Below are 71606 nucleotides of genomic sequence, written 5' to 3'. Positions count from 1 at the left end.
TCCACTTGTATTATTATTATTATTATTATTATTATTATTATTATTATTATTATTATTATTATTAATTACTATTATTATTATTTTATTTTATTTTATTTTCAGGGCTTTGTCCATGCTGCTAAGTAAGTGCCCTACTGCTGAGCTCCTTGCTCTATGACTGTGAAAAGAAATCTAAATGATAAATGTAATATGACTGGAAACTGGAGGATTGACACTTTCTCGGGGACTCTGGGTAAAATGGTCTATCTGCTGTCTTCGCTGGGGAGGTTTAATGTTCTGGTTTCGTTTCTAGTGCTGTGGTAAGGTACCCCAACCAAAAGCAACTTAGGGAGGAGGGGCCTATTTTAGGTAACAGTTCCAGGTCACGGTCTGTCATTTGAGGGAGTCAAAGCAGGAACTCAGGCAGCTGTCATATCACATCCACAGTCAAAAACAGAGGGGAAAGAACACACTCTCGCTGCCTGTTTGCTTAGAGCTCTCTGTATACTCACACAGTTCAGGGCCCAGCAGGTGGAACGTGCCACCCACATTCATGGTGGGACTTCCATCCCAATACAATCAAGGCTGTCCCTCACAGACTAGTTCCTTACTAAAACTCTTCCCGATGGTGCCAGACTTGCCAAGTTGAAGGTTAAAACTAGCCAGCCTACACAGTCACATTTTTGTTTGTCTGAGGCAGAGCCTCTTGTATCCAATACAGGCCTAGGGCTTGCCTTATTGCCAAAGGAGATGGTGACTTTCGGATGCTCCTGCCTCCACTTCCTGAATGCTGAGTTTTTAAAGGGCATATGCCACCATGCCCAGTTTCACAACCTTTAAGAACAAGCCATCCACCCACAGGTGATGAAACACAAAGAGTAATGATGCATCCGCCATTAAAGAAATGTGAGAACACTGCAAAGCCGAGGCCACCTATGCGGTCTCAGTAATAAGAGAAATAAGAAATGAAGCAGGGATTTAAAAACAACAAAAAGAGATCAAATTATTTGGAGACTTGAGCAGAGATAGGAGCGTCACAAAACAAAGCATATTTGTGAAGTAGGGACTGTTGAGGACTTGCTTACCCTGTCTTGGCAGAGTGTGGCCATCAACTCCACCTGCATCCAAGCTTGCCCATTTCAGGCGGAATTTTGTCTGTGACAGAAAACAAGGACATTTTTGCCCAGTGGCTGGTTTGCCACCTCTGAAACCATCTCCATAAGGAGGTTCCTCGATGCTCATTACCTTCTTTGAGGCAGGCTGGGTGTTGCCAGGAGTCAACCTGTCTCGTTTTTCAAAAAATCCTCAAAACAAAAAATTCTTTAAACACCATGTTCTGTAGGTCTCTGAGGTTTTTGAAGATCTTATCTGAATATTTTACTTTATCTATCTATTGATCTACAATGTATATTCTTGTGATAAAACTGATTAAAAATAAACTTATTTTACATATATATAATATTCTATACCAATGGATTTTTTTTTTTTTTTTTTTTTGGTTTTTTGAGACAAGGTTTCTCTGTGTAGCTTTGGCTGTCCTAGACTCACTTTGTAGACCAGGCTGGCCTTGAACTCACAGCGATCCACCTGCCTCTGCCTCCCAAGTGCTGGGATTAAAGGCGTGCGCCACCACGCCTGGCATATACCAATGAATTAAAAATAGCCTTTTGAGGAACAATTAAAGCCTTAAGTTGAAGAGTAGATTCAATAATCTACCTTTGGTCCCATCATCCCTATATATTTCTATGTATGCTTGCATGCCAGAAGAGGGCATCAGATCACATTATAGATAGTTGTGAGCCACCATGTGGTTGCTGGGAATTGAACTCAGGACCTCTGGAAGAGCAGACAGTGCTCTTAACTGCTGAGCCATCTCTCCAGCGCCCTCTTTTAAGTTTTTAAGTGTGTGTGTGTGTGTGTGTGTGTGTGTGTGTGTGTGTGTGTGTGTGCGTGTGCATGCGTGCAAGGTATACAGTGAAAGTGTGGCTCAGAAGACACCCTGTGGGAGTTGGTCCTTTCCAAATATCATGTGGGGGGCCAGGGGTAGAACTGGGGGATTCAGGCTTTGTGGCACATGCCTTTGTCTGTTGAGTCATCAGGACCCAGCCCCAGCAGGTAACTCTCTTGCCTTGACAAGACAGCAATTGGCCAGTTTGTAACCATGAGTTCTCTGTCTGTCGATTCAACCAGTGTCAAGTGTTAGGAAACTGGTTAGATATTAGCTCGCCCTCGTGATCATTAGTCTGTGGAGTCGGAGGCTAGAGCAGCAGGATTCTGTTGACTGCTTCAAAGAATGGAATCTGGGTCCTTCTGTGGCCCAAAGGTGGGGTGGGCTTCATGGCATCCTGAACTGCCTGAAAGGTCATTATGACAACTATCTAAACCTGGCTCCAGGAATCTGTGGCCCAAAGGTGGGGTGGGCTTCATGGCATCCTGAACTGCCTGAAAGGTCATTATGACAACTATCTAAACCTGGCTCCAGGAACACCAAACCTTATGAGCTTACCATCTAGCAGGTGGCTCTAAACCCAAAGACATATCAAAAATTAACCTTCTGGGGAGAGTCAGTCCTATGAATCACCTGGATGGGAAAAAGGCCCCTCAGGAAAAACTAGCTGTTTTATAGAAGTTAGAAACCATATAAGCCCATCTAAATGTAGATTGCAACACTCTCCCCTGAGATTGGTCCACATTACCCTGCAATAAATTCTATCTACTACACTATTGTGTGGGTGCCTTGTTAGAATTCTTTAATCCTAGCCCTTGGTAGGCAGAGACAGGTGGATCTCTTGAGTTCAAGGCAGCCTGGTCTACAAAATCAGTTCCAGTACAGCTAAGGCCACACAGAGAAACCCTCTCTCAAAGCAACAAGAACAACAAAGAAGTGTTGAGAAGTAGGAGAAAGTGTGCTACAGAGGGTGGGCAGGGGGCCTGGGAGGTGGAGAATGGACGGGTGGGCTTTGAAGTTTCAAAAGCTCGTACCTGGGCCAGGCCTGTCTGCATGCTGCCATGCTTCCTGCCATGATGGTAAAAGACCAATTTTCTGGTTTTGGTTTTGTTTGTTTGTTTGTTTGTTCGTTTGTTTTTTCGAGACAGGGTCTCTCTGTGTTAGCCTTGGCTGTCCTGGACTCACTTTGCAGGCCAGGCTGGCCTCGAACTCACAGCGATTGGCCTGCCTCTGCTTCCTGAGTGCTGGGATTAAAGGCGTGCGCCACCTGAAGCTGTAAGCAAGCCTCCAGTGAAATGGGTTCCAGGGATGAAACTCAGGTTTTTCAGGCTTGGGAACGAGTACCTTAACCCTCAAGTCATCTAGCTGGACCTTGGCAAGGTATTTTACCACAGCAACGGAAGAAGTTCTGAGACATACCTATACTGAAGACAAAGTGCATTTTTCTCGTCATTACTCCCTGCAGTGCAATGAATTTCCATTGTATTGCATGTTATGAATAGTTGAGAGATAATGTCTAGGCACTGCTCTCAGATCAGCCCGTGATATGCCAATAAAGCAGTTTATAGCCAATCACCGAGCAAGGGAGAAAATGGGGCTGGACTTCCTGCCAATCAGGGGAGGAGGATGTGGAGAGGAAAGGAGTGAATTCAGCCTTGGGCTGAGGTCCAGGAGACATCAGGAGAGAGGCAGCTGAGCAGGAAAAGCTACAATGTGCAAGTATCTCTGGGATGTACACTGGAAGGAAGCCAAATTAGCTTAGAGGGTTAAGAATAGAGTGGTAGGACTGGAGAGGTGGCTCAGAGGATAAGAGCACTGGCTGCTGTTCCAGAGGTCCTGAGTTCAATTCCCAGCAACCACATGGTGGCTCACAGCCATCTAAAATGTGATCTAATGCTCTCTTCTGGCGGGCAGGCACAATGCATTCTGAGCACGAGCACTGTATATGTAATAAATAATTAAATCTTAAAAAAAAAAAAAAAAAAAAAAAAAAGAATAGAGTAGTAACTGCTCAGCCACTGTGTTGTCAAGCTTATAAACATATTTATATATGTCAAGCATAATATATATATCAATTATTAGGGTGATAGCCAGGTTAAGAGAGAAACTGAGAAACACAATTATATAAAAGTAGCCTTAATGATAATATACAGGAGGATACTGTTAATATATTGTCTTAGTCTGTGTTTCTCTTACTGTGAAAAGATACATAACCAAGGCAGCTCTTATTAAAAACAACAACAGTTAGCTGGGGCCTTGCTTACAGCTTCGGAGGCTTAGTCCATTGTCATCATGGTGGGAAGCATGCCGGCACACAGGCAGACATGGCGCTGGAGAAGCAACCGAGGATACTACACCCAGATCTGTAGGCAGCAGGAAAAGAGAGTCACTGGGCCGGGCCTGAGCTTCTGAAACCCAAAGCCCCCCACCTCCAGTTGCACCCTTTCATTAACAAGTCCACACCTTCTAATCTCTCTCAGGTAGTGCCACTCCCTGACGACCGAGCGCTCAAGTGCATGCGCCTACGCCATTTGTATTCAGATCGCCACAAAACCACAGTTGTATATGACACTACCTCACTTTGTAGGGGGTAAACATGTGGACTTTGGTGTCTTCTACAGTCCTAGAACCGACCCCACGCACAGTGAGGGGTGACAGTGCGTGTGCTGACAACTATTCCTTGATGTGAACTCTCTGTGCGGACACACAGGAGGTGGCACTTGGAGGTGCTCAGTAAGTGACTAGTGACTGTCCAAGGGGACAAACTCTGGCTGACTGAACTTATTAACTCCAGCGTGCAGCATGTGATGGCTTGGAGGAGGGGCTGTCTTCAGAAGAGTCTGAAATAAGATGCGTGATTCCTTCAGGCTCCCCTGACACATGCCTGCTTGCTCTCTGTGAAGATAGAAGTGAAGGGTTCAGGAGAATGGGAAGCCCTGGCCACAGCAGCTTCTGTAAGCAATGAAAGATGCAGCAGCCCCCTGCCAAGCAAGCATCCCCACCACAGTTTTCTACAGTTCTTAAACTCCGTATCCTCCAGATCTGCTGTGTCTGATAAGGTGGCCACATGTAGCTGGTGAGCATTTTAAACAGACCTAGATTTTTAATTACGGGGGCCGGAGAGCTAGCTCTGCAGTTAGATGTGCTTACTGTTCTTGCAAAGAAACAGGAGACACATTAGGTGGCCCACAACCACAAGTAACTTCATTTCTAGAGGATATAATGCCCTCTTGTGGTGCCCTCAGGCACCTACAGATATGTGGTGCACACAAACTTACGCAAGTACACACACACATACATATTTTTTAGGATTAAGAAAAAAGATTTATTTATTATTTTGTACACAGTGCTGTCTGCATGTACACCTTCAGGCCAGAAGAGGGCATCAGATCATGTTATAGATGGTTGTGAGCCACCAGGTGGTTGCTGGGAATTGAACTTAGGACCTCTGGAAGAGCAGTCAGTGCTGCTAACCTCTCAGCCATCTCTCCAGCCCCCACATATACATTTAAAAAATATTTCAAAAATAAAAAAATTGGGATGTACTATTGTGTGTGTGTGTGTGTGTGTGTGTGTGTGTGTGTGTGTGTTTCTAATTTCAAGGATGTTTGGAGGAGATCTTTCTTTTTATATTTTATTTATTATAATTTAATCACAGGGGGGGGAATCTTATTAAGGCAGAAATAGGGGGACATGCCTATAATTGCAGCACTCAGGAAGCTGCGGCAGAAGGAGTTCAATTGTAGAGTCAATCCAAGATATATAGTAAGGCCACCTCAGAATAAAAATCTCACTGAAAAAAGTAGTAACCTGGCCCAACAGCACAGCTCTTTAAGAATCCTCATTGGGGGCTGGAGAGATGGCTCAGTGGTTAAGAGCATTGCCTGCTCTTCCAAAGGACCAGGGTTCAATTCCTAGCACCCACATGGCAGCTCACAACTGTCTGTAACGTCAAGGTCTGACACTCTCACACCAATGCACATAAATTTAAAAAATTAAATAAAAAATATATTTTTTAATCCTAATCTGCTCTCTTTGGAGTACATGCCAGAGGAAGAACACAGTGAACCAATGGAACTTCTTAGCTATATTCTTGTATAGAGTTTTTTGTTAAAGTTGTTTTTATGAATTATGTTTCTCAGTTCCTCTCTTAGCGTGACTATCACACAAATAATTGAAGCTCTATTATATTTTTTGTTTATAAGCTTTTTTAAAAGATTTATTTATTATGTATACAGTATGCATCAGATCATATTATAGATGGCTGTGAGCCACCATGTGGTTGCTGGGAATTGAACTCATGACCTCAGGAAGAGTAGTCAGTGCTCTTAACCGCTGAGCCATCTCTCCAGCCCTGTTTATAAGCTTTACAATGCAATAACTGAGCACTTATTACTCTATTCTTAACCCTTTATGCTAGTCTGGCTCCCTCTTTCCCCAAATCCCCATGCTACCTGCACTTTGTGTCTTTCCCTGCTCCAGATGAACCTTTCTTCTCTCTGCTGGATCTCTGCCTGAGGCTGAATCCCCTGCTTCCTCCTCCAACTCCTCCTCCCCTGGCTGGCAGGATGTCCAGCCCTATTCTCTCCCCTGCTCAACAACTGGCTGTAAGCTGCCTTATTGGCGTATCAGGGGACAATAAGAAAACAGTGCTTACACAACATTAAGACAGGAGAGTCTCAGAATAAGGATTGCAACCAGATATAGAGGGTACAGAAATCAGCATTTAATTACACAATAACCTTGTGCCTACAGACCTGGCTGGCATGAAGTGGGTCTTTCTGTTTCTCTAAGCCTTGGCTTCTTAGGTTGTAAAAAGGTGTCAATTAAATCTGCCCCCACTGGGTTGTGGGTATTAAATGAAATGATTACATGTATTGGCTAATACCATGCATAGCGTTTAGTGCGAGTTCAATCAATCGACAGTGATGCCTAGCTGCCGAGATGCCTGCAGTTAGCAGACCAGGAGGGACATGATGTCACCTCAACAGAGGAGGCTACTGTGGTAGCATTTTTGTATTTCTTATTCATTTGAGCTATCAGTCATCTATATATGCTCATCAGACAAAAATAGCTGACATTTATTGAGCACTCAGAACGAGGTGGGTACTCTGCCATATATTTAACACCGTGTATCATCCCAACTCAAACCTTGCTATTTAAGACAAGTGCTAATTTGTGGTCAATATATGTAGCCAAAACCTGAGGTTCAGAGAGGCAAAAGAAGGTGCCCCAGGTCCCTCAGCAATCAAATGACTACCTTAGAACGTGACAGGTCAGTATGTGTTCTCTAGGTGGCTTCTAGATTAAGGCTGGACTAGGATCCTGGAGACATGGTAGGTGTCAACATGGAGCAGAGGGACTGCATGACCTGTGCTGTCAAGCTCTGTCAAGGCCACCAGTGGCTTTGTGTTCCCCCATCCTTTTATGTTGATGGACACCCTCCAGGTGTGTTTGGCACCCTGCTGCTATGTTTGGGAGTAATGAGCAGAGACTCAGAGTTCCCTCTAGAAATGAGAACAGCAGTGGCTGTTGAAGAGACAGGAATCTTGATCATATGACCATACTTTATTCAAAACAAAACAGGGAAGACTACACCCCTGAACCTTGTGGGTGCTGCCCACACTAAGAGGCAAACCATCACTTGCTCAGGCTCTTGACATAGCAGAGCTCCCCAAGAAGAAACGTGCAGTCTTGCTCATCACTGCCGTCGGTCCCCAACCAAGGTCATGGCTTGGGCCCATCAATGGCTGCCCTTGGAAAACTGCTTCCCTAGTCTACTATGCTGGCTAGTTTTATGTCAACTTGACACAAGCTAGAGTTACCTGAAGGGGGGAAACTTCAATTGAGAAAAATGCCTCCATCTGGCTATAAGGCGTTTTTTTTTTTTTTTTTTTTTTTTTTTTAAGTGATTGATGGGGGATGGCCCAGCCCATAGTGGGTGGGGCCTTCCCTGGGCTGGTGGCCCTGGGTTCTATAAGAAAGCAGGCTGAGCAAGCCATGTGGAACAAGCCAGTAAGCAGCACCTCTCCATGGCCTCTGCATCAGCTCCTGCCTCCAGGTCCCTGCCCTGTTTGACTTCCTGTCCTGACTTCCTTCAATGACAAACAGTGGTATGGAAGTGTAAGCCAAATAAACCCTTCCTCCCCCAAGTTGCTTTTTGGTCATGGTGTTTTACCACAGCAATAAAAACCCTAATAAAGACATCTTAGTGACCTATGGTCAGAGTGAAGGAGGAATGGAGTTAGCAGATGTGGAGCTTAACCACAGGTATGCCCAGCCTCCTGCTGACTGCAAATCCTGGCCAGACCCATCTGCCACCCTTACCTTAATGCTTGGCAGACATTTACAATCAGGAACAGCTCCTGTGGCCTCAGATGCTGTGGGCTTCCCAGATGGCTGGGTCTGGTACCCATGAGAAGAGCTCCTCTCCATCCTGGTCTACACTGTGACGAAGCTTAAACAGGCTGTAGAGATGCCCAGAGGGGAGAGCCCCACTTAGGCCCATCCCATCACCCAGGCGACTTTCAGTCTACTCAGGTGCAAAATGCCACTCCTCTAGACTTCCTAGCCTGGCTCCCTGCTTCATAACTTTTTCCTTGTCCATCTCCTGCTCATGTCAGTGGCACGCCCCTGTCCTCTGCAAGGTCAGTCCTAGGAAAGAAAGATCTGCTCTTTGGTTTGTTTGCTTTGCCAAGTCCTAGAACTGCCTGTATAACCGGTATGGGAGGGGTAGAGGGAGCCCTTCCTGGAGGAGGTGACACTGCTAAGCTAGCTGTCCAGTGGAGGACACAGTAAAAGAACACATGCAGAACTAGACACAGAGGCTGGGGGCTGGGGACCAGGGTACCCGTGGGAGTTTACTGCACAAGGGGAAAGGTGGAGGGGCTGGCTTGGGAGAAGGGAGAGGCGGGACTTTACCTGTGCCCTCTGCTGGCGGAGAGTCAGGCAGGGCGAGAGAAGCTGGGCCAGAGATGAAGGGTGAGGGTCGCTTAGTTTCATCCTTTAGTGAATGAACTACAAGGGTGACTTGGGAAGAGCTGTCCTTTACTGACTGCTGACTGGGAGGATCTGTGCTACGCTGTTGACTGTCAGTAGCTACTTTCCTGCTGTGATAAAGCACATGGACCAAAGGCAATTTAAGGAAGAGAGTGTTTCTTTTGGCTTAAGGTTCTGGAAGAGGGAGAAGGGTCCATTATGGCAGGAGGGCATGTGGCACACGGCAGTCATGGCAGCAGGCACAGCAGGCTGAGAGATCACATCTTGAAGACCAAGCGTAAAGCAGAAATTGAACTAGAAGTGAGGCACGGCTTTAAACTCTCAAAGCCCACCTCAGTGGCCTACTAAGGCTGCCCCGTGCCACCATAACCTCTCCACACAGCTCCACCAACGGGGGGACCTAGTGTTCAAACGCCTGAGCCTAAGGGAGGTATTTCTCATTCAAACCATCACACCAGCCACTGTACCAGGATGAGCAGAAAGAAAGCAATTGATACACAGATGCCACAAATCAGCCAGTTTGGCTTGTTAAGCAAATATTAGGGTCTGGGGAACCAAGCCACTTAAGCAATCATGCCACATACCCCAGACACCCTAACTCCTCTCCAGCAGCCCCTCAACCTCCCTCTTTTCTTTTCCCCATCATTACTATCTCCCACAGAGCACGGTCTAAACAGAGTACCAGGGAGCCCTGGAGACGACAACCCTGCCCTCAATGGTTGATGGGAGGCTACTTGGCCATGAATAGGCACAGTATCTGTTAGGCAGAGAGGGCCATCATTCTCAAGGCACCAGGCAACAGCAAAAACGTCACTGAAGACAGTGGACTCAGAAGTAGGAAGACATTTGCATATATGGGAGAAAATGTATGTATTTCTCCCTAATAATAAGGGGTAGTTTGAAAGTGGCCAGAACGTTAGGAAAGGCTGGGAAGATTTCCCAGGAAAACGAGATGGTTCTAGAAAGGAGGGGAGGCAGATACAAGGCGGAGAGGAGGATTCAGCCCAGCAGCACCCTTTGCCGAGTCTGAGGGGCCAGGCTACCTGTTTCAACCTTAGCACCAGTCATGGTGGGGGAATTCAATGGAAGGAATGTGTCTGTCTATCTGCCCATTTGGGTCCTGGCCTTAGGAAGAGTTCTTCTGTGTGGATTGGAAACCTAGGGGCAGAGAAACACGTGGTCATCGTTGCTATGACTGCTACTGACCCTCATCTCCCAAGACCGAATACCTGTCACGGTAACATGAATGGCCATACTGGGCACTTGCCCACGGTGTCCCGGAGTTCTCGGAAGGCAGGTTGTGTTGCTTTGAATAAGAATGGCTCCCATATATTTGAATGCCTAGTCACTAGGAAAAGGAACTGTTTGAAAAGATTAGAAGGGGGGCTGGAGAGATGGCTCAGCCATTAAGAGCACTGGCTGCTCTTCCAGAGGTCCTGAATTCAATTCCCAGCAACCATATGGTGGCTGACAAGCATCTACAGTGAGATCTGATGTCCTCTTCTAGCTTGCTGGCACACATGCAGGCAGAACAGTATATAAATAATAAATGAATCTTTAACACACACATACACACACACACACACACAAAGATTATTAGGAGGTGTGGCCTTTCTAGAACAGGTATGGCTTTGTTGGAATGTGTGACACTGGGGGTGGGCTTTGAGGTTTCAAAGGCTCACACCAGACCACCTTCTCCTGCTGCCTGTAGCTCAGGACGCAGCTCTCAGCTCCTCCTCTACCACCGTGCCTGCCTACTGTCATGCTTCCTGCCATGACAATAACGGGCTAAACCTCTGAAACTGTAAGCCAGCCCCCAATTAAATGCTTTCTCTTTTTATAAGACTTGCCTTGGTCGTGGTGTCTCTGCACAGCATTACAACAGTAACTAAGACACTGACTGGCTCCTTTCTTTTATTTTAAGGTCTTTTTGTTTGTTTGTGCAGCATTCTGCCTGCATGTGTGCCTTCAAGCCAGAAGAGGGCACTAGATGTCATCATAGAGGGTTATGAACTCAGCACCTTTGGAAGAACAGCCAATGCTCTTCACCTCTGAGCCATCTCTCCAGCCCTGACTGGCTTTCCCCTCATCCCCTTCCCCACCTAGAGCTTAGTGTGCTCCTGCCTTTCTCAAGGCCTTTAGCCCCTCACTCCGTCTCTGCCCACCATAGCTTCCTTCTCTCTTTTTAAGCCCAAATGTTCCTCGACCAAGTCAAGTCACATAGCTTCCTTCTCTCCTAAGCCCCAGCCCCAAGACACACTCCAAACTCCAATCTAACCCTGTCTCACAGTCCCCAATCAGGCCTTAGACAGATGCCAAGTGGAGCTTCTCAGTGAACTAAGCCAGCCTTCTGGGGCACAGGGGTATCTGGCAACCAAGGAGAGCAAGAACAAGCAGCAGGCATACTTCACAATGTCTTAAGGTGGGTAAGAGGATGGCATCTCATGGCCTAGGAAACTTCAGACTATGGTTCTACAGCCTTACCCAGGGACAAGCAAGGAGGCAGAGCCTGGCCACACATGACTTGGCTCGGGTGAGGGAAGCCAAATTCTTATCCCCTACAGCTGCCAGGGTCTCGGCGCCCACCAAGGTCAACAGAGTAACGATCCATATGAGGCAAGAAGGCACGACTCAGTAACGCCATGGCGTTGATTCAACTTTAGTAAGCGATACGTCAGGTATCTTTTTTCACCTTCATATAACTATGATTTCCACTATCAGAGCTTTATAAAATAACTAGCTTATCCCCAAAATCTGTATTATTACATTTGGACTGCTGAGTTAAGATTAGTCCAGCCAACATATCACCCATCCATGTGACTAAATGTTTGGATACGATCTTTTGTCCAGACAACTGGTCCCAAAGAATAAAGACAAAATTATAAGCATGGGAAAACAACATAATGCTCTGTTACAGGTACGCCTTTTATCCCCACCGACAAGAGGCATTTGGATTCTGCACGGACAAGCTGAGAAGCAACAATGTAATACAGTCACTAAACATAACAGCAACATTTGGGGGGGGGGGGTCAGTAGTATTAAGTTCTTGTTTTTTGCCCAAAGTCTTGGCTTATGAGGTAAGTCCTGGTGTCTCCCCCAAGTTATTGGCTTCCTCTTCCTCTTGGGACGTCTCCTTTTGATGGATTTGTTGTCAGTCTTTGGACACTTCATTCGGCTCCTCTTCCTCTTGGGACGTCTCCTTTTGATGGATTTGTTGTCAGTCTTTAGACACTTCATTCGGCTCCTCTTCCTCTTGGGACGTCTCCTTTTGATGGATTTGTCGTCTGTCTTTGGTCTCTGGACTGCTGTCCTTGCTGGATGTGTCAGAGCAGGAGCCACCTGGGACTTCACTTAACTTTCTGTAAGACATAAACACAACCTCGCCTCGATGATAGGACATCGGGCCCTTTCCATTGGTTAGCTTGTAGATTTTTTTAAAAGATTAATTTATTTACTACATATACAATGTTCTGCCTGCAGGCCAGAAGAGGCTATTAGATCCCATTATAGATGGTTGTGAGCCACCATGTGGTTGCTGGGAACTGAAGTCAGGACCTCTGGAAGAGCAGTCAGTGCTCTTAACCCCTGAGCCATCTCTCCAGCCCTGTAGACTTTAAAAAACAAAAAACAAAAAACAAAAAACAACAACAAAAAAAATACTTTAGGTTGCTCCTTTAGGGCAAAATGCTTTTGGAAAGAAGACAAAGTATTACCCTTTAAAGTTAAAAAAAAAAATTGTAAGGGATTTTATGGTGGATATGATTAATAGTCCACAAATTGAAAAAAAAAAAAAAGCATTTGCTTTATAAGCAGGTCCATTATCAATTTTTAGTTGTAATGGGAATCCTAGTAAATGGGAAAAAATGTATAGAGAGCTATCTGACAAAGTCAAGTTTCAGGTATGAAATGACGGTATTTTCTGGAGGCCCCTGGGTACCGTGCCACGCCTGGGCCGTATTCGGTATTTAACTTTTAAAGATTTAAACCTAAGGCTGTTTACATAAGATCCATTTTAATTTTGAGCTGAAGAAGGCTCTCCTATTAGGTAACAGGATATTCAGAAAGTACCTCAGAAGCAGCCACCTGAAGGAGAAAACAATTGGGCTGCCCTATGAGAGCATGAAAGTACATACCCAGCTGATCCTAAAAAACAATACAAAACTGCGAAAACATCAAAGCAAAACGGTGGCATGGGGGAAGAGCTTGCTGAAAGGCTCTGGTTCTCACGACAGGTCAGAGTCTCAGGCTGCACCAAAAATGATTTTAGGTGAAAACTTTAAAAATATTAGCCTATCTCAACCCCTTCTGGCCTCCAAGGAAATTTGACAAACATTCAATTATGTTTTTCAGTCCTTGGCCACCGTATTAGCAGGAATATTCCAAAATTACTTTCTTGGTTCCAATTTGCCCCTATTGTTTTTTTCTTAAATCCATGTTAAGCTTTTTTTTTTTCCTTTTAATTTCTTTTGTTATGTTGTGCAAAATTACAAATTTTTAAAATGAGATTTTAGTAATCATAAATCCCAAGGAATCTGGGTGGTGTTTGGCCTCTCAGCACCTGAAAGGCCTGAAGTGAGAAAGCCTCCATTTTTTTTTATGTGAAGGACAAGATAAAATCCATTATTTTGCTAAGACTATGAGCACATCATTGGATGGATACTGAGTTCCATCAGATCGCAAAAGCCCTGACTGAGCCTGGCTGGGCAACCTCCAGGAAGCCAGACCAGCAGCGGAGTCCACGCGGCCTGCAGAGAAAACAAAAAGTTTTATTCACTGGCCTCTCGAGAGTACAAGGCATGCATCACTGTACTGCAGTTTGCAAAATAATCGGCAGGGATTTTATCTCCTCTTTCATGGGCCTCTTTGACTTTAGTTCCTATGCATATCTAATTCCTTTCTCTCTTTTTTTTTCCTTTTTGAGACAGGGTTTCTCTAGGTAGCCCTGGCTTTCTTGGAACTTTCTCTATAGACACCACCACCTGGCTGCATTTCCAATTTTTAAGATCAACAGTTTCTTGTTTAGGAAACCAAGGACTGAATTTTACAGACCAAGCACCAGAGCTATTGCCGTGAGCGTTTTTTTGCTCCTCTGTGTCTTAACAAAAGTCTCAGTAACTGTATAAGATGCTTTGTCTCCGAGGACTGAGAACCGTAGCTTGTTCTAGTCTTCTTACTCACCGTTGTGACCCTTCCGGTGAGAGGACCGAACTCCTGCCCTTGATGCTATTTAAAGAAAGATTTTCTTACCTTGCTCCAAGACTTGAGCCCCTCCTGTTGGCTGCCAGTTGTGGGGTTCTCTGCAGACACCACAGCCAGCCAAGCAATGGTCCAAGTAAGGGAAAAGGGCAGTATGGTTCAACAGGGGTCAGAACCCTAGTTGAGTCGAACTTTATTTTACTATACTATTTTATTTTCGAGACAGGGTTTCTCTGTGTAACCTTGGCTGTCCTGGACTCGCTCTGTAGACCAGGCTGGCCAGGAACTCAAAGATCCGCCTGCCTCTGCCTCCCAAGTGCTGGGATTAAAGGCGTGCGCCACCACCGCCCGGCTATGTATTGGTTCAAACTTCAGGAGTTTGACACCAGGTAGTTTATTCTAGGCATATTTAAGCATAGCACAAGTTGGTGAAACAATTTTCTGGTGATAATTAACATAACCCCATGTGCACAATAAAGCTTAAGCCATGACTACATTAAAACTCTATAGATTAACTACACACGACACCTTTTTTTATAATTTTTTATTTAGTTATTTTGGTTTTACAATACAGATGTTTTCTCTGTGTAGTCCTGGCTGTCCTGGACTCACTCTGTAGACCAGGCTGGCCTTGGACTCAGAGATCCACTTGCCGTTGCTGCTGGAATTAAAGGTGTTAGCTGCTGCTGCCGCCGCTACCGCTGCCACCACCGCCTGCTGCCACCACCACCATTACCACTACCACCACCACCACTGCCACCGACGGCACTGCCACCCCAACCACTGCCACTACCATTACTATATAGATCACACAAACGGCGCCACTTAAGTGAGTGATGAAATTAAATTAAAGACAGAAACCAGCACTAGGACTTGCAGATTAAGCGCATGGGACAAATAAAAAGGGTCTAGGGAAGGATGTGACACACAGATAGCACAAAGGTCACCAGGATATCAAACACCTCCGCTCCCAGCCTTCCGGGAGGAAAACAGGATATGTGTCTCTTCCTTTGAAGAGACAACCCTGCGTGTTTAATATTTCTGGCTTCCCCACTTGCTAATCTGTGAGAACAAGGATGCCCTGCTCTCAACAGTGGACATCTGTGAGAACAAGGATGCCTCGGTGCCACATTGCATGCTGTGGCACTAAATGGAATGACAGAAGCAGCTTGACAGATCTTCTGTTTTCTATCTGAGGCCTTCATTCGTCTTCCTTGAAGGATCTCTGACTTTGGTCTCTAAGCCCTTCACTCTGCATGCTCACCGAGTTGGAAAGGTGTTTCTCGGTGGTGAGCCGATGGCAGTCAGGTCTGGCGGCACGCTGTCTGGCAGCAATCTCGCTCTTCCCCCATTATGAGGTACCCATGGACACCGCCACCATAGCCTAAGGCAGAAATTCAGGCAAGGCCAGAAGCTTATAATTTTCATTTCAAAATGTATATTATGACCCAGTCATCCGGCAGGAGCTCACCTGAATGAGACTCCTGCAGGCAATCATGGTGAGATGCTCAGTGGCCCAGTCCCTGTGCTGTCTTCCTGCTTGGGGCTCCAGCGGTCTTGTCTTTCCATGCTGATGTCAGCGAGAATGCTCCTAATTAATGAAGGGGAAAGAGTAAACATGAAAACAGTCCTATTGGTGTAAATCAGCTCCCTATATTGTTACACAGAGAAACCCTGTCTCGGAAAAAGCTAAAACAAAAAAAGCAGCTCCCTATAGGACAACTGAGCAGTTGCAGAGACACACAACTCAGAGGCTCACTCCCAGGGCTCCTCCCACCAAGGTCCCTCCATCCAGTAGTCTTCCCTATATGTTGTCATACGTGGCCTGAACCTCAACCTCAAAGTCCCTCTCATGCCCCCATGAAAAACAAGTGTCCTTCTGTCCACTGAATCACAGCTCTTCAAAGGCCCACTTAGGCATACACATCAACTCCAAAAGATCACCTCTGCTGGGCATGGTCCTGCATGCCTTTAATTCCAGCACTCTAGAGGCAGGAAACTGAATTCAAGGCCAGCCTGGGCTACAAAGGGAGTTACAGAACTACAAAGAGATCTTGTCTCAAAAAACAACAACAACAACAAAAACCACACACACACACACAAAGACAGCTTGGGTGATGAGTACACACATCATTATGTGTGATTCACCCTGGCCTTTCTAGATTCTAAAGTGTCAAAGCCTTCATCCCTGATAGCAGGGAGCCAAGCTGAGAAAGGCCAAGCCAAAATATAAAGGCATTGTGGCACACGTCTCTTTTTTTCAGTCCTAGCACTTGGGAGATAGAGGCAGGCCAGCCAGACCTACATAGTGAGACCCTGTCTCAAAAACAAATGAACAAAACAGAACTGAACAAAAGCAAGATGCCTGCCATCACTGACTCTCGCACAGTGGCCCATGTCCTGTGGGGGAGGCTGAAATGTTGGGCAACAAAGAAGCAGGAGTGTGTGAAAGCACCAGCATTTGAGAGGGACAGGAGTGGACCCTTCAAACACGGGAAATGGCCTTCGGCAGCTCCTCTCCCTGCATTAAGGATGACCAGAGCACAGGCAGCCCGTGGTCGCTTCTAAATGCAGGTCCATACACAGGAACAGACATGAGGGCAAGAGGTGTTGACACTAGAGGCCTGCAGCCCGAGTGCAGGAAAGAGGGCAGCCAACTTCCCCCGCCCCTAGTGTTCAGGAAGGCCAGGGGTAACCAAAGAGGAGTCCCTGGGGCGTTAGGACAGACACATGAGCTCAAGTGGAACAAAAGTTACCTGTCATCATCTTTATTTACTTATTTGGTTTTTCTGTGTGTAACCCTGGCTGTCTGGAACCCTCTCTGTAGACCAGGCTGGCCTTGAACCCACAGAGAACTACTTGCTTCTGACTCTCAAGTGCTCGGATTACAAGCATGTGCCACCACATTCGGTTATCATTTTATTTTTTAAATACTGGAAATGAAGTTCCAAGTCTGACTTTGACTGAGAGAGTGATGGAGCAGGGACTCCAAGCAACATGTATGGGGACTCCAAGCAACATGTATGGTGCTGGATCAGATGCAAGGGACCAATACTCCAGAGAATGGATTGGACAAGAGATCTTACTTCTAGTAGAGGTGGGTCTAGAATGTTCCTAACTTGACAACTCCCGTGATGCCTCTGTATACAGTGGACTCACTTGCAAATGGCATGAAAGCCTGATAAACAGCTAGCTTGCCATTGCTCACAGCAGGGTATGGTAGTTATGGGGAAAGTGGTTGGCTCAGGAGTTACCAGTCAGTAAGCATCCCATAACTGTGGGCTCTTATTTCTACAAACCCACTGATGCCTCTAACTCCTAAAAAGGATATTGCGTACCGTCTGTGGCAGGGCGGTCACCATGCATTACCCCACCAATGCAAATATCCCCCAACAGGATAAAATGAGTGCACACAGCAGGTTTGTGGGAGGGGCCACTGTGGACTGGCAATGACCTTGCAGGCCATCTAGGAGAAGTGAATACCCAAGGCAGGAAATAAAAGCCCTGAGGACAGTAACAATGTACATGTGGGCAGAGCTGATACCCTAGAGGCCCAAACGTATGCAGAGTTGAGAAACCCACAGTGTGGGAAAGCTCCCAGCACTGGAAGGTGTGGGTGTGGACCTTCGCAACACAGGACGGTTCCTTCCACATATCCTCTGCCTGTACTGCCAATGCCCAGGGCATGGGTAACTTCTGATCACTTATGAATGCAGGGCCAGAGATGGCAGAGAGCCTGCTGTCAGAGGCAGAAGCTTTTGAGCAACCAGCTCAGCTAAGGCCAAAAACCTAGGAAGTACATCTAATCCTGTTTAAAAAAAAAAAAAAACTCCTTTCACATGGCCAACAGGTGAGACAGGCTGTGGAATACCAGGGTGAGGGGTTGGGGGTGGTGGTGGTGGAGGGGCGGGATTCCTGATCTTAAGGAATACTGCCCGGTGGTTCTCCTGCTTTCTGGAGGAGGAGGAAGACTTGGCCTGGATAGTTTTATGTCAACTCAATACAAACTAGAGTTACCTGAAATGAGGAAACCTCAACTGAGAAGATGCCCCCATCCTGCTGTAAGGGATTTTCTTAATTAGAGATTGATGGGGGAGGGCCCAGCCCCTTGTGGGTGGGGCCTTCCCTGAGCTGGGGATCCTGGGTTCTATAGCATAGCAGGCTGAGCAAGCCATGAGGAGCAAACCAGTAGGCAGCGCCCTTCCATGGCCTCTGCATCAGCTCCTGCCTCCGGGCTCCTTGCCACGTCTGAGCCCCTGTCCTGACTTCCTTTGATGATGAACAGTGGTGTGGAAGTGTAAGCCAAATAAACCCTTTCCTCTCCGGGCTGCTTTGGTCACGGTGTTGGCACTGCAGCAATAGAAACCCTGACTAAGTCAGACCTGGGTACAGCTGGATATGATTCAGCATTCTTCCTGCTTCTGATTCAGACCTTTTGCTGCCAAATCCACCAAAGCAAGGAGGGTCTCAGGGGGACTCGGGACTGAAGCAGGCTCAAGAGGAATTCCCCAAGGGGGAATAAAACCGGGGGACAGGGACGCAGCCGCCTTCATCTTCTGTTTATTTGCTTCCCAGTCTACACAATTCCTGGGAATCTGTGAGCATTGCTTGAGGACAGCCATCTTAAGTTCAGACCCTACCTTGGGAGCACTGTGGTCCAGCTGCCGCCATGGCCCCTCTGCACCAGGATGTCAGTTCTGCAGTAAACAAAAAGCAAAAAGCACTTGTATGAGCATCTAAATGTCACCTGGTGAAATCAAGGGTCCCTAGCACATCAGCCGCGTACACCAGATACACGGGAGGCTGGGTGACTGGTGACTCAGCATCTTCTTGTGACGCAGCATCTTCTCGTGACTCAGCATCATCTCGTGACTCAGCATCATCTCGTGACGCAGCATCATCTCGGGATGCAGCACTTTGTAGTGACGCAGCATTTTCTCGTGAACAAAGAAAGATGCTGGCCACAAATTATCTACGACAGAGAGCACTTTCTGGATCTTTTGCGCAAGCTCTGATAAGACTGCAGAGGTTCTAGAAGGTCCCTCTATCCCACCTCCTGCCAAAGAACCTCAAATGGAAAAATACTGCCTGACTGCCTAACTGACAGCTTCAAAGACCTCAACCCTACGCAATCCTCATTTCTGGTAAGACTCTATCGGCTGTCCACAAGAAGACCAACTTCAGTTCAAAATGAGACATCGGTTTCATTTACACCACAAACATCACTACCATGCAGTCAGGTCCTAGAGTTCAAAACAGGTGGCCAGATCTGCCTTTCCTTACCTGAGAATGAAGGAACTATGCTCACATAGGACCTGAGGTCTTTCTAGCCTGAGTCCGGACTCCTTAGAGACCCCACCAGCCTGTCCTCAGAATCTGACTGAACTCCAAACCACCCCTAGTTCTGGAGCCCACGGGAAGGCAATTAGGTAGCACTCTTGTCTTCAAGGTGCACTAGCAACGCTTACCTGGACACCTGCTTCCTGGGCAGTGGAGCCCACCAGTGAGTGCGAAGAGTGGCCGGGAGGGGCGTTGGCTGCCGCAGAACCAGCTTCGTCATCCTTTGTGCTGTCTAATGGGCCAAGGCCCAGAAGAGAAGCAACCACACTGGGGATGAGATTTCACTGCAATGCGCCACACATTGAGTATGAGCATCCCGTCCTAAGGTCCTGGGCTTAGTATCTGCTTGGAAGGATGTAGATCGGAACGCGAGTCAACTGTCCGAGGACCCTGAGTAAGAAAGGACAAGCGGCTTCTGGTGCTACAGGAGCCCTAGACACCCGGCTCGGCCCCCAACCGCATCCCGGGGTCGCCCTCCCACAGAGTCTCTCTCCCATCAGTTCTAGTCCATCGGACCGGGATGCCGAGGTAGCAGCCCACCTATGCTCGCCTTCGAGTACCTCAGGATGTCGTAGCCACAAGGGTGGGAGGATCAAGCTCGCGCCGTAGCCTCGAGGGTCTTAGGCTTTCTTTAAAGGAGACTGGAGGCCTTGGAGGCGGCCAAGAGCGCAGACCGAAGACGACACATCTTGCAAGCTGCGATGCCAGGCAAAGACTGCGTGAGTGCCGCAGTGTGGGACTGCGCAGGACCCTCCCCAACCACTGCAGTGTCTACCCTGCTGCGGCTGCGCGTGCTGCAGGCTCAACTCCGCCTTTGCGCATCTAGCCCCTATGCGCGTGGCTCTGCAGCGTCCCCTGCTGGAGTAGAGCTGAAATGCTAATGCGCCAGCAAGGCTCTTCTTCCTCAGTCCTAGCTTCCATTCTACCAGTTTATTCCACTCATGCGTTCATGCATCCATTTTGCCAGAAAATATGCATGGAACATCAGCGTCCTCCCATCCCATTAGTCCTCCATCCTATTAACCTATCTGTCTGTCTTTCTTTCTTTCTTTCTTTTTTTTTGGTTTTTCGAGACAGGATTTCTCTGTGTAGCCTTGGCTGTCCTGAACTCGCTTTGTAGACCAGGCTGGCCTCGAACTCATAGCGATCTGTCTGCCTCTGCCTCTGCTGGGATCAAGGGCGTGCGCCACACACCTGGCTCCCCAACCCATCCGTCTTATGTATCTAAATCGTCATCCACTAACCTACCCATGCATTGTGACTCATTTCCCCATGCATGCTTCTGTCTGCCTGTCCATCCATCCATCTAGCCTTTCACTAATCTACTGATCTAGCTTTGCACCCACCCAAAATATCCACCAAGGAACTATTTCTTAGCAAGGGACAGACTATGCACTAGAAATAAAATAAGACAAACATGATCCCTAACATGGTTACATTTACATGGGCATGATAAACAAATAGGCCAGAAAATTCAACTATTAAAATGGTTGGAGAACTGGCCGGGCATGGTGGCACACACCTTTAATCCCAGCACTTGGGAGGCAGAGGCAGGTGGATCGCTGTAAGTTTGAGGTCAGCCTGGTCTACAAAGCAAGTCCAGGACAGCCAGGGCTACACAGAGAAACCCTGTTTCGAAAAAACAAACAAACAAAAAAAGTTGGAGAGATGGCTCATGTGGCTTAGAATTTGATCTCAAGTTGTCATTCTTTTTGTTGTTTGTTTATTGTTTTCCAAGACATGGTTTCTCTCTGTAGACCAGGTTTTGTCGGGTCCACTTAAATCCAGCATAACTCAAACACTAGGTCAATGCAGATGACAAAAATTTATTGTAATCAAGCTGATACTTATCGATCAGGGCCACAAAACACTCAGGAACTGAACTGTGACCCTGAAGGGACATTGTACAGCATATTTAAAGGAAACCACAAATTGCGGGAGAGCGGGGTGGGCTGGAGCATTGTCCAGACATATTTTGACAATTGAGGTGGAGCAAGGGAGTTTCCATCAATCAGGATAGGAGTGGGTTCCTGGGCCTGGGCCTGCCAGCAATGTGGAGAAGTTATCCCTCAGATGGCTGGACTCTGACAACTGCCTCTTTCCAAGTTGTCCCTGAGGTGTCTGGACTCAGACAACTGTTTCCATACAACAGAAGCTATTCAAGCTATTGGGAAGTCCACGGCTCCCCTAGGGCCTGGGACCTTGAATTTCGTTTCTCTGTATGATTAAATGGAGTCTGAAAGGAAAATGGTAATACTTAGAATAAGTTTCTTTTGCTTGTTTTCTAACACAGGCTGGCCTTGAACTCACAGAGACTCGCTTGCCTCTGCCTCCTGAGTGCTGGGATGAAAGGCGCCAGCCACCACTGCCTGGCCAGGTTGTCATTTTTTGGTGGCAAGTGTCTTTATCAGGCCATGTCTTCCCGGGGTGATATGACCCTAACGTCTGTTCTCAGGGCAACAAAGGAGTACAAGTGACAGCCAGTATTTTTGAGCACACAAAGTATTTTAGGTGGTTTTGACCCACTTAACTTTTTATACCAGCATTACAAACTGAATGGTGACTTGCTCCCCTAAATCCATTTTGTACCCCTATCTCCTACCATGTAGTATCAGGTTGTTGGGTCTTGATGTATGGGGGCAGGGAGTGTGATCAGATTATGAGGGTCCCCTGGAGCTTGCTTCTCCCTTCTGCCATTTAGAGACAATAGGGAAGCAACCATCAGCCTGTGGTGCAGTGGTAGGGAGGAGTGAGGCTCCTCAGATACTTAATCTACAGATGCCTTGCCCTCAGACTCCCCAGTGTGTTGCTGTGGCAAAATTCTGAGGAAGACAACTTAAGAGACTTGCTTTAGCTTTTGGTCGGTTGGCTTTGTGGTTTTGGAGTCTGTAGTGAGATCTCAAGTGGTCATGGCAAGAGGTATGTGGTGGGACAAAGCTGCTCGTGGTGTCCAGAGAGCAAAAGAGAAAGGACCGGGCTTCTCTTAACACCCCCAACCCCCACCACACCACCAGGGCAAGTGTCTAGTCCTCAGATGGCAGGCCTCCAGTCACCTCTCCTTCTTCTACCAGGCCCTAGCTACCAAGTCATTAGCACACGTCCTTTGGGGTCATTTCTATTTCATAGTGTACCGTCTAGGCTCCAGAGCTGCAAGAAATAGGTTTCTATTATTTAGAAGCCATTCAGTTTATAGTAGTATTTTGTTAGTGCCAGCACAAATGGACTCGGAACACAACTCTATAAGGTAAACATTAGCGCTATTCCATTTGCTGACAAGGAAATAAAAGCTGGGACTGATTGATGGACTTACCCCACGTCAAGCAGTTCAGATGTAAAGAACTGCGTATGTTCTTTAAGGGGCAGCCGCAAGCACTGCGCATGCTCTAAGTGGCAGCCACAAACACTGCGCATGCTCTAAATGTCCGTCCACAAGCATTGCGCAACATACTGCTTTACCTATGGCGGCAGAGGACCGGGACTTTATTACTGTTGGAAAAAGCAGTAAACAGAACAGGCTAGGGAGGTGGCTCAGTGCCACAGAAATATGAAGATCTCCGGGAACCCATGTAAATGGGCACAGTCTGTAATTACAGGGCCCGCCTGTAACTCTCAGAAGGCGGAGGCAGAGGAAACCCAGAACAAGGCTAGCTGAATCGGTGAGCTCTGGTTTTGATGGAGGGATCCTGCCTTGGTAACTAAAATGGAGGAGCAGTCAAGGATGAGTCCCAGCCATCAACTCTGGTCCCTCCACATGCATACAAGTGCGCGCAAAACCACGCATGCATAACATATCAAGAGTGAGAGTGAAAGAGGAAAGGGGGGGGGAGAGAAGGAGGAAGGGAGAGAGGGGGCAGGGAGAGAGGAAGGGAGGGAGAGCGGGAAGGAGGCGGGGAGGGAGGGAGAGAGAGGGGGGGAGGAAGGGAGAGGTAGAGGGGAAGAGAGAGAGAGAGAGAGAGAGAGAGAGAGAGAGAGAGAGAGAGAGAGAGAGAGAAGGAAGAAAATGGAAAACAGTGCTTTGTGTTCAGGTCGATCCCCAGAGCCTTGGAATTTGGGGTATGGGTGGCACAGTACCCCTGAAGTGAGTCTCCACCTGGTGTTTGCGAGGAATTCGCCATTTTACCGAGAGCAGAGCTAAGATGCTTTTAGTTTGTGAAGGGTGCTGACCTTGTCTTACAAGGTCACAAGCTTTGAACCCCTATGAAACTGCCCAGATAATCAGCAGTCAGGGCCTCGAATTGGTTTTATCCAGCAGTGATATGCACAGATGCTCAAGACGCACAGCAGACAGCCCCTCCCAACAGACCTAAAGAGCAATCCAAGGAATGACAGGTCCCAGGACATAGAGGGGGTGGGGGTAGGGGGGGTGGCCTCACAGGTGGCATGAGTGTTCAAATAAGGAGGATGCTAGAGGCACTCTCTGCCCCTTGTACCACGTGAGACATATCTGCCTGTTTCTGCATTTGAAAGTGGTCCCAGCTGGGCAGTGGTGGCACACGCCTTCAATCCCAGCACTTGGGAGGCAGAGGCAGAGGCAGGTTTATCTCTGTGAGTTCGAGGCCAGCCTTGTCTACAAACCGAGTCCAGGACAGCCTGTATCGAAAAACAAACAAACAAAAACAAAAAAGCAAAACAAAAAGTGGTCCCTATGGGCTGGAGAGATGGCTCAGCGTTTAAGATCACTGTCTGCTCTTCCAGAGGTCCAGAGTTCAATTCCGGGCAACCGCATGGTGGCTCACAACCACCTGTACTGGGATCTGATACCCTCTTTTACCCTGTAAGTGTACATACAGATAGAGCGCTCATATACATAAAATGACTCTTTAAAAACTGGTTTCCTCCAGTGGCCTTTCTTTTCTAAAATAAATTTATATATTTTAAAAGTTGTTTTTATTGTAAGTATATGTGTGTGCCTTTGTGTGAGAGAGTATGTGCACAGGAACTGCGGTCCTTGGTAAAGCAGTACATATGCTTAACCCCTGAGCCGTCTCTCCAGGCCCTTGCTTGGGCTTTCTGAATTGACTTTTTGGCTAAAGCCAAGCTGTGTGAGTCAAAGCATTTTGTTTGTTCCCAGAATATGGTTAGCTGTAAGGGATGACTGAAGACCACAGGGCTCAGTCCTGCCTCATTCACCCAGGAAATTGTAACTAGCTGGTGTGGCACTGGCTAGGTGTGACAGTGGGTGTACATAGGGACTGCCTAGGGTTTCCAAAGGAAGATGGCTTTTTGGTGATATGAGATGGAGGGTTTTGTAGGGTTCAGTGTAGCAAGGAGTAAAGGGGGGGATGTCAGGGCAAAGAAAGAGGACGAAGGTTCTGAAGCTGAAACCCGAAGGGAATAAGGGGCCCATGTGCTGGTGTGTGGGGGTCAAGGGACCAGTTGGAGCAGAAGGTCATAGTCTGGCCTGTACACTTGATAAAAGAGGGATGCTCGTTGTAGCAACAGCATGGAATCACCTCACTCTGAAATAGGCAAGACTCCTACTCTTGCCCCTATGGCCTAAAACATTACTGAAAGAAAAAAAATTGTTGGGGTCCGTGCAAGAGGAACAGCAAAGCAGTTCTGGAACTCATGGAATGGGGCACACTCAGGATCTTCCTGGTTGAAGGCCAGCCTGGATCCGTCTCAAATTTAAATTTTATTTATTTTATCATTTTTATTTTTATGTTATGGTATTTGTGTTTTGCCTGCATGTTTGTATATGTAAAAGTGTCTGATCCCCTAGAACTGAAGTCGTAGACAGTTGTGAACCACCGTGTAAGTGCTGAGCATTGAACCTGTGTCCTCTGGAACAGCAATTAAGCAATCTTAGCCACTGAGCCATCTATCGCTCCAGGCCCTCAATATTAAATTTTAAAAAGAGGGCTGGGGCGTAGGGCTTAGTGACAAAGCAGTCACTACCAGGAGAAGCTTTTAGTATTGGTGTAATCTCCAGTACCCAGGGGCGGGGGGGGGGGAGGGACAACATGAGGATATACTGTATCTGTTGCTTTTCTCATTACTCTGTAAAAATACCCTGACAAAATGCAGCTAAGCGGGGAGGAGGTATTCCTGCTCAGCGTTTGAGGGTAGAGACCATCATCGACTGGAAAGTTCTGGTGGCAGGAGGCTGGTCACGTTGTTCTGAGAAAAACAATCAGTATGCTCTGCTAGCTCCGTCCTGTTTGCTCAGTCTGGGACCCCAGACCACAGAATGGTGCTATCCACACCCAGTTAAGGCGGACTTTTTCATCTCACTTAATCTAGAGGATTCTTCTACAGACATGCCCAATGGCTAGCCTAGTCTAGGTGTCCTTCAGAGCTCTGCCAAGGGTGTGTCTTCTGGGTGAGTCTGGACCCTGTCTAGTTGGCAACGTCAACCATTATATTGCTGACATAGAATCTTGTACAGTACTGATTTCATGAAATACAGCATTAGAGCGCCCACGAGTGGTGTTGCTGTTCTCCCACTCAGGTCTCACTGGATCAGGAGGTTGTCGCAGCCTCTCTCGCGAGAACGGCAGGATTCGTGTGTCTTCTTTGCTCAAATAAAATGATTTAACTAAAAAAAAAAAAAAAAAAAAAAACAGCATTAGAGTTAATTCTACCTTTTGCCTTAAAAAAGGATTAAAAAAAATAATTTTAAAATGGTATTCGTATTCTGCCTGTATATACCATATGTGTAAGAGAGAGAGAGAGAGAGAGAGAGAGAGAGAGAGAGAGAGAGAGAGAGAGAGAGAGAGAGTTCACAGAAGAGAGCATCAGATTCCCTGAACCCGGAGTTCCAGGCACAGACTTTAAGAGCGCCAAATGAGTTCTGGGAATTGAACCCAGATCCTCTGCAAGCGCATTTAGTCACTGAGCCATCTCTCCAGCCCAGACTATATTTTGTCTTTTTAGAATCATTCTCAGAAAATGTAAAATTAAGGCTGGGAATGGTGGCTCATTCCTTAACCTAATACTGGGGCGGGGGAGAGGGAGGGAGGAGGCGGCAAAGGCATGTCTGTAGGGGTGCCTCCTTCAGCATAACCCAGCAACAACATCCCACGGTTTACTCCCATCACGGAGACTCACAATGTTTAATCTCAGAACTCTGTGGGCATCTCCTCAGTGTAGACTATGCCATTTACCCACCCGCGAGAACCTCCCATTTCCCTCACAGGGCAAATCTGGATTTGTGTTTTCTCCTAACCTAGCGATCCTTCGGACTCTTCTAATGGAGTTCCTTCTTCAGACAGACCCAAGGGCAGGGTTGCTATACACAGGGTCAAGAGCTACTTTTGACCCAGGATCCAGGCCGAATTTGAGAGTGTGAGGGCATGAGCCCTTTCCCAGACATCCGTCTGTCATCTCTGTCACTTGGATCAAGCCTCTCCTGGTTAAGGGAATCTGCCAGTCCCTTGTCATTTTGAGGTAGACGTTGAGCAAAGCTTCCGTTCTTTGCCCACTTCCCTGGGCTCATCATCTCACCTTCACATTGCAGCTTAAGCTATTACTGACGTCTCCGTGTGGATGTGTGTTTAAAGAAACGTGACTGTAACTCATCATTTGTCCCTCTGTGGCACGACTAAGCCAGGTGCTATGGATTCAGTAGTAAGACAGAGCTGCTTCAGAGCAAACAGAAAAAAACAAAACAAAACAAAAAGCAAATGAGGGAAGATTGCCTCCTAAAACCTGGCCACAAAGTTTAACCTAACAATCCCGTGCAGTTGTTGCCTCCTCTCTCTAGGGGGCGCTGGAGGTCCCGCCGGTCGGAAATGCCGTTCTAGGCCACAGGACACTTTGTCATTCGTATTTCCGCCGGCGCCCATCCTCTAGAGAGAAGTTTCCTGTCGCGTGGACAGGTCTGCCTAACGCCATCCTCCCAAATCTACGGACACCTACATGATCCTGTGCTGTCTGCTCGGCTACCCGATGCCGGGCACCAAGGTGAGTGCAGTGGGGCGTCCAGGCAGCTCTGGTCCCTTCATGTGGGAGAGCCGTTGTTGGACGGCGGACCTGGGTCTTGGGAAGGGCTCCGAGCACCGAGCCTTTCGTGTCCTCACCCCTCCGCCTGAGTTGTGGTACCTGAAGTCCTAAAGCCATGTTTGTCGCCTACAAAAAGTCGGGCGTCGTTTACGGCCTTTGTTCCATGTTTTCAGCATCCTTCCAAAGCGAACCCGTTGACCAGGCTTTTAAATTGAGGACAACCCTCAGGATCCCGGGCGCAGCGTCTGGACCCCTCCCCTCCCCCCCCCCCCCCCCCCCCCCCCAATCCCCCGTTCCCTGCCTTGCACTCACTGCAGTCTCTTCCCTTGTGCTTTGCTGCCGTGCTGAAGACAGCGCAGCCTTCCTGGAGACCGATGGAAGGAAGCTCCTTGGGTCGACTCGGCAGCAGCTGGAGCCGCCTACTAGGCCCAGTGTCCATGGAGAGGATGCCTGGGTAAGGCTGCTATTCCGGAGCAACTTGTAGCCCGGGCGCCTCTAAGTAGCCTTCCGGTGGGCACCAGCGGGGTGGTGGTGTGGAGTTCACGTTTGAGAAAGGCTTTGGCAAAGGCACTGCAGAGAGAAGCCGGGTGGGGCCCAGAAAGATCCAAGGGGACAGACTGAGTCCTTTACAGACTACATGGGAAAGGGGGCAGGGGTGAGGAGACTGGTCCGTGGCACGTGGTTTGCTGCCTGGCAGCTTCTGTGCTCTTCCCAAGTAACTCTGTGCTATTCAGCTGGCTCACCTGGGCTTTTTTTTTTTTTTTTTTGCAGGAATCACAGCCTGGGTGCACAGCGACCACAAGAGCTGCCTCCATCCTGCCAGACCGATGGATCATGGTGCTCCTGAGTGAGGATTGACCCTGGGATCTGGGGTACCGTTTCTCCCGGTTGTAGTTGGGAGTATGTGGAGGTGAGGTGAGGGTCAGCCCATCTGATCCACATTTGCCCTCCTTGGGTGTTCCCGACCCGCGGGTTCAGTTATTCGTGGAGTGGCGAGGAGGGTCGCGACCTGTGAATAAAGAATAGGCGAAAGAAAGGCACGAGCCCAGGAAAAACTTTGCTTATCGAGGGCCGTTTATTGTAAGGAGTATCCAAATTTATAATAAGCTTCTGAAAGGGCGGGGGTGAGAAGGAATGCAGTGGAAAGTTACAAAGTCTTCTGGGCCAGGCCCAAGGACAGCAGGTGTGGAGTGGGGCGACTATACAGAAGTCTCGATACACCGAATGTTCTCCTTCTCAAGGTCAGGCTGGATCTTTGTGGTAGCCAGGCAGAATAATTATCTTAAGTATGCAGACAGCTGTGGCTTTCAGCCAGCAGGGCCTCTCAGCCACTGGGGCAGGTCAGGCAAGGTCCTATGGCTCCTGACACTTGGGTGCTTTGAGGTGTGCCTGCTTCTTGCTGGACACTTGGGATCTTTGTCGTGTGTCGTCCCCCGCCCCCCCCCCCCCCGCCCCTGCTTTAAGTTTGTGGGTTGACAGCAGAATGCAGAGTAGCGGGAAGGAGTTGGGGGTCGTATGTAGTATATCAAGATCGCAGTCGCTGCTCTCTGCCAGCTTCTGGACCTGCAGGTGCCTGAAGACACGGTAGCAAGTGCTGGGTCTGCTACAGGTTTGGGCAGCCGTGAAGACTGTCCTAAGCCAGGTGGTGGTGGCGGCACACGCCTTTAATCCCAGCACTGGGGAGGCAGAGGAAGGCAGATCTCTGTGAGGCTAACCTGCTCTACAGAGTCCAGGAAAGCTAAGGCTACATAGAGGCCCTGTCTCAAAAAAAAAAAAAAAAAAAGACTGTCCTAGCCGCAGGCCTAGTGGTTGGTACTAGTTAGATTTGTCAGCACTCCCAGCCAGGCGTCCTTGCTTTCCATGTGAAATCTGGCTTTTGTCTGTCTGTCCATCTGTTTCTGGTTTAACCATTACCTAGCTTGTTGGCCATAGCCTTTCCTCTCAACTTGCCCTCTACTCTTTGCCCCTGTATTCGAAAGTGATCGTGGGCTGCCTGTGCCCTGGTCATCGATAGTGCAGGGAGAGGATTCGGAAAGCCTCTCCCCGTGTTTGGAGGAGCCACTCCTGTGTCCTACCAAACCCTGGTGCTTTCCCACACCGCTTCCTGCCTGTTGTTATGCCCCCTGCTGCCTGTCATCCTGGCACACACAGGAGGCAGTGGTAGGGGACCTGAGCCTGGCCTCTAGGAGTGCAAGGGCAGGGTGTGGAGCTCAGCCTCCGCCTTCCACACCCATTGTCACCTCTTCAGGACACTTGAGACTTTGTAGGAAAGGGTTACGTGGCTCGGCTCCTAACACACATCTTGCTGTGTTCTGTTAGTCAGGAGACAGTGTGGAACAGATTGAAGACAAAGGGTCACCCATTGTGTGTCACATAGAAACTAAGTGCGCAGCCTGCCCAAGGAGGTTGAGAAGGGAGCAAGCAGATTTGCTGTTTTTTTGTTTTGTTTTGTTTTGTTTTTTTCTCTCTCTCTCTCTCTCTCTCCTTGAATTCTCCCCCTCATGGTGCTTTTGGCCATTGCCTTGGGCAGCCACGTGGGAAGGGATTTTCTCTCCACCCTGTGGGAATAGACAAGAATGAGACTGCCCAACACAAGACAATAATTGCTGTGTCTGTGCCACTCTTCAGGTGCTGCTAGAGACCGTGCACTCCGGCGTGCCATGCCCTGATGTGCCATTAGGCAGCCAGCACAGCAGGTCACCAGGCCTGCCTCCCCAGAGCTCAGGTCCCTTCTCCCGGTGAGTGTGACTCAAAAGTCCATCGTGGCTGCTCAGGTGGTCATAGCAGGTTAGGACCTGGCGCTGTTCAGAGGTCTAGTCAAGGTGTGTCAGTGTTTGAGAGAATTGAGGGCTGGCTCTGTCCAGTCTGGAGTTCAGCCTTTGAGCCCCTGGAGTTGCATAGTTTTCTCAGCTGCTTTGGTGGCAGTGTAGGGGAGATAAGGATGAAAAGAGGGCAGTGCGTGGATCCTCCCAGTCAGACCCCACTTCCTGGGAGATTTGGATCTTACGTGTCACCTCTAGATTCCTGCTAGGAGAGAGCATGAGCCATTGTAAAGGGAGAGGTTGATGTAGGCATTGGAGACACCAATCTGTACACACTGCTGTCCTCCTGACCTTTCTCTTTGTCATTGTGCTGGATAGCAATGACTTGTTAGCAGTGTAGGGAAAGTACATAGCTGGGCAGTAAGAGAAAGGGAGGGTTAGAAGTAGTTTGGAGGTTCTGCAGGGGCTTCCTGAGGCATCCTCCCTTATCATGAAAGCAGAACTTGCCCCTCCCCCACTGGCAGAAACAACCACACGTGTGCCTTGCTTCTGCCTTGGAAAGCTATATCTTGAGGCTCTGATTCTTCTGGCGCTGGTCACATATATATCGACCCCCCAGAGAGACTAGCAGCCCAGCCTCACTGAAGGAAAGCGGGGGCTCAGTTTGGACATTGTTTGCCTTGAGCCCCCATCCAGTGGCCGGGAATGCCCAGCTAGTCCCCAGATTCGACCATAGCCATTCTTACATATTTGGGACCTCCATTTCCTGGCTTGGAAAACCAAAGCTGTGACAAAGGTTTCTGTGGATGTGAGCCTGTGGGTCAGCTCTCCCCTGTGGTCTTGGCAGATTGGTGGAGTTCTGTGCTGTTGGTGCTAGCCGTAGGATCCATGTGTTCTCTGACTTGCATCCGGCCCTGGCATCAGTCTCATCTTCCCCGGTTTCCTTTTCTCCGTTTCTGTCCCTGCATCCGAAAGTGATCATGGCTGCCTGTGCCCCGGTCATTGATAGTGCAGGAAAAGGATGTTGGAAGACGTGATTAAGTTTGGGGCTTCTATCTTTGTCCCCTCCAAAGCCTGGAGCTTTCCTACACTCATGTCTTTCTCTGCAGCCTTATGAAGTGTAGTGCTTTCTGGAAGCTACACAGGTCAATGTTGGGTCTTTTTGTAGCTTGGTGTCCTCTTTCCAGAAACTTGGGGTGTTTGCATGTTGTGAGGTGATGGGCCGGCGCAGATTTCCAAAGAGCGGCTTCTGAAGGCTTTGTGCCTAGACAGTTTCCTAAGTTCTCTCATAGAGACAGAGAAGAGATAGCAGGAGGGAACCTTGGGGCCGGAGAAGTGGGCCAGGAATGGGCCAGGGCATGTAATAGAGTCCTTAGGGGTGAGTATTGAGAGAAGGAGCGCCCTGGTGCAGACTGCCACTCGCTCCCTCTCTGTAGGTCCTTACGGCCTGAAGTACATAGTAGCGTCACTTGCCAGCCCCCATTCTTAGCCATTCCTTCTTCTGCCAATTGTCTAGCCCTTTGGAGCTTTCTTTAAAATGCAATTGGTAGACAAAAAAATACAATCCGGCCTTTTTGTTTTATGTTTATATGTAAATGCAGATATGTATGTATACCATGTGTGTGTCTAGTGCTGTGAAGAGTTTATTGGGGGCTTACTGGAAATGGCATAGGCTTTTGAGACCTCAAAGCTCTCCCACCCCACCCAACCCACCCCCATGACACATCTCCTAATCACTCCCAAATAGTTCTACCAACTAGGGACCAGGTATTCAAATGTATGAGCCTATGGAGGTCAGACCTGCACATACATCCAAACTGCTTCTTAACAAAAGTGAAAGCGGTGTCTGTAATCTCAGCACTGAGGGAAGCAGAGGCAGGCCTCTCTGAGAGGCCAGGACAGCCAAAGCTAAGAAACTCTTGTCTCTAAAAACAAACAGAAAAAAAGGAAAACCAATTTTTAAAAAATCAGAAGTTACAGTGTGTTCAGAATGAGGGAAGAAATAAGCCCACACCTCTGAGATGGTAGCCATGACTCACAGCCTTCACTGGTGGGGGACGAATACAGTCAGAAGGGAAAAGATGGAAGTAGGGGGTGCTGGGGGCATGTTTCAGTGGTGAAGTGCTGTGCAGTGTGCTGAGTTGGGTCCCCAGCAAGGAGGAGACACTCAGGCCCCAGGAAGAAGCTGTTATGCCACCTTGTAGCCTGTCCATCCGTCCCCAGCTAATAATTGTGTCTTGCTTCCTGTTGGACATCTTGGTTGACTGTGACGTGCTGAATGTGGCTTGTCTCTGCAGGATGGTCAGCTGATCTCTGCCGTGTGTGCTCAGCAGTGTTCTGCTTTCCAGAAGACGCTGGAATAGGGTCTTTGCAGGTATGAATCCAGATGCTTCACTAGAGAGCAACAGTGGTCCAGCAAAGGCACAGTCGCGGTCCTAAGGAAAAGCAGGAGGGACATGCTTCCCCCAGTCCTTGCCCCTCCACTTCTCCACATTTTCGTGGTGTGAAATGAGTGTTTACAGAGCCACAGTACTTGTTGGGTTGAGAAAGGCAACAGGTGGCATGCACAGTTAGCCTTCTCTGAACTATGGTGGGTACATGTAAGGGAGCAGGCCCATCCCAGACTGACTAGTGAGAAGGCAGAAGTGCCTCTAAACGTGTCCCTTCATTGTTGTCTTTAGTAGGGGGCATTGAAGTGGTGGTTCCTAAATTGGACTTCCTTAAGTATGCACTGCCACCACCCCCTTGAGTGAGATGCGCCTGGAGTCAGCAGTGTTCTTTAGCAGCTCTCCAGGGGGCTCCTAGCAGTGCCACGAGTTAAAGGCTATAAATGTGGTCACTGTTTCCTGGTTACTTATCCCAGCTTGACATTTTCTAAGCTGCTCACTGTGGCTTCCCTTTTGCCCCTGTATTCGAAAGTGATCATGGGCTGTCTGTGCCTTGGTCATTGGTAGTGCAGGGAGAGGATGCCGAAAGCCTTTCCCCGTGTTTGGAGGATTCACTCCTGTCCTGCCGAACCCTGGTGCTTTCGAACAAATCTTCCTTCTCACCGTCTCCCAGCTGCTGTGTGCTCCCAGGCTCACTGTGTGCCCTGGACCAGCGCTGGGCAGTGATCTGAGAGGCTTGTGGAATGGAGGGAGAAGCAAGGCTCTGCCTTGAGGGATTTTTTTTCTGGCCCCATTTTGCAAGTATCCCATGAGCCCCAGTCGCATCCCCCTGTGGAACGGCCTCTCCTGCCTTACATGGCTGCAGAAGAGAGGCCTCCACAAACCTCTGGAGAAGGTAGAGGGCTTGTGTGTCTGCACTGTGCAGTGTTGGGAGATGGGTAACAGAGTCTGGTCTCTGCGCCTGTCTGACCTGCTATCAGCCAGGTGGCAATCCAAACTCACTTTTTTTTTTTTTTCCAATTCTCTTAGGAGTTTATGGGCACCAGAAGCCAGGGAGTGGACAACAAGACCACATTCAAAGTGAAACTGGAGACGCAGTATCATGAAACAGCTTTTTACTGTGCTTGCTAATTGGCTCAAGTGTGAGAGACTCCAGCGTACAAAATCTTGGCACCAGCGCCTCAGAGGCCATCTTCTGTTCCTATATCTGTTGGCTAGTCCCTGGGACGGCTGGTGACAAGAGCTTTTCTACTTGTTGCCAACTTTCCTGCTACCTCCCCAGCAACTGTGCAATGAATAAGCCCTAAAATAAAGATGAATTTAATCTGCCTTTTAAATCTCTGTCTACCCTGAACTCACAGGGCTGGGTATGGAAAAGGAGGGCTAAAGGCCAGTTCCTGACACTCCTTGTGCATTGGGGCTTGTGACAATTGATAGGTTGCTGAACAGGATTTCGGGAAGATGCCCATGTCATGCCAGTGCTTTGTGGAGGTGGTTGGTCCTGTGACTAGAAGGCTAGGGTGTCAGAGTTCTAAAACTAAGGAAGTGGATGGGCAAAGGAACTGGGATGTAAAGTGTATGGTATCCTCCTGATACAATAGATTACTGTAGAAAGGTGGGAGGAGTTGTCATGGGAACTGGGGTATGCTCAGGAACTGGCTTTGGAGTCTCTTAAAGTACAAAAGCAGATGCCAGGTGGGATGGAAGAAAAGCCCTCTTGAGTAACCACTGGGTGCCAGTAGGGCTAAAAGAAAAATACTGTGTAAAAAGAAAAGATTCAATTATTGATAGTTATAACTAGGGCTTTTCTATTTAAGTGAAGGGGCCTGTTGGATGGCTTAGTGGGGCTTGCAGAATTTGATTCCCAGAACACAAAATTGTCTGCATAGGGAGGTCTGCTTGTGAATGCAGTTTTTCACAGAGGCTAGAAGGAGGCATATGATCCCTTGGATGGGAGTTAGGGTGGCCTGTGAGTGCTGGGAACTAAACTCGTTCTTAGCTGATGAGCCATATCTATTCAGGTTGAGAAAGAGGGTTTGTCTCAGCCTTTTTGCAAGCTGTGATGTGGGCAATTAAGATGCTCCTGGAGTTGTGGGAACATAAAAAGTAGGGTTTTGGGGTTTTTTTTTTTTTTGTTGTTGTTGTGGTTTTTTTTTTTTTTTTTTTTTGTATTTTTGTTTGTTTGTTTTAGGGAGTAATTTTGAATCATCCAATCTGGGTGGGGTGGCCTTTTCCATCTTGAGAAGGTATTGGCTAACACTTGTCTTGACACTTCAGGGCGTTGCTTTTGCTGCTGTGGTTTATAAGCATCCTGGATAGCCATATCTTTGAGCTAGAGAAGTAATGAGTCTAGGGATGGTCTTGTAGTTTTATGTGAGGATTTCTAATGTTACTGAGCCTCATGATGGACACTTACCAAGACCGAGATTGGCAATAATTTATGGGCTTTGGGGCATTCCATTAACATTGGTTACTATACAGGTTTAGCCGGGCGTGGTGATGCACGCCTTTAATCCCAGCACTTGGGAGGCAGAGGCAGGTGGGTTGCTGTGAGTTCGAGGCCAGGCTGGTCTACAAAGTGAGTCTAAGACAGCCAAAGCTATACAGAGAAACCCTGTCTCGAAAAAACAAAAACAAAACAAACTATACAGGTTTAAAGAGTCCTGAATGATCAAGGTGGAGAATTGAGCTGCACTGTTGGAAAGAAAATTATTGGTACCTGTCACACCAAGAGTGACTTGTAGCATCTTGGTGGTCATCTGTATTTGTGTGAGTGGGGCTCTGACCATGGAGATTTGGATAGAATGTCCCTCCTCCCTTCAGAGGGTAGGACTTCATCCCTCAGGGCTTTCCTCTGCAGTAGAGGCAAAGTCCTGTGTCTTAGGCCACTGCCCAGGGCAGTCCTTTTGTAGCACCCTGCTAGAAAGCTGTGATAGCATCTCCCCATTGAGAATCCTCAGCATGGGGTTTCCTCTGGGGTAGTAGGTTATTATCTGCCTGGGCTAAAGTTACTAACTGGGCTTGTTACTGTATTAATTTCTTCTAGTTCTTTTGGACTTTTTATTTCTGTTATTGAAAATCCACAAAGTACTGGATGTGGTAGCACACACCTTTAATCCCAGCACTCAGGGAGGCAGAGGCAGGCAAGATTGCTGTGAATTTGAGGACAGGAAAGACTACACAAAGAAACCCTGTCTTGGAAAAAAACAAAACAAAAGAAAATCCCCAAAGCTGAATTTAAAGGTTAATTTGCAGTATCTGAGACCCCTGATTTAATGTCTGGAGCAGATTGAGTAAATAGTGCCCAATTAGAGGACTTCAAAGACCTCTATAGTAGTAAACTTAAATCATCTGTGTGCTCTTAAAAGTCTTATTTCCCGTAAACCTTGTGACTTAGCCTATTTGCAAAGTGTTTACATCTTGTTTTGTTTTTATTTCTATTTTAGAACAATCCTCTACATTAGAACAAAACTACCATTTGAAATCTTTTTTGTTTGTTTGTTTGGTTTTTTTTGTTTGTTTGTTTTTTGTTTTGTTTTGAGACAGGGTTTCTCTGAGTAGCCTTGGCTGCCCTGGACTCGCTTTGTAGAACAGGCTGGCCTCTGCCTCCCAAGTGCTGGCATTAAAGGCGTGTGCCACCACAGCCCGGCCCCCGTTTGACATCTTAACTGAAAGCATTCTCTTCATACTCCATTTCCCTTATTGAGTCACATGTTTATCTTCATAGATGAGCAGGTTAAGACAGATGAAGCCAGGTGGTGGTAGTGCACACCTTTAATCCCAACACTTGGGAGGCAGAAGCAGGCAGATCTCTGAATATGAGGCCAACCTGTTCTACAAAGTGGGTCCAGCACAGCCAGAGCTGTTACACAAAGAGCCCTGTCTTGGACAACCATGTTACCCCCGCTCCCCCCCCACCAAAAAAAAAAAGACACAGATGAGCTGGGCACACACCTTTAATCCCAGCACTCAAGCAGATCACTGTGAGTTCAAGGCCAGCCTGGTCTACAAATCGAGTCTAGGACAGAGAAACCCTGTCTCAGGAAATCAACAACAAAAAAGACACAGACGAGAGCCACTGCCGCAGTCCAGCACCCGCAGTGCCCAGTGGAAGCAGGCATCTTGCTGTCAGCAGATTGGTTCTTGGAGCTCTTTCTTCATTTCTGTTTGAAGAACAGACAATGTAGTAGAGCAAGAGCAGGATAGCCAGTTGTGGGACGTACTTGAGAAGTGTGTGAGAGGCATCCGCAGCTTGGGATATAGAGACACAAGACAAGAGCGCTTAGTGCACATATAGAAGGAAGAAGGCATGATACTAGGCAAAGGAACCTAGAGACAAGTATGGAGCACAATACCATATTTGTGCTGAAAGTGGGTGTATGTGTGTGTATAGCTATGAGGTATGCACATGTAATATATATATATATATTAAATATAAATATATAATATAATATATTATATATATATAAATATATATATATATAAATATATATATATATATATTTTTTTTTTTCAGTGTGCTTTTCTAATTTGCTTTTTCCAGTATGTAATCCTATTCTAATATGTTTTAGGCATCTTTTGGCACAGAAGGTGATTTAAATGCCAAAGGAGACCAAACTCAGTTTTGGACTTGGAAAACACAGGAAATAGCAAGACAGGACTCTTAAGGCCTGTCTTTTGCTCCTTAATATTAATGACCAGCCCTGGATGATCTTTTGTCCACTATGAAGGCTTAGCTGGGACCGGGAAGAAAATGGGTATAATTCTTGACCACAAAAGATAAGCATATTGCGAGCTGGAGAGCTGGCTCAGAGGTTAAGAGCACTGACTGCCCTTCCAGAGGTCCTGAGTTCAATTCCCAGCAACCACATGGTGGCTCACAACCATCAATACAGGTATCTTGGTGCCCTCTTCTGGCCTGCAGGTGTAAATGCAGAGAGAGCACTCATACATAAAGTAAAGAAATCTTTATAAAAAGAAAGAGAAGGAAGGCATAGCATATGGCTTTTCTGACCTTGAAGGACAGGAAAGAGGAGAACGGAACTGTGGCAGGAAGCCAAGGAGGCTGCCCCAGGTGGAGAACAGAGAGCAGAGGGCAAACCATGAAGGCTTGATTTCTCTTGTCTAAGTGGCTAGGAGGCTGAGGAAGGTAATCACAAACTCTTGCCACTTAACATTTGTAAAAAGCTGCTGCTTACACTGCCCCCACCTCAACCTATAGACTGAACTATAGGGCACTGGTGGGGCAGAGGTAGGTGTATCAGCTGGAGATGCTAGAGCAAAAATGCCACATGCTGGGTGTCTTAGGTGAGGGCAGGTTTAATTAGGTCAAGGTGCAGCTGGTTCAGTGGCTTGTGGGTGCTTCTGCACCATCTGCAAAAGGCCTCCTTGCTGTAGCCTCACATAATGGGGGAGAGAGAGTGGCCTCCCTGGAGCCTTTGTAATAAGGACCTTTAATGCCAGTTTGTTTCATAGAACCTTACTTAACCTCCCTAATCCTATCCCCAAACAGTCCAATTGGAGGTTAGGATCAAACATGAACCGGGCAGATGGTGACACTATTCAGTCAGGCACCTGCAACATTGCAGACAGGCCCAGGAGCTGAGGAGCCAAGCGTTTGCAGAAGAGCTGGCTAAGAGGCCATGGTATCAGATCGGGCTTAGGATCTGGAAATGGCCATGGCGAATGTTTGGTGGTTAACAAAGATCTATATCAAAAGAATCAGTGTGTTGCAGGCATGGTGGCGCACGCCTTTAATCCCAGCACTCGGGAGGCAGAGGCAGGCGGATCACTGTGAGTTCGAGGTCAGCCTGGTATACAAAGCGAGTCCAGGACAGCCAAGGCTACACAGAGAAACCCTGTCCCGAAAAACAAAACAAAATCAGTATGTCATGTGAGGACTTGCCTTTTCCTAGTTCTCCACCCTCTAGAAGTCTCCTTTTCCTTTTGTTTTTTGTTTTTTTTGAGACAGGATTTCTTTGTAGACCAGGCTGGCCTCAAACTCAGTGATCCACCATGCTGGGATTAAAGGTGTGTACCACCATGCCAGGCATGTAGTGGCTCTTCTCAAAGCTGGGCTTTTCCAATGACATTTTATTCCTAGCACCCTTAGGACCCTGGGCAGCAAGCTCTGGCTGCTTCCTACCTCTGTTTCTACTTTGCATGTGGATAGTGTCAAGATGTCTTCCTGCTCTTTCAGACAGGGCAGCTTGTAAGTATCCAGCAGAGAGAATGCAAAGATGGGCCTGAGACAGACAGACAGTCTTGGGTGCAAGAGGTGGTCAGTAAGCATGTTACATAGCCGTTAAGTGCTAAGAAGGGAGCTGAAGCTCAGAGAAGCTGGGCGGGAGGGGCATGCTCCTTTACATCAGGCAAGAAAGCAAGCTATGGCTAGTCAGGTGACATTCAAGACACTTGAAGGAAACAGCTCAAGGTCTCTAGCAGAAGCTCTTACACTTGGGGTGGTTAGACTGAATCTCAGGCATCTCTGGAAAGCCATTGCGTGAGAGAACAAGAGGCAAAGGGTGTGGTAGGAAAGAAAAGGCCGGGCATTATAGCTCAACTCACCTGAGCGGGAACTTGGGTTTGCATTGAGCCCTGTCACTGCGCCCCAGCCAGTTCTGAATCTGTAGGTGTTGAGTGGAGACAAGAGTCCTTCCTTCCAAAGATTTATTTTCAATTATGTGCATGTGTATCTCTATGTACGCATGAGCTCAAGTGCCTGCAGATGCTAGAAGACAGTGCTATGTCTCCTGGACATACAGTTATAGGTGCTTGTTAGCTGCCTGATGTGGGTGCTGGGAACCCAGCTTGTGTCCTCTGGAGAGCAGCCAGTGTTCTTAACCCCTTCAAGCCCGAGTTCTCACTTCGGAAGTTCTTGTGGCTACTCAGGGATCACGAAGCTTTACCTGACCTTACACCAAATAAGCTGGAGATAGCTCTCCTGCCTGTGCAGTATCCGTCACAGTGGGCAGGCGGGCAGGCCTGCTCCTCCCGGAAGAGCAGAAAAGCATGCGTCCAGCTGCCTACTCCATCTGTCTGTTCATACCGTGACAAGATATCCACAGATCTCCCAGGAAACACTGATAAACAACTTGGATTCAGTCCTCCTCTGTCTTGTCAGAGAAGAGTGTGTGCTTTGTAACCAGCCTTTGGCCCTGTGCCAGCCTCTGTTTCATAATCAGATTGGCCAGTCCTTACTATGGCAGTGGGCAGAGAGCCTAACCAAGTTCCATCAAACAGCATACAACTGGCCAACCCCACTGGGGGGAGAGTGACCTCATTGTCTCCCTCTGAAACCCATTTATTTCTGTCATGGGGGACAGGGAAGGGTGTGTGTCTACATTGTGTACAGGACACCATGGCTACTTCTCCCACTTACCTGTCTCACAGTACCTCACAGTGGAAGTGGGACTGTGGAGGAGACAGTAACAACATGACATGCTTCAAGCTGGGCCTGTCACACAGCTCTAGCCCACGCCAGAGAGAAGGCTAGAGAAATGTCAGCTGCTGTCACTGATTAAGAAGAAGACAGACCCCATTTGCATCTGGGATGGGATTCTTCCAATGCAACTCACAGCCCCCGCTAAGTGGCCATTTAGTATTCCTGGTAGGTTCTTGAGCAATTTTCTGATAAACTTTAACAGGATTAGACCCTCTTTAGGGAAATCAACTACCCAAACACCCAGTGATTATCAGACGCCCTTTGTCTTGTATTCAGTTTAGTGGCAGTTATTCAAATGGTCTCTTTTCCTGAGAATCTTTTTTTTTCACAAATGGAAGCTGTGGATTTGGTTCTGCGGTAAGTTAGAAATAAAACTTGGCCATATGCTCGTAGCCAATTTATGTGGAAAACATGTAAAATCTATGTTTTGAGAGGACAGGAGAACTTCTACAATTTTAGTCACCATTCATTGCTTGCCAGACAACGTATTGGCCACCCACGGTTTTGTTTGTGGGGCGGTCAGAGGAGGAGTAACTCCCCCAAGATCACACAGCCAGTCGCAGCAAACCTAGGTTTGGAGTCCAAGCATCCGGGTCCAGAGCTGGATCCTTAATACGGCATCACTATTCTGCCTTTGCTGAAAGAATTAGAGCAAGAGACAGGAAGTGGGATGATAGTCCCCGAGAGCGGCTGGTGTACTATGGAACTGTAGAGGCTAGAGAGGGTCCTCCTGCGGTGGAGGGCTTGGGGAAAAGATGGCCTGTCCCAGAAGAGGAGGTATGGAAAAACCACATGGAGACAGGGGGCAGAGCATGTTCTGAGCATGGGCACACTGTGAGGACACTGCAGGTCCAGGTGACAGCCGTGAGCAAGGACCCGGGTCCTCAGCTTGAGAGCCCCAGTCACCTGGTGGAGTGGATCGACTGCTCTGGATTCAGGGAGCCCATCACAACTGCATCCCTCATTAGCCGGGGTGACCTTGGGCATCTCCCCACCCCCCTGGACTAAAGGTTTTCTCACCTGAAAATGAAGGGCAGTGACAGCGCTTCCTCCAAAGGCTGCCGAGGACTCAAGGACACAAACCTGAAAAAGCAATTAGCACCTGCCTGGCACCTATTAAGGACACCATGAGAGAGACAATGCTGTTACTGCTTGAGTGTGACAGGATCCAGAATGGCATTACAACACTGTTTATTTTTCAGATTTGAGAGGGGAAAAAGTTAGCTTGCCATCTCACCTAATTTCAGACTTTTTGAAAAGTTGCAAAAACTAGTACAAAAATTATACAAAGGGTCAAGTAGCCTAGGTAGGGCTGGGGCTGTGGCTCAGTGGGTTGAGAGCCTGTGTCACGTGCATGAAGGCCTGGGTTCTACCCCCAGAATCTCATGGTGTGGGGCTGCCCACATGTAATTTCAGCACTCAGGAAGTAGAGGTCATACTTGGCCATATAGTGCATTTGAAGCCAGCCTGGGCTACAGGAGACCTTATCTCAAATCATGTGGAAATACAGATGTGTATGTATTTTTCCCTGAGCTGTTTGTAAGTCAAATAAAAACCATTGACTTTCAACCTCTAATAACTCAGCACGTCTTTCTGATCAGCAAGGACAGTCCCCTATTTGGTCACCATATGATGCCCTCAACACTACAATAGTCCAATTACCTACACAAACTGCCTTATTCATACTCTTGTGGCTCGTCTCAACCTCTACAAGAAAGGCATATGGGAACTATTTAAATTCTATTGTTTTTGGGCTGGAAAGATGGCTCAGTGGCTAAAGGCACCGCCTGCTCTTCCAGAGGTCCTGAGTTCAAGAGTTCAATTCCCAGCAACCACATGTTGGCTCACAACCATCTATAATGTTATCTGATGCCCTTTTCTGCAGATAAAGCACTCATATGCAATAAATACAATAAATAAATCCTAAAAATAAATAAATCAATAAATTCTATTGTTTTTTTCTGAAAATATGAAGCTATTTTTAAAAAGACAATTAAAAGGTAAAAAACAAAAAAACAAAACAACAACAACAACAAAAAAAACTACCAGTGCCAAAAATAGTCAGCTATTCTTATAATAAGGAAAGAATTATGGCCTCCATAGGCCTTGAGAGCACGGTTCACATCTCTTTTCACCTGGACCTCCAAGACTACCTGAGCTCACTTCCTTACCAGATCCAACCAGTTGCCCACTGGGTCTGAAGAACTGGGGGGGGGGGGGCGGGCAGGGGGAAGCCTTATCATCCCCAATTATTCCTTGCTCAGAATCATTTGGGAGCCTTCCATACCTGGCTTAGAGGGGAGTGGGTGTAGGGGTGTGGTGGTTCTCGTTCCTGCCTGGAGACCCCTCCTTGCTTCTTGGGGGACACCCCTCCCAGCGCTCCCTTCAGGTGTCCCTGGGTTGTAGTAGCAGCTTGTGTGTAGGGACAAGACATGAGCTCCACTCACACGCACCCTTCCGTGTTTACATATTGCACAAACAATAATGGGGGTGTGTGTCTCTAGCTTCATATTTCTGGGGTTCAGAATCCTATTTTATATATTACAGCCAGTTTGGGCAAAACATTTTTATTATGATTATTTTGTTAAGTTTTTTTTTAATATAAAGAAAATACCTGATCATATAACACATTTATTTGTACCACCTCTTTTTTTGCTGTTTTGTTTGTTTGTTTGTTTGTTTTTGAGACACAGTTTCTCTTTGTAGCCTTGGCTGTCCTGGACTTGCTTTGTAGAACAGGCTGGCCCTGAACTCAACAGTGATCTGCCTGCCTCTGCCTCCCTGAGTGCTGGGATCACAGGTGTGCCCGGCCATGCCATCTCTTTAATCTTCCTGAGTCACTGTGAGTCCCCATCCAGCCTTTCTCATGTATCTCATGATTTGAGCCTTTTGTTTCCAGGTTATGGATCTCAGATGTTAGGACAAAACTTCCAACTACCAGGCGGTCACATTTTTCTGCATGCTTTTTGTTTACAGCCTTAAAATAGAGCCCCAGAATGAGAAGAAGTGGGGAACACTGGACCACCCGCACAAGTCCCATGAGCATCCTCTAGAACCTCTGCAAGCTCTAGGGAGCTCCATGTTAACCATCAGCCCCAAACTCACATTTTTCTTTCACCTGAGACATTCCTAGCCCAGCCAGCAGATGGCGCTGCAGCCTGCGTTTGTAACACCTCCGTAGGTTTGGAAAGTAACTCACGGAGCTTCTGGGAACCCAGGAGGATGTCTGCAGGAGCCCCGGGCTCTGATGCAACCTGTTTGCCCTGTTGCTCCCCTAGAAAGGGAATCCACACCACCCATCTCTCGTCTCTTCAAAGTGACTTCTTTGGGTGCCTTCGGATTTTTACAGGGCTCAGAAATGGGGTTCCTACGCTAGAGTTGATCTACTCCCCAAAGTGGGACCCTTCTCTGGCATTCCGTAGCGCGAACCGTCAACTGCTCAGGTAATAGTCCTAGTGCACCAGTTACTAGTGCACCAGTTAGCATTTACTGGGGACTCATGGTGGCAAGCCAGACACTGTGCCACATTTCCCATGCACTTTCTCATTTGAAGCCGAGACTCCTTTCAAGGGCTCCTGAGAAGCGCCGTCTGAGAGGAAGCAACCTGTCCAGGGTCATAGTAGTGCCCACCTTGCTCCCTCACACTTTGAGAGCTCTGGAGCATCCTGAGAAAAAGGATGGTTTTCCTTCCTGCTGTGGGCCAGGGGGACTGGTGGGAAGTGGCAAGGGACCCACACTGAGCCAGTCTCTTGTTTGTGCTGGTGGAACTTGCTAGAATCTCTCTTGAACGTGCCCCTAAATGTGACTGCATCACTGGTCAGCGGTTCCAGGGTTCCAAGGGCTGCATCTTCTCCACAAAGTCTCCACGTGTGCATGTCACATGCCAGGACAAGAGGCTGCCTTCCTTTTCCTTTGTGCAGCAGGGCTGCACCAGCAGGAGCTGACTGTGCTGAGGCAGGCTGCTGAGTGAGCACACCTGAGACCTCTGGGAAACAAAACAAAAGCAATTGTGTTTGGACTTTCTTTCCCCTCTGTCCTTTATCTCTTTCTTCTGTGTCGAACCTGGCCACGGAAGTGGCAGACATTTTCAGGATGGTGGGGAGGCAAGCTAGAAGGAGACTGGGTCTAACATCCCGCTGGCCTGGTCCTTGCTTCCTTGGATTGCCTTTTTTCAAGCTCCTCATTGTGAGAGAAGAAAACAAATTCCCATCGTGACTGTGATGCTTCACTTGAGCTGTTTGGTTCCCTGAGGTTGAGGGTAACTGCTGATTGCGGCGATTACCGGTGGGGCTGATTGCTCCCGAGAGCTTCTCAGCCACGTGAAGCTCCCAGAGGCGAAATGCGCATCATGTATGGCGCATTGGCTTCCCTCAGCGGCAGGTAGGTAATAAGAATTAAAAAATACTTCTCAGGGGTTTGTACTTAATACTTCTTAACCTTCATATAGAAGTCTAACATACATATAAAAAGTGTACCTACACCCTTATCTGGGAGATTTTATATTTAATAAATATGAAAATGATAAGATACCAGATGCCAGATATTAGAATACATGAAGCTTATTAAATGAGCATGGAGAGAGAAGGAAAGGGGGGAGGGGTACTCCAGAGACAGAGGAAAAGAGGGGAGAGAGAGAAAGAGTAAGAGAGAGAGGAAGAGTAACAGAGTGGGGTGAGGTAGGATTGTCCTTTTATACAGCCTGGGCAGGGCCACACCCAATGACATCACAGGTAGGCAGACTGGAGCAGAATCCTAACATTCTTACCTTTTCTTATAATTAAAAAATAAGGAACACTAGGTTATTATTATTATTATTATTATTATTATTATTATTATTATTATTATTATTATTTTGTTTTTTTAAGACAGGGTTTCTCTGTGCAGCCTTGGCTGTCCTGGACTCACTTTGTAGACCAGCCTGGCCTCGAACTCACAGAGATCCACCTGCCTCTGCCTCCTGAGTGCTGGGATTAAAGGTGTGCCACCACCACCCGGCTTGGATTGTTTTTCATATAAGGTAAGTTAAAGTATGTAAATGTAGACAAGGGAGAACAGAGAGTGAGAGAGAGAGAGAGAGAGAGAGAGACAGACAGAGAGACAGAGAGAGAGAGAGAGAGACCAATAGCAACAAAGTCTAGATTATATGGTGTTGGAGAAGGAAAAGCTCTGCCCTGAAAGTTTAGGGTAGAGGGCAGGGTATGTCAGCCATGTCCTACAGCAGATAGGGACTGAGGAGTGCTGGGAGAACCTGGAGCTGTCTGTCCAGGGTCTGGAGCACACCATTTCAGCTTCTTGTGAATGGATAAGGGGTGAAGTAATCGTCTTAACTACTTCCTGCTGACAGTATGGCGGCAATAGGGGGTTTGAAAGACTGAAATGTTGGCCAGGTTCCGGAAGAACAGGCTGTTGTCTTTGCTGTCCAGGGTCTGAGAACATCTGCGGCTGGGAGGGGCAATGCAGGTCCAGCTGACACGATCTGTGAGGTTGGATTGAAGCACTTGTGGGTAGCTGTTTTGACAATGTCTTGGATGTAGGAAGTCTGGCAGGAGGATACTGGAACATATATGTGGGCAGAAGACAAAGTTAGTAGGTTAAGGGAGAGCAAAGAGAAAAGGCTCGAAAATAAGAAAAGAGACAATGCTGACAATGCTTGAAAATTTTGGGGGAGCAAAGAAAAGGTCTGGATATAGGGAGCTTCCTTCCATTTTACCCAATTGCTGGCAATAATTAAAACCGTTTAGATTTGGATATGTCCAAGTTTGGTTGCGGAGGCATGTAAGCTTAGAAGCCCTTAATGTGGGTGTAGGGATTTGAAATTCTCAAAAGGCACCCCAAAGGCATGCTAGGAGGAACAGGCGTCTGAACGTTTCCAATGGGGAGGTGAAGCCAATAATCCCGTAGAGTGTCCCCAGAATGGATAGTGACTCAGAGAACAGGCGCACAGACTGTTCCAGCGACTCGTCAGTCCTGGACAGTGACCAAAAGAGTGCATCTTTGTGGCATTTGCGGCAGATGAGCTGGCCTCCGGGGCCCTGGGACACAGCCACCTACCTAGTGCACTAGGAATTTTTGGAGGCCAAGCAGACGCAGGGGTGACCATGTCATTTCTCACCCGGTAGCAACTGTCCTAGTTGTAGGTCAGGAAGAAGGTCCAGCCACAGTCATGGAGACTGGGGTTGTGTACCTCCATTCCCAATGAACCAGAGAGATGTCAACAGTCTCTTGGACAAAGGGAAGTGTTTACGTGAGTAGGAAGGGAGAATTCAGCTGGTGTTCGGTACAGAAAGATGACAACTGGGTGGTTACGGAGAGTCCCAAAGCCAGGGAAAAAGGAGAGGAATCCCACCCCCTCAGAGATAGGCGATAGGTGAGAAACTTAGGCTGTTAATTAGTAGTACTTATCTGGATCCCATTTGACCGGAGAGATGGATTTCCTGTAGCTTACAAGAATCCTTTTAAGTTCATAAAGGAGATAAATTTTAGACACGTTAACGTCATCATTTGAAATCTGAGGCGAAATACACATTGCTAGACATGTACGCATCGTAGGAAAAGGCAGTAGACACACAGCATAGTAGATGCTTGGGAAAAGAACTTTGTGTTAAAAGCACAAATACCCTCTGAGGTGAGCTTAGGGAAGGCAGAAGCCTTATGGAACTTTCTGACACCCGTGAAGCAGTAACAAGGGAGGGCGGAACCCTCCCATAAGGCAGGATGGCAAACGTTTACTTTAGCATCGGTGCACATCATGAAAGGGAGGCTTCTTCCCTCTGTTTAGAAGACTAGATAATTTTAGTACAGTGAGAGACATTTTAAGAAAAAGACAAACCAAGAGAAATTTACAATCTTGAGCTTTGAACTATGATAGGATCATCGTATAGTGGAATGTTTTCCACAGTTAGATTAATAAGCTAGAGCTCCATTGGCCAGTGTTAACACTCTGCACACTTAATGCGATGATATCATAGCAACAGGATCGCAACAGGAATAAAACAAAGCATTCTTTTAGACATGTTGACCGTCTCATAACTCACATTTACCCACTTAAAACACTTTCTTAGACCTTCTAACACTCATAACTTGCATGTATCAGTCTTAAAATACCTTCTTAGACCCTTTAACATCTACAAAACACCTTCTTGGAAGCTCTAAGACATAGGTGAAATCGCTGGAAAGCAGTCCCCGTCCTTTAGCTAAAAGAATGGTAACAAGGTGGACTGTAGCTAGACCTGACAGTTAAAGGTTTGGTCTCCTGCATATGAAGAGGGCTGAGAAGGTACCTGGAGCCTCCCATGACAGAAGTTGGCCATGTAACTATGTAGCCCAAGTACGAGGTTAAAAGAGACCTGTAGCATTGCCCTGGGTTTGGCAAGGCTGCTGAATCTGAGAGCCATCTGTACTTCACCAGGTCAAGGAGCTTGAAAGCTGGAACTACCTAAAGCTCTTGTGCTGGTAGAACCTCTAGTAGCTAGGCACAGAGGACAATCCTATAGGTGAGCACTGACATCCATAGGCCAATTTTGCCAACAGGCTAGGCTGTGGGACTGGTGTCCCATTCTGGCTGTAGCAGCTGTGAGACCAGTGTCTCCCTTTTGGCTGCATCTGAAACAGGGCCCTGGTGGAGCTGGCTCAGGCTGGACCCCGGGAGGGAGGGGGTATTGCTGACTCCACCCCTGGCCTTCTCTGGCTGGACCTAGGCAGTAGAGACTGCATATGCACATCTCTAGTGAATCTCTGGCAAACCTGCGGTGGGAAGGGGGCAGGGCCAGGCCAGCGGTGGGAAGCTAGCTGTCATGTGTAAGAATTTTTTTTTAATGGAAGAGAACTAGTAGGCAGTCCTCAAGCACCCCAGAAATGGTCTGGACCTCTTTGGAACAGCGTGGATATACAAGCTGGCCATGAAGCAGGGAGTGGTGGTAGCAGGTGCCATCTGGCCACCCAAGGGCACCCCATGGGGTACAATCTCTGTTCCCACCTGCCTCTAATGAACCATGCAATGTAGCAGTGCAGCAGTGTCTTTTTTACCTGGCTATGCTTAGCTGCTAGACCATACATACCTGTGTGCAGGCAGTAGGGGCAGGAAGCCCAGTGCAGAGTGCTCTAGGGGCCAAGATTAGAATCCCAGGGCTGGGGAATGAGGACAAAGAGACCTTTTGTTTATCTCAGTGGCAGTCTTGAAAAGCTGGTCGTGAAGGCTTCTCTGCAGGTGGCCTGGGGCAATCATGGCTAGGTTAGTCTGAGTTCCAGCAGAAAGAAATTTGTTACAGACAGTAAAGGGAGATGGGATTCCACTGTAAAGACAGTGGAAAGTGGGAGAGCAGGACTTAGAGAAAGAAATGTAGACAACGGAATGGTCCTCTGGGTTTCATATCCTAGTTTCGTGGTACCAATTTTATATTTAATAAATATTTTATGTTTATTATAAGATATAAGGCAATAAGATAATAAGGTACCAGATGCCAGATATTAGAATATATGAGGTTTATTAAATGAGCATGGGGAGAGAAGGAAAGGGGGGAGGGGTACCCCAGAGAGAAACGGGGGTGGGGGACGGAGAGGCAGAGACAGAATAAGAGTAAGAGAGAGAGAGAGTAAGAGTAAGAGAGAGGGGTGAGGTAGGACTGTCTGTTTATACAGCCCTGCGCAGGGCCACGCCCTGGTGGCAGGTAGGTAATGACATCATAATTTCTCATAAAGAAATGATGGACGTTTGAGGATGTAGACATGCTGTCTCAGGGTTACTACTACTGTGATAAACACCATAACCAAAAGCAGTTTGGGGAGGAAAGGGTTTATTTGGCTCACACTTCCACATCACTGCTTATCATCAAAGGAAGTCAAGACAGGAACTCAAACAAGGCAGGAACCTGGAGACAGGAGCTGATGCAGAGGCCACAGAGGAGAGCTGCTTACTGGCTTGCTCCTCATGGCTTGCTCAGTCTGCTTTCTTATAGAACCCAGGACCACAAGCCCAGGGATGGCACCACCCACAAGGGGCTGGGCCCTCCCCCATCAATTACTGATTAAGAAAATGCTCTATAGGCTTGCCTGCAGCCAAATTTTATAGAGACAATCCCCTTCCCCCTCTGATGTTTTCAGACGGGGTTTCTCTGTGTCCTGGACACTCTCTGTAGGCCAGGCTGGCCTTGAACTCACAGAGATCTGCCTCTGTCTATCTCCCTGAGTGCTGGGCTCACAGGCGTGCACCACTGGACCCAGTGAGACATTTTCTCAATTGAAGCTCCCTCTTCTCTGATGACGTAGGTTATGTCAAATGATATAAAACTGGTCAGCACATACACATGTCTACCCTGATTAAACGCTTCATAATGTGTGTATCAAAACAGCCCCCCAAATATGCACAATTCTGTTTTTAGGTATGGTTTTTAAAAATAACTTTGGCCCGGCAGCGGCGGTGGTGGTGCACGCCTTCATTCCCAGCATTCCCAGGAGGCAGAGGCAGGTGGATTGCTGTGAGTTCGAGGCCAGCCTGGTCTACAAAGTGAGTCCAGGACAGCCAAGATAACACAGAGAAACTCTGTCTTGAAAAACCAAAAAAGAAAAGAAAAGAAAAATGAGGTAGATGGCTCCTCTGACACCTGAGGCTAACCTCTGGCCTTCGTGCACACACATGTACCCATGTGCTTTGGAACACACACACATGCAAAAATTGGGGGAGGAACAAGGTGGCTCAGCAGGTAAAAGGACTACCATGCAAACCTGACAACTTGTGTTCAGTCTCTGAAACCCACATAAAGGGAGAAGAGAAGAACTGACTCTACAAAACTGTCCTCTTAACCTACATACACGCCGGGTGGTGGTGGCGCACTCATTTAATCCCAGCACTTGAGAGGCAGAGGCAAGCCGATCACTGTGAGTTCAAGGCCAACCTGGTCTACAAAGTGAGTCCAGGACAGCCAAGGCTACATAGAGAAACTCTGTCTCAAAAAAACAACAAACAAACCAACCAAACGCCCTGCAAAAAAACCTACACACACATACTGTGCCTCATATTCACATACACACACATCCACCAATAATAAAGGTTTTTAAAAAACATTTATTCGTTTGAGATAGGGTCTCACTATATAGACCAGGCTAACCTCAAACTCACAGTAATCCACCTGCCTCTGCCTCCCAAGTGCTGGGATTAAAGACCAAGACAAGGCTAAGCTGAAGTGTGAATGAGTGACCTGGAGACCAGCCTGCAAACTAGCTGGGAGATCTTGGCTGGACCATGCAACACAATGCATCAATCTTTAAAATGTTCTTTTTCATTATTTAAAAAGTGTTTGTGTATTTTTTTTAATGTAGGAAATGCTCTGTCTGCATGTGCACCTACATGCCAGAAGAGGGCATCAGATCCCTTTATAGATAAAGGGTTGTGAGCTACCATGTGGTTGCTAGGAATTGAACTCAGGACCTCTGGAAGAGCAGCCAGTGTTCTTAACCCCTGAGCCATCTCACCAGCCCGGTGCACCGATCTTAAACTGTACAGTGCTAAAATTTACACAAGATGGACAGGCAAATATAGCTGCTGGGTTACAGGAACGTGATCGACTTATGCCCTAGAAGGCCCCCGCATCCTCTCCTGAGGGAGCCCTGTCACAACCTCTGGCTGCATAGATTGCTTTGCCTGTTTTTTGAGAGGTACATAAACGGCAGCACACAGCATGATGTCTTTTGTGTCTGGCTTCTTTCTCTGAGCATTGTATTGGTGAATTCATCCGTGCTGCTACCCTGGGAACACTTGTGCCAATCTCAGCTCTCGAGGAGCAGCTGGAGGGAAATGGTGCGTGAGATGGACAGACATTGCTTGCCACTAGTGCATGCTGGGAGAGAGCATAGCTGGACAGGCGGGGCTTTGGGTACAGTGCAGGTGTCCATGATCAGGCCACGTAGCTGCTAGCCCATCACATTTATGTTGGAATTTGCAGCTCTAACACGCAGAGCCAAAGTTCTGCAGCCAGATGGATAGCTAATATTCCCTAGATAGCAGCCGCCTTTGGACTCACGAGTCTGTCAAATTATATACCCAACAGTTTTCTCCCTGTCAGTTGCCCCTTATTACACATTGTTTTATGTCTCTATTTATTTAATTTAGTGGGTTTTGTTTTTGTTTTTGAGACAAGGTTTCATTATGTATCCTTGTCTGGCCTAGAACTCATTATGTAGACCAGGCTGGGCTTGAACTCAGAGATCCATCTGACACTGTCTGCCCAGTGCTGGGATTTAAAGTCATGTGCCGTCACACCTGGCCAGCTAGTTACTCTTTTTCGTCTTTAAATGTCCGTAGACAGGCAGACATCTTTCCTTCTCGCAGGTCTCCATGAATCCACAGTCCACAATTTACATGACACCCCTGAGAACATTCGAGCGAAGTCTTTCCTACACCCTTCTTGCTGTGACGTATTTATTCTGCAGCAGTCATCATCCCATTTTCTAAATATTTAATTCTTTTTTTGTTCTTGTTTTTTTGTTTTGTTTTGTTTTTTTAGACAGGGTCTCTCTGTGTAGTCTTGGCTGTCCTGGACTCACTTTGTTACCTCCTAAACGGTAGAAAGCAAGGCTGGACCTGTTGCCACCATCCAATCACCACATCAGGTTGCACGTGAAGCATCCTAGGGAGCAAAGGCAAAAGAGAAAGGGACGGAGTTCTCGGCTCTGAGCAGAGGAGCCTGAAGAAGCCTCAGCTCATTTCAACCTTTTCAGTTCCATGAGCTGCAGGGTCTCTGACCTTGCTGGTGTGCTGGGGCTCAGGGAACAAACCCTGTCAGATAAATTGAGTAAAGAAACCTCAAAGGTCAAGGGAAGTGACAAATCCTTAGGATTCACCGAGCCCGAGACCTGGTCCCGATATCTGACACTTTGTCCATTTTCTTTTCTTTCTTTCTTTCTTTCTTTTTTTTTTCCTCGAGACAGGGTTTCTCTGTGTAGCCTTGGCCATCCTGGACTCACTTTGTAGACTAGGCTGGCCTCGAACTCACAGCGATCCGCCTGCCTCTGCCTCCTGAGTGCTGGGATTAAAGGCGTGCGCCACCATGCCCGGCTCCACTTTGTCCATTTTCAAGTCATCATTTCTGGGTCTTATTTGTGGATGGAGAGGCCCCAGGACAGTCAGTCCATGAGCCCAAGTCTTTGTGGGAGTTTCCTTGAAGGAAACCAGACAGGAGGGACTGGTGCATATCTTTGGACATTGTGTGTGTGTGACATCAGGAAGTGGTGACTTGTTTAGGAAAAACCCACTGTGCAGGATCTGGCTGCTGCAGTCAGAAGGTGTCAAGAGAGCCTGAAGAAAGTTGGGACAAAGCCAAGATTTCACAGGATACAAATTATCAGAGATTACAGACAGGGACATGTATTGGGCTGCAGTGAAACCAGAGGTTCTTCCCCTTACAAAGGTCAGCCTCTGCCAACCAGAACGTAGCTGGCCTTTCTCAAAGGATGGATGTGTCTAATGTCAGTCAAAAACAAAACAAAACAAAAAAACAAAAACAAACAAACAAACAAAACAAAACAAAAAACAAAAAACAAAAAACCCAAAAACAAAACAGCTGGAGTCAGTGGCTGGCACAAAAGGCTCAGCTGACTATATTAATGACTTTGCTTATTTTACAAGGTTTAGAATGTGGCCCTAATTACCTGGCTGGCAAAAATGGCAGTTAGGAACAAGATGGATGCAGTCATGTCAAGCTAACACCTTACAGCAACTCTTCCATTTGGGACTTCTGTCTTCAGACCGCATGCTCCTTCTGGGGCCTTACTCCGAGGAAAATGGTGGGCAACCTACGTAAGTGTGGCAGCTCTGAAGGGAAAGGCTTCCCTAGAGAAATACAGTTTCCTCGGTGCAGGTGTAGCAGCTAGGCTCCTTCTGGGGAAAGAAGTGTTACAGCTCTGCTCTGGCAGGGGGAGCGTTCCCCAGCAGAACCTCAGCTCAGCTCTGGAAGGTATCCTGACAGTCAGGAGCCAAGGAATAGCACAAAGTCACACTGCACAACAAACCTCACAGAAGAGGTTTATTTGGGGTCCGGGGTGCAGCAGCGCACGCCTATAATCGCGGCACTCGGGAGGCAGAGGCAGGCAGATCTCTGTGAGTTTGAGGCTAGCCTGGTCTACAAAGTGAGTCCAGGACAACTAAGAGAAACCCTGTTGAGAGAAAGAGTAAGGTCTTATCTGAAGGAATAAAAGTAAAACAGAAAGGAGAAAGAAGATGAAACATCAAAGTAAGGAAAAGATGAAATCCATGTGATCAGCAGGGCGGTGGTTGCGTACTCCTTTTAATCCCAGTACTTGGGAAGCAGAGACAGTTGGATCTCTGAAAAGAAAGAAAGAAAGAAAGAAAGAAAGAAAGAAAGAAAATCATGTGTTCATGAATATATCTTAGTTGTGACCCAGGAAAATAAAAGGCTCACTGAGAAACCCTAAAGCCCGATTGCTGCTCACTGAGAGTTCCCTGTATGAATGAATGGGGCATCCCCTAGCATTTATCACACAATGGCACAGAGTTACAGGAAGTGCACTTAGCACTGAGAACAGAAAAATAAGCACAGGACACTGAACATGCATTTTAATTGTATAAATAATGCATGGGTGTGTGTGTGTGTTTATTGGAGATAGAAGTCAAAGAAAAAGAATAGACAGAGCAAAATGCTGAGGTCTCCTTCACGGGGTCTCCTGGGCTGCCATGGGAGATTGCCATAGGCTGAGTGCCTGGAGACTAGAAGCAGGGATAAAGGCCTAGGAAGGCTCTCACTCTTCTGAGGCCGTTCTCCTAAAAGGGCCCCTCTTTTTTCTTTTTCTATTCTATTCTATTCTATTCTTTTCCTCCCTCCCTCCCACCAGTTTTTAATCTGTGGTGTGAGCCTCGCCTCATCAGCAACTCAGGGCAAAGCAGGGAGAGAATCAAAATGACGCACCACCAGCATTTTTTTTTTTTTTTTTTGCATAAGGTCAGCTGAATAAAGCTGAATGAATCTACAAGCCTATGCTGGGTCAAAGGTGGCCAAGGACTTAGTATGAGTCACAGATCAGGTTAGAGGTCAGAGCTGAATAGCCAGCCGGTCAGTGTGCAGGGAAGAGTCATGGTGAATGCCCTGTACACGGAGGCCATGCTTCACTGAGACACACAGAGGCATTTGCAGCACAGACCAGGGCTGCAGTGATTCTTCGTGTTGCCTGCTGCCAACCTGACAGGGTCGATTGTCAGCTAGAGAACAAGCCGCTGGGGTTAGCTAGATTAGGTTAACTCATTTGGGACGACTCACTTTAACCTGTGGGGAGCACCTCTTGGGAGAACCCATTGGGAGCATCTTAGGGAGCACCTGTGGGGAGCACCTTTGGAGAGCATCATTTCGTAGCCTGAGGTACCATGCTGAATAAAAAGGAGATGGGAACCAGCACTCATCTCTGTTTTCTGATTGCAGATGCAATGTGGCCTGCTTCCTCAGGCTCCTGGCATCATGGCTTCTCAGTGCTGATGTCACCTCTCAAACTGCGAGCCCAGATAGGCCCTTCTTTTTCTGTAAGCTACTTTTACCATGGTGTTTTGTCACAGCATCGAGACAGGAGATTAACACAGTGACTAATACAGTATGCTCCCATGATAGGAAACCAGATGGCTCAGAGGTTAAGTGTACTGACTGCTCCTCCGGAGGTCCTGAGTTCAATTCCCAGCAACCACATGGTGGCTCACAACCATCTATAATGAGATCTCATACCCTATTCTGGCCTGCAGGTATATATGCAGGCAGAGCATTGTATACATAATAATAAATAAATAGATATTTGAAAAAAAGAAAAAGAAAACTAGACACCTTGATAATTAACAACCAGTCAACCAGAAATTAAAACAAGAGCAAAAACGATACAAAGCCCAAACACCCAAAACATTTGACACCCCCTCTTCAGCTCCACGTGAGAACAAAAAGTCAAAGCTGCAAGTTCAAACTCAAACGAGAAAAACAAAAACAGTGCATCAAAGAGAGATCCAGGGGCTCAGGGGCTTGGAGCACCGTCTGCTCTTGCAGAAGACCCAGGTTTTCTTCTCAGCATCCGCTTGGCAGCTCACACCATCTGTAACTCCAGTTCCAGGGATATGACCCTCTCTTTTGGCCACTGCAGACAGCAGGCATGCATGCGGTGCACAGACATGCATGCAGACAAAATATAAATACACTGCAAACGTAAATAAACCCTTTAAACATACTGAAACTAAGATCGAATTGAAAGGAAATTTTCATTTCTGAAAAAGGAAAAAAAACCAGATAGCAAATGAATAGGATATCCAACTTGTGAAAACACAAAAACAGCAACAAAATAGATGTGGGATAAGACAGAGGGAAGGCAGGCAGAGAGGCCTTTACTAAAACAGACGCAATTAAGCGAAGAGCTGTATGACCGGGCAATAGCCTCTAGAGGGAGCCACAGGCCAGCCTAGCGAGGGTGAAAAGCCTCTCCGGTTTACAGGAAGCACAATTAACACTGAGAACAGAAAAATAAGCACAGGATACTGAATAAGCATTTTAGTTGCATAAATAATGCATGGGTGTGTGTTTATTAGAGATAGAAGTCAAATGAAAAGAATAAACCGAGCAAAATGCTGAGGTTTCCTTCACGGGGTCTCCTCGGCTGCCTTGGGAGATTGCCACAGGCTGAGTGTCTGGAGATTAGAAGCAGGGATAAAGGCCTTGGAAGGCTCTCACTCTTCTGAAGCCACTCTCCGGAAAAGGTCCCTCTGTTTTTCTTTTTCTTTCTTTTTTCTGTTTTTTTTTTTTTTTTTTTTTTTTTTTTTTTTTTTTTTTTTTTGAGACAGGGTTTCTTCATGTAGCCTTGACTGTCCTGGACTCACTTTGTGGACCAGGCTGGCCTCGAACTCACAGCCATCTGTCCCACCTCTGCCTCCTTGGTGCTGGGATTACAGGCGTCACCACGCCTGGCTGCGTGTGCCCCTCCCCATACTGTTGTCTCTCTGGGCGTAAACACCCCAGTGTCTCTGCTCACCTGGGTCTCCTCTACTTGAGTTTAGTGAGATGGGACCATGTGCCCCTGATTGCCACGTTTAACTCAGTCACTTCCTGAATGGCCATGTCTCCAATCACTGTTCCACTCTGAGGTGTAGGGTAGAGGTGGGTATAAGGGTGAGGCTAGGACTCTACAGGCATTTGGAAGATCACAGCTCAGCTCATGATTACCGTCTTCCACCCGCATCCCCTCAAGTTCTGGATTTCTTTCCAGGAGTCACCTCACTGGCCACGTCAGTGGGACCAGCCGGGAGTCAAACCATAACTAGATAGGCTCAGCATCACCCCTTTCTCTGCCCACATACTGTGATCAAATCCTACCAGGCAACAGCTGTTCTGTTAGCTGAGCAAGTGTGCTTTGAGAGAGAACTGGAAAACTGGGTGTGTCCTTTGCATTCCCAGGCTTCCCCAGTCCACTTTTGGTAGTGAGTCCTAGCTCCCCCTCCCAACTCCATTTAGAACACTCTGGATCCTCTACACCCTTGACTGCTGGCCAAGCCTGGCAGGGGTGACACTGTGGTGTGCTCTTCATCCAGAGGACTCACAAATTCCTGGGTTCCAGGCACACCGAGTCTAATCTGGAAGAGGGCTGGGCTTCTACAGCAGAGTGTCCATTTGCCTCATCTGTGGGACAGAAGTAGAAACAGACCCCCACTGGGGCAAGCCTAAGTAGCCCCCCCCTTGGCTTGGTTTTAAGGACAGCCCTGCTATTGGTTAGTACGCAGCTTTGCAGTTCTGCTGGCATCTACTCCACACACACACACACACACACAAGAGTGAGTCAAGTTCCAAAAGAACATTTTATACAAATACGAATTCTCCATTTTTCCAAAGCTGACTGCATTTCTCCATATCTTGAAGGTCATTCTATCTGTAGCTTCTACAGGTCTGTACAGATCTACTTTCTTCTTGCAAGAGAGGAGAAAAAGAAGTATGCAAGACTGCTGAAAACAATGCAATACTAATTTCCTTTAAAAAGCAGTGTGATTTTGTAAAAACATAAGCTTTAAAAACACAAATTTCTGAAATTGGCTTTAAAAAAGGGAAGATCTAAACAAGTCTGATAATGCCGAGAAATGGCTGGAATTAGCTAGTGGTTTATCCAAGATGATGATGATGTCACGGCTCTTCCTGATGCTCTCCAGTTATTTCAATGGCCAATGAGATATTCCGGGGCAGCCAGTGAGCCTGTGTTACTGATGAGCAAGCTGAGACCCTGAAAGACCAGGGAGGAAGAATTCGCCCAAATAACCCTGCAAGCAGCATTTCGACTGGAGAATGTAAGAGTGTGTGTTAGAAGGACCACACACAGGTCTGTTCTGTTTTGTAAATACGTGCGTATGGCAATTGAGCTCTTCAGTAAAACGAGCAATGAATAATGAGGGCCAGGGTTCTCTGTTAAGAAAAAAAAAGTTACAAGCAAGGAGGGTTCGGGCATGTAGTTAAGTGGTAGAGCACTTGCCTAGCACTTGTGAGGTCCTGGGTTCAATCCCTGGCACTGTGAAATTATTAAAGAAGAAAGAATAATCTCGATTTAGTGTTGGGTTGGAACGAGGAATGGCAGAAGAAACCATGGTGCAACACTGGGCGCGTCTGGACATCCTGGCCTCTCAGGTCCATTTGCCAGTAAAAGGAGACAGAGTTGTCTGGGGAGATGAGTAATCTGGCAAGGAAAGTTCCAGGTGAGCCTGGCTCAACCTATGGTGCTCCGGAGCAGAGAAGCACACAGAAAGCGAAGGGCCAAAAGCGATGGTGGCATTCAGAGGCCATTTCTAGTTGGCCAGTGCTGAGACCACCTCAGTGCTAAAGTCAAGGCTGGATTATGACCTTGCTGTGCCACCACCTGCTCTTTAACCAATGTACACTTGTGTGTATTGCCTGTCTCTCGCCCACCAGAATATACATTTTGCAAAAGCAGGGAGTCAGGGGTGTGTGTTGTTTATTCGCATGCCCCAAGCATGTTGTGCTGCATCAGTGCTCACACATGAACCTGGTCAGCAGTGTACAGTAACACGAATGCACATATTGGCTGAATTTTCTCTTCTTCCCTTTGCCACACAGATCTGGGGCACTGACTCTTCCAGCGAAAACAAAAAATAGAACTTTCCAGCCCATTGAGCAGTGGCAGCCTGAACCTCTGCCACAGAGCATCTGAGACTCATGTAGGTGGGCGGGGAGAGTCCCAGGGAGCTGAGAGACCTAGAACATTCCCCTCAAAAGAACACTTGGTATACTGGCAATACTTTGGATTTTATTTTATTTTTTTCAAAGGGTTGCTCTCTCTAGGAAGCTGTGGTTACTTTGGAAACCCAGAGAGGTGAAGGTGGCTTTTAAGAGGCTAGCTGACATTGTTTTAATCTCAGCTTCTGAAGCCCTCCCAGTCTAGAGAGGTCATTCTTGTGAAGCCAATGTTTTGGCTACTTTGTAGTTCTTTTTTTTTTTTTTTTTTTCTCTTCCATTCTCTCTACCCTTATTAACCCCCTAACACTAGATAGGAGAGAGAAAAAAGGACAGAGGGGAGAGGGGACAAAGTCATCGTTAGACTACTTCCTGCTGATTAGCGGTATCGAGTCCCTTGGGGCAAGTTTGATCTTTGCCATCAGAATATCTGATTTCTTCTTTTCATTTCTTTGAGCACAACTACTAGACAACAACCACAACCAACAGCATCCGACCACCAACCAGCCAACAACAACCACAGCACCCCTACCTCTCAGGGCCTCAGCGTTTATATATCCTCTGAAAAGTTCCCAGAATTCCAAACATCACATACTCACAGAAACTATCTGCAGCTGGCAAAACCACGTCCCTGCTTGAGCATGAGGCAAATCATAGTCAGCTGCTGTGTAGCAGCCTCCTACCCCCAAACCTGGGATTAAAAACGAAAACATATTCTTGTAACCTTTCCTGTGGTTTTTGTTCGGTTTTGGTTTTGGTTTCTTGAGACAGGGTTTCTCTGTACAATAGCCCTGGCTGTCCTGAACTCACTTTGTAGACCAGGCTGGCACTGAACTCACAGAGACCCGCCTGCCTCTGCCTCCCGAGTGCTGGGATTAGAGGCATGCACCACCCTGCCTGGCTATTTCTGTGTTTTTTTTATTATTAATTTATTCTTGTTACATCTCAATGTTTATCCCATCCCTTGTATCCTCCCATTCTTCCCTCCCTCCCATTTTCCCATTATTCCCCTCCCCTATGACTGTTCCTGAGGGGGATTACCTCCCCCTGTATATGCTCATAGGGTATCAAGTCTCTTCTTGGCAACCTGCTGTCCTTCCTCTGAGTGCCACCAGGTCTCCCCCACCAGGGGACATGGTCAAATGTGAGGCACCAGAGTACGTGAGAAAGACATATCCCACTCTCCACTCAACTGTGGAGAATGTTCTGACCATTGGCTAGATCTGGGTAGGGGTTTAAAGTTTACCACCTGTATTGTCCTTGGCTGGTGCCTTAGTTTGAGCAGGACCCCTGGGCCCTATTTCTGTGTTTTTTAAAGAAAGCAAAATTACAAAATTCTCACTACATTTGTGGCCACCTATGGGTAAAGAAAAAAGACAAGGACAGCAGCACATCTGTATTCTAGGGCTACTGGGTAACAGTGCAGTTCACCAAGTAGATTAAAACAACAGGGGATACATTGTCACAGGGTTCTGAAGACCAGAACTTAGAAGTTTAGTTGTCCATAGGCCACACACCTCCAAAGATGCTCCCTCCATGCTCCTGGAACTCAAGCATCAGTGCCTGCCTCCATTGTCACACACTTGTGTCAAAGTCATCTGTCTGTATGTACCTGTAATGGCCTCTAATACAGCACTATTTCTGGTTGTGTTAGGGTCTATTTTAATCACTCCAATTTAGCTTGGTGACTTCTCTCAAGACCCTCTTTTTAAATTGGCTCACACTCTGGAAATGGATCACACACTGGAGACTGGAATTGGGGATTGAGACCTCAGCGTATATTTGGGGATGGGCGTCACAGGTCAACTTGTATCTGTAATTACAACTCATGAAACACTGCACTAAAAGGGGGTTTTTCCATTCCATCTTTGTGCTCTGTCTCTCTGTGTCTGTCTGTCTGTCTCTGTCTCTATCTCTGTCTGTCTGTCTCTCTGCTCTCTGTCTATCTGTGTCTGTCTGTCTGTCTGTCTGTCTGTCTGTCTGTCTGTCTGTCTCTCTCTCTCTCTCTCTCTCTCTCTCTCTCTCTCTCTCTCTCTCTGTGTGTGTGTGTGTGTGTGTGTGTGTGTGTGTGTGTGTGTGTGTGTGTGTGTGTCTGAGACATGCCCAGGCCTTCCTGAAATGGGACATTATCGTGGAAGTTCACCAAGAAGCCAGCTCTGATAAAGATACCCTCAACCTTCCAGGCCTCCAGTTCCTTTGATTCAGGGTCACCCTCTGAAAGATCCTTTCTTATTTCCTCTGGTCTTGGGCTTCCACCTCTGGCCTTTCTTGGTCTGTAGACCTTCCAGTTATGTCCTGACATCCCCAGACAGTTTAGAGCCTCTGGAAAGAGTGAGCACAGAGTGGCTAGTCCTTTTGCGGTGGTGAAGGGACAGCCTGGGCAGCTGAGTACATGCAGGGATTTGAGATCATTTACAGGTGGGAAAGGAGTTGAAGGCCCAGGGCAGTTCTACACCACAGGAGGACTGGACTGCTGGGTTAAACGGTAAGAGACGCAAATCAACAGTACGCAGGAAGGGCCCAACCAGCCCTGCACTGAGTCACAGATGATACCGAAATGCCTGCTTCCTGCCCTCAAGGCAATTATAATCTATTTAGGACGTAGACATAAAACACAGGAGAAAACACTAGTCCAAGGGATATGTACCATGAAAAACTTTACTTACCAAGAAAGTGGGTCAGAGGAGAGGACATCTTATTGAGACTTTAGGCGAGAGTAGCATGGAAGAATAAGGAAATAGTAGGACCCACGGGGTCCTGGAAACCTACAAGAAGAACTTTATGACAGGCAGATCTGGGTCCTGGGGTCCTCCTCAAACTAAGGCACCAGCCAAGGAGAATATAGGCATTAAACTTCGAACCCCTACCAAGACCTAGCCGACAATCATGATATTCTCCACCGTTGAGTGGAGAGTGAGATCTGACTCTCACACAAACCCTAGTGCCCCTTTACTGACCATGTCCCCTGGACCGGGAGGCCTGGCGGCACTCAGAGGAAGGATAGCAAGTTACCAAGAAGAGACTCGATATTCTAAGAGCATATATAGGGGGAGGAGGTCTCCCTCAATCACAGACATAGGGGAGGGGAGAAGGGGGGAAGTGGGAGGGAGGGAAGAATGGGAGGAAACAGGGGAAGGGCTAACAATCAAGATGTAATATGAATAAAATAATAAAATGAAAAAAAAAAGAAAAAGAAAAAAAAAAACACAGGAGAAATGAGATGACAAAGCATTTAAATAGCAATTTACAACCCTGCCACCTCCATTAGTTGTCAAATGAACTGCAGAGGTAATAGTAAGCATTACTGGAATTGTGAGTTAAGAGAGGTTATTTGGTTGTTTGTGACATTGGTAGGTGCCTACGTTCTGGCTGGAGGAAATGAAGGGTTAAAAAACATGGCAGCTGGGGAAGCACTGAGTACCTGGGATGTTTATGACAGCAGTAACCTCCATCTTTTGGGCACTTAGGCTGGAAGGCAGCAATCCACAAACCTTTAATGCGCTCGCCTCCAAGTGTCTGTCCATAGTTTTCTATACTGACTAAAGATCCAGAATGAGGCCAGTCCCGATCTCAGAGCCTAACTGTATCAGAGGTTTATTGGCACACACGGCATGGCTTGCTTCTAGAAATCTGCCTGGGGTGATGAAGAAATGGAGAAAGGACAGACACACAGACACATGCACAGAAAGGCTGGGATCAGGTGAGTCGTGCTGGCTCAGATGGAGCAGTACCAACCGTGCAGCAACCCAGAACCTCAGAGCATGTATTGTGTCCAGCAGGAGAAGGAGGGGGTGAGCTAGCCTCTCTGTAGGGGAGCACTCTTAGGCTGTGAACAGCCTGGAAGAGGAAGCTGCCATCACCTTTTCTGGGAACTCTGCAAATACTCCCAATATAGACCAGAGGAAGGCTGTGCCACTTCCTGTGGTCTCTGTAATATCTATCCTTGTTCACAAATAACACCCCCCCCTGCTCCCCACAGTTTATTTCTGCTGGTATAATGAAGTCCAAATGACAGTAAGTCGCTTTGTGTGTGAACATGGGGCTGGCAAGCATGAGGAAAGAGGGATGAAGGAGGATCAGCTTGAAGGGGAGAGATGGAAGGCTGGGGCTGGAGGTTGGTGAGGGGAGCAGGTCTAGATTGCTGGCCTTGAGGGTGGGAGGAATGGCTGCAGTGAGGAGGTGGGGGGCAGCCTGTGGGATCCGGGAAGGCTGTTCTCTGCCTTTTCCACCCCAAGAAGAAGACATTCGCACTATTTTAAGTTAATGAGCTTGTGGTACTGTGTTACAGTAGCAACAGGAGACCAATACATCATTAAATAAGATCTGGTTTTTTTTTCAGTTTATTTATTTATTTTTTTTTAACTTTTTATTGATTCTTTGTAAATTTCACATCACCACCGCAATCCCACTCGTCTCCCTGTCCCTCTATACCTGCCCTCAGTCCTTGCAACTACCCCCCCAAAAAGAAAACAATAAAAAAATTTAAATTAAAAAGAAAAACACTCGCTGTGGAAGCTGTGGTGTGTTACACAGTCTATCCTGTCCAAACAGCTTTGCTTATAGATGATCATTACAGTGAGTCATTCATTGGTCTGGTTTGAGGCCTCTGGCTTCTGCTACACTATCAGTATTGGACCCTCACTGAGATTCCTCACAGATATCCTATCATTGCCCTGTGCAATGGAGACCCTATAGCTTTGGCTGTGCAGGACCAGCCTCTTCATCCATTCCAGCAGTTCGTGGATGAGGTAGATGTGGGGGTGGGCCAACTCAAAGGCCGGGATCCGGGCCTGGGTGGTAGCTGAGTTGGTCCACCTGCTTGCTGTCCTGTACCAGAACTACGAGGGCCAGCTCTCCCGATTTGCCCAGATGAGGGATGGGGCCAGCTCTCCTGCCTGTTGGCTGCTGGCAAGGAACAAGGCTAGCTCTCCCTTGCCCACATCACCAGGACCAGGTCCACTGTGCTTCCCAGCCAAGTGTGGGGCATGTGATCCCAAGTGCTGCATGTGGCAAGGAGTGGGGCCAGCTCTCCCAAGTTACACAGGCAAGGGGTAGGGCCAGCTCTCCTGTACTCATGCCCTCAGGTCTGGCTCATCTTTGTCCACACCACCAGAGCCAGTTCAACTGTGCTGCTCAGGTGGGGTACAGGTCCCACTCTCATGAGTGCTGTAGGATGGGGACAGCTCTCCTGCAGTTGGCGAGGGGGTGAGGCCCGCTCTGTGCAGCCCTCGAACATCAAGCAGTAGCCTAGATCAGGGATGTTTGCATGGCCTTTGGTGATAACATGGGCCATGGACATCTACACAGTTCCCTGCTGCTGCAGGGCTGTGGACCCTGACATGGTCCTCAGTGGCAGCACAGGCTGGGACATCACCATGGTCCTCAGTGGCAGCACAGGCTGGGACATCACCATGGCCTCAGGTGACAGCACAGACTGGGACATCACCATGGCCCTCAGCGGCAGCACAGGCTGGGACATCACCATGGTCCTCAGTGGCAGCACAGGCTGGGACATCACCATGGTCCTCAGTGGCAGCACAGGCTGGGACATCACCATGGCCTCAGGTGACAGCACAGGCTGGGACATCACCATGGCCCTCAGTGGCAGCGCAGGCTACACACATCTTTATAGTGCACAAACTGTTCTTCTCTTTCTCTCCCATCTCTCCACCACAACTTTCTTATTGCAGTGGTGCACACCCTGCCCGAGCGACAGGTGGAGGCAGTGACCTCTTATTGTTATCTACACACACACACACACACACACACACACACACACACGCATGCACACACACGCACGCACACACGCACACACATACACATGCACACACACGCACACACACACACGCGCGCACACACACACATGCACACACACACGCACGCACACACGCATGCACACACACGCACACACACATGCACACACACGCACACACGTGCGCACACATACACGCACATGCACACACACGCACGCACACACGCATGCACACACACACGCACGCACACACATGCACACACACACACGCACACACACGCATGCACACACACGCACACACACATGCACATACACGCACACACACGTGCGCACACATACACGCACATGCACACACACACGCACGCACACACGCACACACGCATGCACACACACGCACGCACACACGCACACACACACATACACACACACGCACGCACACACACACACACGCACACACACATACACACACATGCACACACACACGCACACACACACATACACACACACACACGCACGCACGCACATGATTGAGGTGGCCAGAAGAGGGTGTCAAATCCCCAAGAACTGGACTTACAGATGATTGTGAGCCACCATATGAATGCTGGGAGCTAAACCTGGTTCCTCTGGAAGAGCAACAAGTGCTCTTAGTAACTGAGTCATCTTTCCCGCCCTGCAACATTATTCTTTTGTGGCAGAGTCTCTATCAAAGCCAGAGCTCACTGATACAGCTACTCTTGCCCACCAGCCAGTTTGCTCCAAGAACCCCGTTTCCATTTTCCAGAGCTAGAATTACAGGTGAGTGGCCACAAACACCTGGCATTCAAGACTTTTTGCCTTCTGTGTCAGGCCTTTTATTTTTCCCACTCAGCACCTGGGCTTTCTCTGTCATGTTGCCTGTGGTTGTAGTTCACTTATGTTCATGGCTGTCTAATATTCCACTGTGTGGGTGATCCATAACTTATTTGCCTATTGGTGATGGGTGTTTGGATTATTCCCAGCATTCGGCTGTTATAAAAAGTGCGTTATGAATTGTAGTTACTTTTTTTTCCTATTGCAGTGACAAAACACCCAAACCAAGACAATTTCTAAATGAAAGCATTTAACTGGGGGCTTGATTACAGTTTCAGAGTGTGAGTCCATGACCAACATGGAGCAGAGCATGGCAGCGTGTAGGCAGGCATAGTGCTGGAGCTTACACATTCGGACAACAACCATGAGGCAGAGCGGGGAAGTGCTAACTAGGAATGGTATGGACTTTTAAAACATCAAAGCCAGTTGGATGTGGCGGTGTATGCCTTTAAGCTGCATACTGGGGTGGGGAGGGCGGAGGCAGGTGGATCTCTGTGAGTTCAAGGTCAGCCTGGTCTATATAAAGTGAGTTCAACGACAGCCAGGGCTCTATTACAGAAAAACAACAACAACAAAACAAAAACAAAAACAAAAACAAAAAACCCCAAAAACCTGTTTCAAAAACTCAAAACAAAACAAAAATCAAAGCCCTATCCCCAGTGACACATCTCCTCCGAAAGACCACACCTCCTAATCCTTCTCAAGTGGTTCCACCAAATGTAGACTGAGCATTCAACTATATGAGCCTACAGGGGACATTCTCCTTTAGATGATCACATGAACCTGTTGGTAGGTGACTTTTGTTGAACATGTGCAGGCATTTCTGTTGAGTGTGCACTGAGGAGTGGACTTGGGGTCATGGGATAGGTGCATGTTCAGTCTCAGCAGCTGCATCCCAACTGTTAGCTGACACTTTTCGTGCCTATTTAACCTTTGCTATGGATTGACTATCTGTGTCCCCAATTCATATGTGCACGGTGTCTTTGAATGGGGCCTTTGCAGGATGGAGCTCTCACAATGGAGTTAGTGCCCTTACATAAAGAGGCAGAGAGAACTGACTTTCTCTATCATGTGAGTGTGCAATGAAAAGACACCAACTTTAGCGGGGGAGGAATGGGAGGATACAAGGGATGGGATAAACATTGAGATGTAACAAGAATAAATTAATAAAAAAAAAAAATCTAAAAAAAAAAGAAAGAAAAGACACCAACTTTCAACCAGGAAGACACCCTCATGGGGCACTGGATCACTCAGCACCTTAATCTTGACTGCCATCCTTTCCAGTTGTGAGAAATACTTGCTCATTTCTTAAGCCACCCAGTCTGGTCATTCTGCAGTGCAGCTCCTGCTGGCTGGACCAGTTCCCGTCAGCAGCGCATGGCTTCCCAATCACTCTGCCTTCTTTCCGTTTGCCGAGCCATTTCAACAGTTGTTTTGTGTTGGCTCTTAGCAGGAGTAGGGTGGCTTTCAGAGCCCCGATCTCCTGAGGAAGCCAGCTTGGGGAGAGGGTGGCTTTGGGGGATGCAGGTGCTTTGGGGCTGGGATGGGAGCAGGCAGGATCCATCCTTCTGTAGCAGCCCACCCATGCCTGGGGTTTCTCCTGCAGAGGAAATGCTTATGGCCCCACGAGATCACTCAAGACGAGGAATCCCTTCTCAAAGGAAAGCCGAGAAGGGAACCTTGGATTCTTTAGTAGCCCAGGTGGGAAGTCATTTTCTTCTGCCTCATAAGGCAGCCATCTATCTGTTCTGCTGTGTTTTACTACCTGCGTTCCTCAGAGGGCCAGGAGAGGCAGGCCCAGGTGGGCATGCTGCAGGGGATTGATGCTCTGGGCTCCAGCAGGAACCCACAACCCATAGTCAGGGGACAGCTAACCAACTCACGAATCTTCCTTCTGCTGGGCCAGGTACAGTTTTATGGTTAACTTGCATCAGCAACTTGCCATGCTTGGAATGAGGGGACCTCAACTGAGGAAGTGCCTCATCATCAGATTGTCCCGTGATCACGTCTATGGGCAATTTTCTTGACTGCCAGTTGATGTAGGAGGCATCCATCCCACTGTGGGCAAAGTCATTCCGAAACAAGTAGTCTGGGCTGTGTAACAAAAGTCACTGAATGTGAGCCTGGGAGCAAAACCAGTAGGCAGTATTCTTCTGAGGTCTCCTTTTTATACTCCCGCCCTTGGTCTCTGCCTCGGTTTCCCTGTAAGCTAAAAGAAACCCTTTCCTCCTCCAGACTGTGTTTGGTCATGGTGTTCATCCCAGCAACAAAAAGCAAGCAAAAACTGACAGTTTTCAGAGTCTTAGAGGCTGGCCCCCTTTGGGAGAAGGTAGAGAAGATAGCCTAGGCTTGCTGCCTCAGGGAGGTACACATGGACGGCATAGGAGGGGCCTTCAGAGCAGAAGGCCAAGTGGATGGCCCCTGGAAGAAAAGAAGACAGTGGAAGGGCTCTGGGCACAGATTGGGGCAGGTAGCTTCTTTGTTTTGTTGTTTTGACAGGGCATCATATATGCTGGTCTCAAACTGCCTATGTCACCAAGGATGACCTATGACTCCTCCAACTGCCTGCCTCCACCTCCCATGTGTCGGGATTACAGGCATGCATGACCATGACCAGTTTTTATGGGTTGCTGGGGATTGAACCGAAGGCTTTGTGCTAGACGATTTCTCTACCAATGAGCTGCTGACTTAGTCTGGTACCGTTGTTATCGTAGGGAGATACATTAGAGAGGTTTCGCTGAGGGATTTGAGCTCTCTTTCCAGATTTCAGATGCTTCTCACTAGCACCAAAGAGCACCCACAACCCAGGAATGTGTGGGCCCACTGAGAGAAGCCTGCTCCCAAGGCAGGTGCACCAGGTTGGACCCTACCCCACATCTGAGTTATAGTCGCTTCTGAAGAGCAATGAGAACTCGGTTATGCAAACTCTCTCTGTTCTATAGCTCAAGTGTTGTATTTATGAATCCCATGCCACCAAGTCCCCATACCCATACCTGGTGCTCTAGGGTTCCCACCCGCCCCCTGGTTAGACATAGGCAGGAGCAGGCAGGAGTCAGGGAAATACCCGAAACACCATTTGCAGCTATGCGATAAAGCTCCAAATCAAAACATATGAAAACAGACCAAACATAAGAGAAGATACAACACCAAGCTGAAACAACATTTAACAATTTTTTTCTTGTACAGCCCAGATGGTAGAAACCCATCAAAGGTGGGGCCATTTGGAGTCTTTTCCAACTCCTCAAATCCAGGTTGGGTCTATCCAAAGCCTCAGTTTTGACTCCCAAATTCATGGAATACCCTGGATGGTTTCTAGGCGTTGGAATCCAGCTGACAGCACCAAGGTGCCCAGCCACTCCTAGGTCTCTGCCTCCCAGCATCACCAGGGTGTCTCCCAGCCTCCAAGGGAGATCAGAAAGTAACTGATGGCTCTGGCTAAGCTCCCACTTACCCAGAGATAACCCATGGGCCTCGGGATGTGTCCCTATTGTGTTAGATGAAGGGATTTTCAGCTTTGGCAAGACATCTTCATCCCCAGACTAGCATCCCACACACGTACAAAAATGTTTGCTGTTTCCTTCAGAATGTAACCATTCACCTTGGGAGTCTGCAGAGTGGAAAGCATTTCCAGGGGATCTTGGATCAGCTGAGTCAGCTGTGTCAGCCATCTCAAGGTATGGGTTTTCCTGGGAAGCTCCCAGAGTGAAGAGTGAATTTGGGGTAGAGTTATCTCGCTGGAGCCTCCATATGTTAATCCTGCCATTTGCCAGAAAAACCAACTCTACCATTTTAGGTCAATTTTAAATTAAGCATTTATTAAATATTAAACACTGACTAAGAGATGGACTTTGATCAGGACCATTCCCCATAATTTTCCACCTGAGAATGGCTTCAAGCCAAGTGTTGCAGAGGCGTATAAGGACAAACCTATAGGTCACCATAATTTCCCACAAGGCATTGATATTTCCCGAGAACTACAATTCCCAGCATTCCAGGAAGTCACTTGGTTCCTTGGCAGGTGGTGCTTACAGGTTAATTTTGGGCACTGCAGATGATGTGTGTATGTCATATGCAAGCACTATGCTATTTTACACAAGAAACCTGCACCCCTGCAGAGTTGGGTACCCATGGGGAGGGAAGACCCTGGAGACCATCCTCCAGGGACCTCTGTGATGGTTAATTCTTATCATCAAGTTGACTGGATTTAGAATCACCTAGGAGTTTGTTGAGGGTGTTTCCTGAGAGCACTGACTGAGCTGAGAAGACCATCCCTGGATATGGGCAGCATCATTACATGTGCTGGGTGCCATGATGGGAAAAAAAAGGGAGAGAAAATGAAAACGAATCAAGTACTGGTTAGCTTAGTTTAGTTTTTGTCAACGTGATGCAAGCTGGTGTTATTGGGGAAGAGCAAACTTCAACTGAGGAACTGTCTCCACCAGATTGGCCTGTGAGCAAGTCTGTGGGGACATTTTCTTGACTGGTGATTGATGTGGGTGGTCCCACGCCTGGGCAAGTGATACTGGGCTGTATCAGAAACCATCTCAGCTATGGGGAGCAGGCCAGTAAGCAGTGTTCTTCTATGGTCTCTGCTTTAGTTTCTACCCTCAGTTGTTACTTTGGGCTCCTGTCTTGACTTCCTTCATGATGGACTGAGGTAAGAACATGTAAGCCCAGTAAACCCTTTTCTCCTCAAGTTACTTTTGGTCAGGGCATTTTATCACAGTGATAGGAAGCAAACTGAGGAAAACTGAGAACCAGTTTTCTCCTCGACACTGCTTCTTGGCCATATATAGACTCTGCCATATATAGACTGACAGACTTAACAGTGACCATGAGCCAAAATGAACATTTCTGGAGGAAACTTAAAATGGAGTTTTAAGCAACTCTACCAGTTATTTGGTCCTAGTGACAATAAAAGAAACGCAGATATTTTTACAAAGGGCACACAGGGGCAGAGGGAAAGGTTTGCTGAAGGCTGCTCTACAGGACCTTGAACGGCAGCCACTGTGGAGGCTTGCTCAAGCCCTGTATAGGTTGCCCTTGCTTTCCTGTCTTGCTTCCCATTTCTCCCTCCCTCCACCCCCATACTCCCTGGGATCCTCTTTCAAATACATAACTCAGGCTCTCCCTTTATCTTGGGGTGTGCCTCTGGGAAGCCCAAAGTAGCACAGGTGACAACCATATCTGCCATTTGCAGGACTTGGCTGTGTCCTGAGCACTCATGGGAACTTGACATGAGCCTCAAGGTCTGTTGTCAGCTTGCCAGGGAATGAGCTATTCCCAGTCTCATTTGACAGGTGAGGACAAGGAGGCTTTAGAGCAGCTTAGCCCAAGGCCCAGAGCAGGCCAGTACTTTTCCTTGACTCTTCCCTGAAGACCCAAGGCAGTGTTCTCAGAAGCGAGGGCAGAGCTTGGCCTCTGCTGCCTTGTCCTTCTCAGCCAAGAAACACTAAGTCTTCATTGTGGCTAAGTAGTCCTCCTGACAGGGGACAGGGAACATGGACAAGTCCCTTTCTAGTCTGTAAGGACTCAGTATACTTCATATGGCAGAAATAGATCCTGTACGCTGTTAAGTGTTTGCTTGTTCTGAGCTAAGCCACAGTCTGGGTAGCACTTGGAAGAATGCTGGATTGATGCTGGCAGACACTAACCAGACCCAGCATGATTGGGAGTGTCCAGAGCCTCTGTTCTCTCCAGGAAGCCCCTACAGCAGGTGCTGACAAGAAGAAGGATGTGGCCAATGTCCAGCCTTGGAGACCGCAGTTGGGGCTTAACAGTCAAGACTGGCTGAGGCTAGACCAGTGGGGAGGGTGCATGTGAAAGGTTCAGTCAGAGACATAAATAAGAAGTTTTGGAGATGACAGAGGCATAACACCATGAATCTAAAGGGACTAAGATGACCATTTGACTGGAGGGACAACACTCAGCTCTGGGACGACTGGCTGCCTTTGTTGCTGTCCTCTCTGACCTTCTGGCTAGAGGGGAGGTGTAAAGTGGTTTATTTTTCCTGCATATTACCTGCCACCTTCTTTGGTCACCAGCCCCCCCGCCTGAGTAGCATTGCAACTTGAAGACTCAATTCCTTTGTCTGCTCATTGGCAGCAGGAACATCAGAATTCTGGTTACGCTTGTACAAACATGACCAGTGTTATGACCATACAGCTCTTGGATGTGACTGCTGTCGCCATTATCTTTGTAGACAAGTAGTGTGAGGGGGGGGCAGTGACCTGCCCAGTGCCGCAGGACGGAGCCTGAGCCCCTCCCACTCTTTTTAAAATTATTTATTATATATACAGTGTTCTGTCTGCACACCAGAAGAGGGCACCAGATATCATTATAGATGGTTTTGAGCCACCATGTGGTTACTGGGAATTGAACTCAGGACCTTTGGAAGAACAACCAGTGCTCTTAACCTCTGAGCCATCTCTCCAGGCCAGCCCCTCCCACTCTTTACAGGGATGGCAAAGAGACAGGGAGGAGGAGGAGAAGCCGCGCATCAGCTGTGACAGCACACCCTCCAGTCTCAGAGCCCATCTCTGTCATACAAGGAGTAAATGGGTCTATTCCCCATGAGTTATCTGCTAGCCGGCAGCGTTATCCATCTGTTCATTAACACAATTAACAAAACACAACTCCACTGAGCTTTCTGACTCCCCGCCTGGGGGCCTAACTACAAAACATGGAAATGACTCTTTATTAAGTCTGATCAAAGGCTTGTTGTTCGGTAGTTAGAAATCATGGCCTCTCCTCGGAGGCATGTGGCTCATGAGCAACAGTAGGATGAGCTTTTGATTTGGGTCCAACCA

General features: G+C 47.6%; 5 non-coding genes across 5 annotated transcripts; 3 read left to right on the top strand and 2 right to left on the bottom strand.

The window, feature by feature from the left end:
• Positions 1–16564: 16564 nt before the first annotated feature.
• LOC127188777 (small nucleolar RNA SNORA71) lies at positions 16565–16698 on the bottom strand. Its single transcript, XR_007830616.1, has one exon. It is a non-coding gene; the product is annotated as a small nucleolar RNA SNORA71 (small nucleolar RNA).
• A 1008-nt stretch (positions 16699–17706) lies between these two features.
• On the bottom strand, positions 17707–17840 carry LOC127188779 (small nucleolar RNA SNORA71). The gene has a single exon (XR_007830618.1). It is a non-coding gene; the product is annotated as a small nucleolar RNA SNORA71 (small nucleolar RNA).
• An 11530-nt stretch (positions 17841–29370) lies between these two features.
• On the top strand, positions 29371–29503 carry LOC127188775 (small nucleolar RNA SNORA71). Its single transcript, XR_007830614.1, has one exon. It is a non-coding gene; the product is annotated as a small nucleolar RNA SNORA71 (small nucleolar RNA).
• Positions 29504–31128: 1625 nt separating this feature from the next.
• LOC127188778 (small nucleolar RNA SNORA71) lies at positions 31129–31258 on the top strand. Its single transcript, XR_007830617.1, has one exon. It is a non-coding gene; the product is annotated as a small nucleolar RNA SNORA71 (small nucleolar RNA).
• A 1814-nt stretch (positions 31259–33072) lies between these two features.
• On the top strand, positions 33073–33203 carry LOC127188776 (small nucleolar RNA SNORA71). The gene has a single exon (XR_007830615.1). It is a non-coding gene; the product is annotated as a small nucleolar RNA SNORA71 (small nucleolar RNA).
• Positions 33204–71606: the final 38403 nt, after the last annotated feature.

The sequence above is a fragment of the Acomys russatus genome, chromosome 4 (assembly GCF_903995435.1).
Source record: "Acomys russatus chromosome 4, mAcoRus1.1, whole genome shotgun sequence".
Lineage (NCBI taxonomy): Eukaryota > Metazoa > Chordata > Mammalia > Rodentia > Muridae > Acomys > Acomys russatus.
Note: the sequence above shows the minus strand (reverse complement) of the source record. Positions and strands in the feature narration are given on the sequence as shown.